This window comes from Hyla sarda, unplaced genomic scaffold (genome assembly GCF_029499605.1).
Source record: "Hyla sarda isolate aHylSar1 unplaced genomic scaffold, aHylSar1.hap1 scaffold_1924, whole genome shotgun sequence".
Lineage (NCBI taxonomy): Eukaryota > Metazoa > Chordata > Amphibia > Anura > Hylidae > Hyla > Hyla sarda.
In genome coordinates this window covers 1-62034 of record NW_026608579.1, presented here as the reverse complement: position 1 = coordinate 62034, position 62034 = coordinate 1, and the positions used below count along the sequence as shown (strand labels likewise).

Genomic DNA, 62034 nt, shown 5'->3' with positions numbered 1-62034 from the left:
ATCCTCACTCCTCTTGTCTCCTCCTCCATAGATTGTAAGCTCTTGTGATCAGGATCCTCACTCCTCTTGTCTCCTCATAGATTGTAAGCTCTTGTGATCAGGATCCTCACTCCTCTTGTCTCTCTCCTCATAGATTGTAAGCTCTTGTGATCAGGATCCTCACTCCTCTTGTCTCCTCCTCATAGATTGTAAGCTCTTGTGATCAGGATCCTCACTCCTCTTGTCTCCTCCTCCTCATAGATTGTAAGCTCTTGTGATCAGGATCCTCACTCCTCTTGTCTCCTCCTCTCATAGATTGTAAGCTCTTGTGATCAGGATCCTCACTCCTCTTGTCTCCTCCTCCTCATAGATTGTAAGCTCTTGTGATCAGGATCCTCACTCTCTTTGTCTCCTCCTCATAGATTGTAAGCTCTTGTGATCAGGATCCTCACTCCTCTTGTCTCCTCCTCATAGATTGTAAGCTCTTGTGATCAGGATCCTCACTCCTCTTGTCTCCTCCTCATAGATTGTAAGCTCTTGTGATCAGGATCCTCACTCCTCTTGTCTCCTCCTCCTCATAGATTGTAAGCTCTTGTGATCAGGATCCTCACTCCTCTTGTCTCTCCTCCTCATAGATTGTAAGCTCTTGTGATCAGGATCCTCACTCCTCTTGTCTCCTCTCCTCATAGATTGTAAGCTCTTGTGATCAGGATCCTCACTCCTCTTGTCTCCTCCTCCTCATAGATTGTAAGCTCTTGTGATCAGGATCCTCACTCCTCTTGTCTCCTCCTCCTCATAGATTGTAAGCTCTTGTGATCAGGATCCTCACTCCTCTTGTCTCCTCCTCCTCATAGATTGTAAGCTCTTGTGATCAGGATCCTCACTCCTCTTGTCTCCTCCTCATAGATTGTAAGCTCTTGTGATCAGGATCCTCACTCCTCTTGTCTCCTCCTCATAGATTGTAAGCTCTTGTGATCAGGATCCTCACTCCTCTTGTCTCCTCCTCCTCATAGATTGTAAGCTCTTGTGATCAGGATCCTCACTCCTCTTGTCTCCTCCTCCTCATAGATTGTAAGCTCTTGTGATCAGGATCCTCACTCCTCTCCTCTTGTCTCCTCATAGATTGTAAGCTCTTGTGATCAGGATCCTCACTCCTCTTGTCTCCTCCTCCTCATAGATTGTAAGCTCTTGTGATCAGGATCCTCACTCCTCTTGTCTCCTCCTCATAGATTGTAAGCTCTTGTGATCAGGATCCTCACTCCTCTTGTCTCCTCCTCATAGATTGTAAGCTCTTGTGATCAGGATCCTCACTCCTCTTGTCTCCTCCTCCTCATAGATTGTAAGCTCTTGTGATCAGGATCCTCACTCCTCTTGTCTCCTCCTCATAGATTGTAAGCTCTTGTGATCAGGATCCTCACTCCTCTTGTCTCCTCCTCATAGATTGTAAGCTCTTGTGATCAGGATCCTCACTCCTCTTGTCTCCTCCTCATAGATTGTAAGCTCTTGTGATCAGGATCCTCGCTCCTCTTGTCTCCTCCTCATAGATTGTAAGCTCTTGTGATCAGGATCCTCACTCCTCTTGTCTCTCCTCATAGATTGTAAGCTCTTGTGATCAGGATCCTCACTCCTCTTGTCTCCTCCTCATAGATTGTAAGCTCTTGTGATCAGGATCCTCACTCCTCTTGTCTCCCTCATAGATTGTAAGCTCTTGTGATCAGGATCCTCACTCCTCTTGTCTCCTCCTCCTCATAGATTGTAAGCTCTTGTGATCAGGATCCTCACTCCTCTTGTCTCCTCCTCCTCATAGATTGTAAGCTCTTGTGATCAGGATCCTCACTCCTCTTGTCTCCTCCTCATAGATTGTAAGCTCTTGTGATCAGGATCCTCACTCCTCTTGTCTCCTCCTCATAGATTGTAAGCTCTTGTGATCAGGATCCTCACTCCTCTTGTCTCCTCATAGATTGTAAGCTCTTGTGATCAGGATCCTCACTCCTCTTGTCTCCTCCTCATAGATTGTAAGCTCTTGTGATCAGGATCCTCACTCCTCTTGTCTCCTCCTCATAGATTGTAAGCTCTTGTGATCAGGATCCTCACTCCTCTTGTCTCCTCCTCATAGATTGTAAGCTCTTGTGATCAGGATCCTCACTCCTCTTGTCTCCTCCTCCTCATAGATTGTAAGCTCTTGTGATCAGGATCCTCACTCCTCTTGTCTCCTCCTCATAGATTGTAAGCTCTTGTGATCAGGATCCTCACTCCTCTTGTCTCCTCCTCATAGATTGTAAGCTCTTGTGATCAGGATCCTCACTCCTCTTGTCTCCTCCTCATAGATTGTAAGCTCTTGTGATCAGGATCCTCACTCCTCTTGTCTCCTCCTCATAGATTGTAAGCTCTTGTGATCAGGATCCTCACTCCTCTTGTCTCCTCATAGATTGTAAGCTCTTGTGATCAGGATCCTCACTCCTCTTGTCCCTCCTCATAGATTGTAAGCTCTTGTGATCAGGATCCTCACTCCCTCTTGTCTCCTCCTCCTCATAGATTGTAAGCTCTTGTGATCAGGATCCTCACTCCTCTTGTCTCCTCCTCCTCATAGATTGTAAGCTCTTGTGATCAGGATCCTCACTCCTCTTGTCTCTCCTCATAGATTGTAAGCTCTTGTGATCAGGATCCTCACTCCTCTTGTCTCCTCATAGATTGTAAGCTCTTGTGATCAGGATCCTCACTCCTCTTGTCTCCTCCTCATAGATTGTAAGCTCTTGTGATCAGGATCCTCACTCCTCTTGTCTCCTCCTCATAGATTGTAAGCTCTTGTGATCAGGATCCTCACTCCTCTTGTCTCCCCTCATAGATTGTAAGCTCTTGTGATCAGGATCCTCACTCCTCTTGTCTCCTCCTCATAGATTGTAAGCTCTTGTGATCAGGATCCTCACTCCTCTTGTCTCCTCATAGATTGTAAGCTCTTGTGATCAGGATCCTCACTCCTCTTGTCTCCTCCTCTCATAGATTGTAAGCTCTTGTGATCAGGATCCTTCACTCCTCTTGTCTCCTCATAGATTGTAAGCTCTTGTGATCAGGATCCTCACTCCTCTTGTCTCCTCCTCATAGATTGTAAGCTCTTGTGATCAGGATCCTCAGCTCCTCTTGTCTCCTCATAGATTGTAAGCTCTTGTGATCAGGATCCTCACTCCTCTTGTCTCCTCCTCATAGATTGTAAGCTCTTGTGATCAGGATCCTCACTCCTCTTGTCTCCTCCTCCTCATAGATTGTAAGCTCTTGTGATCAGGATCCTCACTCCTCTTGTCTCCTCATAGATTGTAAGCTCTTGTGATCAGGATCCTCACTCCTCTTGTCTCCTCCTCATAGATTGTAAGCTCTTGTGATCAGGATCCTCACTCCTCTTGTCTCCTCCTCATAGATTGTAAGCTCTTGTGATCAGGGTCCTCACTCCTCTTGTCTCCTCCTCCTCATAGATTGTAAGCTCTTGTGATCAGGATCCTCACTCCTCGTTGTCTCCTCTCCTCATAGATTGTAAGCTCTTGTGATCAGGATCCTCACTCCTCTTGTCTCCTCCTCATAGATTGTAAGCTCTTGTGATCAGGATCCTCACTCCTCTTGTCTCCTCCTCATAGATTGTAAGCTCTTGTGATCAGGATCCTCACTCCTCTTGTCTCCTCCTCATAGATTGTAAGCTCTTGTGATCAGGATCCTCACTCCTCTTGTCTCCTCCTCATAGATTGTAAGCTCTTGTGATCAGGGTCCTCACTCCTCTTGTCTCCTCCTCCTCATAGATTGTAAGCTCTTGTGATCAGGATCCTCACTCCTCTTGTCTCCTCCTCCTCATAGATTGTAAGCTCTTGTGATCAGGATCCTCACTCCTCTTGTCTCCTCCTCCTCATAGATTGTAAGCTCTTGTGATCAGGATCCTCACTCCTCTTGTCTCCTCCTCATAGATTGTAAGCTCTTGTGATCAGGATCCTCGCTCCTCTTGTCTCCTCCTCATAGATTGTAAGCTCTTGTGATCAGGATCCTCACTCCTCTTGTCTCCTCATAGATTGTAAGCTCTTGTGATCAGGATCCTCACTCCTCTTGTCTCCTCCTCATAGATTGTAAGCTCTTGTGATCAGGATCCTCACTCCTCTTGTCTCCTCATAGATTGTAAGCTCTTGTGATCAGGATCCTCGCTCCTCTTGTCTCCTCCTCCTCATAGATTGTAAGCTCTTGTGATCAGGATCCTCACTCCTCTTGTCTCCTCCTCCTCATAGATTGTAAGCTCTTGTGATCAGGATCCTCACTCCTCTTGTCTCCTCATAGATTGTAAGCTCTTGTGATCAGGATCCTCGCTCCTCTTGTCTCCTCCTCATAGATTGTAAGCTCTTGTGATCAGGATCCTCACTCCTCTTGTCTCCTCCTCATAGATTGTAAGCTCTTGTGATCAGGATCCTCACTCCTCTTGTCTCCTCCTCCTCATAGATTGTAAGCTCTTGTGATCAGGATCCTCACTCCTCTTGTCTCCTCCTCCTCATAGATTGTAAGCTCTTGTGATCAGGATCCTCACTCCTCTTGTCTCCTCCTCCTCATAGATTGTAAGCTCTTGTGATCAGGGTCCTCACTCCTCTTGTCTCCTCCTCATAGATTGTAAGCTCTTGTGATCAGGATCCTCACTCCTCTTGTCTCCTCATAGATTGTAAGCTCTTGTGATCAGGATCCTCGCTCCTCTTGTCTCCTCCTCCTCATAGATTGTAAGCTCTTGTGATCAGGATCCTCACTCCTCTTGTCTCCTCCTCATAGATTGTAAGCTCTTGTGATCAGGATCCTCACTCCTCTTGTCTCCTCCTCATAGATTGTAAGCTCTTGTGATCAGGATCCTCACTCCTCTTGTCTCCTCATAGATTGTAAGCTCTTGTGATCAGGATCCTCACTCCTCTTGTCTCCTCCTCCTCATAGATTGTAAGCTCTTGTGATCAGGATCCTCACTCCTCTTGTCTCCTCCTCATAGATTGTAAGCTCTTGTGATCAGGATCCTCACTCCTCTTGTCTCCTCCTCCTCATAGATTGTAAGCTCTTGTGATCAGGATCCTCACTCCTCTTGTCTCCTCCTCCTCATAGATTGTAAGCTCTTGTGATCAGGATCCTCACTCCTCTTGTCTCCTCCTCATAGATTGTAAGCTCTTGTGATCAGGATCCTCACTCCTCTTGTCTCCTCCTCATAGATTGTAAGCTCTTGTGATCAGGATCCTCACTCCTCTTGTCTCCTCATAGATTGTAAGCTCTTGTGATCAGGATCCTCGCTCCTCTTGTCTCCTCCTCCTCATAGATTGTAAGCTCTTGTGATCAGGATCCTCACTCCTCTTGTCTCCTCCTCATAGATTGTAAGCTCTTGTGATCAGGATCCTCACTCCTCTTGTCTCCTCCTCATAGATTGTAAGCTCTTGTGATCAGGATCCTCACTCCTCTTGTCTCCTCATAGATTGTAAGCTCTTGTGATCAGGATCCTCGCTCCTCTTGTCTCCTCCTCCTCATAGATTGTAAGCTCTTGTGATCAGGATCCTCTCTCCTCTTGTCTCCTCCTCATAGATTGTAAGCTCTTGTGATCAGGATCCTCACTCCTCTTGTCTCCTCCTCCTCATAGATTGTAAGCTCTTGTGATCAGGATCCTCACTCCTCTTGTCTCCTCCTCATAGATTGTAAGCTCTTGTGATCAGGATCCTCACTCCTCTTGTCTCCTCATAGATTGTAAGCTCTTGTGATCAGGATCCTCGCTCCTCTTGTCTCCTCCTCCTCATAGATTGTAAGCTCTTGTGATCAGGATCCTCACTCCTCTTGTCTCCTCATAGATTGTAAGCTCTTGTGATCAGGATCCTCACTCCTCTTGTCTCCTCCTCATAGATTGTAAGCTCTTGTGATCAGGATCCTCACTCCTCTTGTCTCCTCATAGATTGTAAGCTCTTGTGATCAGGATCCTCACTCCTCTTGTCTCCTCCTCCTCATAGATTGTAAGCTCTTGTGATCAGGATCCTCACTCCTCTTGTCTCCTCCTCATAGATTGTAAGCTCTTGTGATCAGGATCCTCACTCCTCTTGTCTCCTCCTCATAGATTGTAAGCTCTTGTGATCAGGATCCTCACTCCTCTTGTCTCCTCCTCCTCATAGATTGTAAGCTCTTGTGATCAGGGTCCTCACTCCTCTTGTCTCCTCCTCCTCATAGATTGTAAGCTCTTGTGATCAGGATCCTCACTCCTCTTGTCTCCTCCTCCTCATAGATTGTAAGCTCTTGTGATCAGGATCCTCACTCCTCTTGTCTCCTCCTCCTCATAGATTGTAAGCTCTTGTGATCAGGATCCTCACTCCTCTTGTCTCCTCATAGATTGTAAGCTCTTGTGATCAGGATCCTCACTCCTCTTGTCTCCTCCTCATAGATTGTAAGCTCTTGTGATCAGGATCCTCACTCCTCTTGTCTCCTCCTCATAGATTGTAAGCTCTTGTGATCAGGATCCTCACTCCTCTTGTCTCCTCATAGATTGTAAGCTCTTGTGATCAGGATCCTCACTCCTCTTGTCTCCTCCTCATAGATTGTAAGCTCTTGTGATCAGGATCCTCACTCCTCTTGTCTCCTCCTCATAGATTGTAAGCTCTTGTGATCAGGATCCTCGCTCCTCTTGTCTCCTCCTCATAGATTGTAAGCTCTTGTGATCAGGATCCTCACTCCTCTTGTCTCCTCCTCATAGATTGTAAGCTCTTGTGATCAGGATCCTCACTCCTCTTGTCTCCTCCTCATAGATTGTAAGCTCTTGTGATCAGGATCCTCACTCCTCTTGTCTCCTCCTCCTCATAGATTGTAAGCTCTTGTGATCAGGATCCTCACTCCTCTTGTCTCCTCCTCCTCATAGATTGTAAGCTCTTGTGATCAGGGTCCTCACTCCTCTTGTCTCCTCATAGATTGTAAGCTCTTGTGATCAGGATCCTCACTCCTCTTGTCTCCTCCTCATAGATTGTAAGCTCTTGTGATCAGGATCCTCACTCCTCTTGTCTCCTCCTCCTCATAGATTGTAAGCTCTTGTGATCAGGGTCCTCACTCCTCTTGTCTCCTCCTCATAGATTGTAAGCTCTTGTGATCAGGATCCTCACTCCTCTTGTCTCCTCCTCCTCATAGATTGTAAGCTCTTGTGATCAGGATCCTCACTCCTCTTGTCTCCTCCTCCTCATAGATTGTAAGCTCTTGTGATCAGGATCCTCACTCCTCTTGTCTCCTCATAGATTGTAAGCTCTTGTGATCAGGATCCTCGCTCCTCTTGTCTCCTCCTCATAGATTGTAAGCTCTTGTGATCAGGATCCTCACTCCTCTTGTCTCCTCATAGATTGTAAGCTCTTGTGATCAGGATCCTCACTCCTCTTGTCTCCTCCTCCTCATAGATTGTAAGCTCTTGTGATCAGGATCCTCACTCCTCTTGTCTCCTCCTCCTCATAGATTGTAAGCTCTTGTGATCAGGATCCTCACTCCTCTTGTCTCCTCCTCATAGATTGTAAGCTCTTGTGATCAGGATCCTCACTCCTCTTGTCTCCTCCTCATAGATTGTAAGCTCTTGTGATCAGGATCCTCACTCCTCTTGTCTCCTCATAGATTGTAAGCTCTTGTGATCAGGATCCTCACTCCTCTTGTCTCCTCCTCCTCATAGATTGTAAGCTCTTGTGATCAGGATCCTCACTCCTCTTGTCTCCTCATAGATTGTAAGCTCTTGTGATCAGGGTCCTCGCTCCTCTTGTCTCCTCATAGATTGTAAGCTCTTGTGATCAGGATCCTCACTCCTCTTGTCTCCTCCTCATAGATTGTAAGCTCTTGTGATCAGGATCCTCACTCCTCTTGTCTCCTCCTCATAGATTGTAAGCTCTTGTGATCAGGATCCTCGCTCCTCTTGTCTCCTCCTCATAGATTGTAAGCTCTTGTGATCAGGATCCTCACTCCTCTTGTCTCCTCCTCATAGATTGTAAGCTCTTGTGATCAGGATCCTCACTCCTCTTGTCTCCTCCTCCTCATAGATTGTAAGCTCTTGTGATCAGGATCCTCACTCCTCTTGTCTCCTCCTCATAGATTGTAAGCTCTTGTGATCAGGATCCTCACTCCTCTTGTCTCCTCCTCATAGATTGTAAGCTCTTGTGATCAGGATCCTCACTCCTCTTGTCTCCTCCTCCTCATAGATTGTAAGCTCTTGTGATCAGGATCCTCACTCCTCTTGTCTCCTCCTCATAGATTGTAAGCTCTTGTGATCAGGGTCCTCACTCCTCTTGTCTCCTCCTCCTCATAGATTGTAAGCTCTTGTGATCAGGATCCTCACTCCTCTTGTCTCCTCATAGATTGTAAGCTCTTGTGATCAGGATCCTCACTCCTCTTGTCTCCTCCTCCTCATAGATTGTAAGCTCTTGTGATCAGGATCCTCACTCCTCTTGTCTCCTCCTCCTCATAGATTGTAAGCTCTTGTGATCAGGATCCTCACTCCTCTTGTCTCCTCATAGATTGTAAGCTCTTGGGATCAGGATCCTCACTCCTCTTGTCTCCTCCTCCTCATAGATTGTAAGCTCTTGTGATCAGGATCCTCACTCCTCTTGTCTCCTCCTCATAGATTGTAAGCTCTTGTGATCAGGATCCTCACTCCTCTTGTCTCCTCCTCCTCATAGATTGTAAGCTCTTGTTATCAGGATCCTCACTCCTCTTGTCTCCTCATAGATTGTAAGCTCTTGTGATCAGGATCCTCACTCCTCTTGTCTCCTCCTCATAGATTGTAAGCTCTTGTGATCAGGATCCTCACTCCTCTTGTCTCCTCATAGATTGTAAGCTCTTGTATCAGGATCCTCACTCCTCTTGTCTCCTCATAGATTGTAAGCTCTTGTGATCAGGATCCTCACTCCTCTTGTCTCCTCCTCCTCATAGATTGTAAGCTCTTGTGATCAGGATCCTCACTCCTCTTGTCTCCTCCTCCTCATAGATTGTAAGCTCTTGTGATCAGGATCCTCACTCCTCTTGTCTCCTCCTCATAGATTGTAAGCTCTTGTGATCAGGATCCTCACTCCTCTTGTCTCCTCCTCATAGATTGTAAGCTCTTGTGATCAGGATCCTCACTCCTCTTGTCTCCTCCTCATAGATTGTAAGCTCTTGTGATCAGGATCCTCACTCCTCTTGTCTCCTCCTCATAGATTGTAAGCTCTTGTGATCAGGATCCTCACTCCTCTTGTCTCCTCATAGATTGTAAGCTCTTGTGATCAGGATCCTCACTCCTCTTGTCTCCTTATAGATTGTAAGCTCTTGTGATCAGGATCCTCACTCCTCTTGTCTCCTCATAGATTGTAAGCTCTTGTGATCAGGATCCTCACTCCTCTTGTCTCCTCCTCATAGATTGTAAGCTCTGTGATCAGGATCCTCACTCCTCTTGTCTCCTCCTCATAGATTGTAAGCTCTTGTGATCAGGATCCTCACTCCTCTTGTCTCCTCCTCCTCATAGATTGTAAGCTCTTGTGATCAGGATCCTCACTTCTCTTGTCTCCTCCTCATAGATTGTAAGCTCTTGTGATCAGGATCCTCACTCCTCTTGTCTCCTCCTCCTCATAGATTGTAAGCTCTTGTGATCAGGATCCTCACTCCTCTTGTCTCCTCCTCCTCATAGATTGTAAGCTCTTGTGATCAGGATCCTCACTCCTCTTGTCTCCTCATAGATTGTAAGCTCTTGTGATCAGGATCCTCACTCCTCTTGTCTCCTCCTCATAGATTGTAAGCTCTTGTGATCAGGATCCTCACTCCTCTTGTCTCCTCATAGATTGTAAGCTCTTGTGATCAGGATCCTCACTCCTCTTGTCTCCTCCTCATAGATTGTAAGCTCTTGTGATCAGGATCCTCACTCCTCTTGTCTCCTCATAGATTGTAAGCTCTTGTGATCAGGATCCTCACTCCTCTTGTCTCCTCATAGATTGTAAGCTCTTGTGATCAGGATCCTCACTCCTCTTGTCTCCTCATAGATTGTAAGCTCTTGTGATCAGGATCCTCGCTCCTCTTGTCTCCTCCTCCTCATAGATTGTAAGCTCTTGTGATCAGGATCCTCGCTCCACTTGTCTCCTCCTCATAGATTGTAAGCTCTTGTGATCAGGATCCTCACTCCTCTTTTCTTCTCCGCAAAAAAGTGATATGTTACTCAGTACCTAATCCTGATCATGTACATATAATTTGTATATGCCTAGGTTCTATATATCCTTAACAAATAGCATTTATATGTTGCTCACTTGCTTTTTGTTCTTTCCTTGTGGAGGGGGCGTGTCCATCTCTCTCCCTCACTGTGATGACTCATCTGCTCTGAGTCAGGGAGCAGCCTAGCAGTCTGCAGATCACTGCACAGTCGTTTTTATTTATGCTTTTTCTTTCCCTAGTAAAGCTGGATGCTAGTCATTCAGCTTTCACAGACTCCTGAATGTCTGATCAGCTTCTTTGTCATTCAGGAGTCAGAAAGCTTTGGCTGTACAAGCATGTTGGGAGTTGTAGTTTTGCAACAGCTGGAGCTGCAGTGTTTATAAAGCACTGTGTTAGAGCAGTGTTGCCTTTAGCTGCTGCTAAACTACAACTCCCAGCATGCCCACACATCTGTATTTTATTCTTCGTCCACCATGACAGCCACCAGAGAGATGATCCCCTTGGACCTAATAGGAACAGATAGTTTACAAGCCCCTCCCCTCCCACCATTCCTCAGTGTTTTCCTGTTCCTATTAGGTCCAGGACAGAGATCCGGGTCTGTTGTGGACTTCGGGTTTCTTTACTTTTATTTTTATCTTTTCCCTGGGGAGGGTTGTGGTCTCCTCTGTAGCCTCTGGGTGCATGGGTGAATGCCCTCCTGGGAGCTATATATCCCCACGCTCAGGATATTCCTCCGCCCATGTGCCCCGTGCTCGCGCGGGCTACATGTACCTCCGTGCCGGGTCCTTGGATTCGGGGGCGCTCCAGGGGTCTGTCGGCGGGGGCTCTGTGAGCCGTCGGCGGGGGGCTCTGTGAGCCGTCGGGGGGGGCTCTGTGAGCCGTCGGGGGGGGGGGGCTCTGTGAGCCGTCGGGGGGGGGGCTCTGTGAGCCGTCGGCGGGGGGGGACTCTGTGCGCTGTCGGCGGTCTCCTGGAGTCTGCGGCGGTGTATGGACTGCTGCTGCCCGGCTTCCTGGCTTCCCTGTGGGATGCTGCGTGAGTGTGCAGCGCCTAATTCTGTCCGGGGGAAGCGGGGCTCTTTGAGCGGAAGTTCCGGGCTGTACGGAGGTGCCGGCGGGGCGGATGTGACGTCACAAGGTAGGATTAAGGTAGGAAAATCAGTGTTATCTTTGTGTACGATTGTCCTGTGGCTTCCATGGACTCACAGGCTTCCTCCAAGGCTGATGCTATGGAGCAGCTTGTTTCTCCAGCTGTCAGTGTTTTCCTGCATATTTTCTGCTGCAAATACTTCTCTGTTTAGCTTCTGATTTGTGGTTCCTTCTTTCTTAGGGAGATAAGGAACCTTCACAAAAACCTAAAGCGAAAATTCGCAAATGCGTTTTGTGTTATGCTAAACTTCCGGAGACATATAAAAAAACAATTAACCGTGTATTTCTGAGGATATGCGATCTCTTATTCGCCAAGAAATACAGTCATCTCTGACCGGACTTAATTTAACTCCGTCTTCTAGCAGTCAGTCGTCCATGATTGTTCCGTCTGCTGTTAATGTATATCCGACTCTCACCAGTGCTGAGGCAGCTAATGTTTCTTCTGTTGCTACTGGTTACCTACCTAGTGACCCTCTTCAGTATATATATAGGTTATATGCCTAATTTACAACCTGGTAGTCCTTGTGGCAGTGGGAGTCTGGTCAATGTCGGAGATATTCAGCCTCCAGCTAAGAGACCCAAAGTGGTTCCGGATTCTGATTCTGGGGAGGAGGATCTTGTATCTAGATCCGACATAGAGGGTATGGAAGAAGGAGAAATTTCTCCAGGACCCTCTAAGCCAGTAAATACAAAATATTTGTTTGCATCTGAAGAAACTGAGACTCTCCTTAAAGATGTTAGAGAATATTAGAGAACATCCTATGACTATTCAGGATGAAATGTTCGGTAGGCTGAGGCCCAGGAAAAGAATGGTCTTTCCCATTCATGAGAATATTAAAAGTATTGTTGATGAACGTCAGGAGCCGGAGAAGAGACTGGTTCTACCTAAAGAGTTCAGATCTCGGTTTCCTTTTGATGATAAAGATGTGGACCTATGGTCTGATATTCCTAAAATAGACGTTCCGGTTACTAAAGTTGTAAAGAAGATGTCTTTGCCCTTTGAAGATGCTTCTCAGCTGAGAGACCCATTGGATAGGAAAATGGAGGGGCTCTTACGTAAAACGTGGGATTCTACTTCAGCAATGTTAAATCCATACATTGCTGCCACTAGTGTGGCTAGAGCACTGAATGTGTGGATATCTCAATTAGAAGATCATATTGAAAATTAAACGCCTAGAGAGGATCTTCTATTCCCATGTTGACGTTAGCAACAGGTTTTCTTGCAGACGCCTCAGTGGAGACGGTCAGAATAGCCGCTAGATCGGCCGCCATCTCAAATTCTGCAAGGCGAGCTTAATGGCTTCAAAACTGGACAGGTGATAACACTTCTAAATCTAGATTATGTGGTGTTCCCTGTCTAGGTAAAGTAATGTTTGGCCAACCATTGGACGACATCCTTGAGAAGGCAGCAGATAGGAAAAAGAAATTTCCTGAAGAGAAATCTAGGCAACCGCAAAAAACTTTTCGTCCCCAAACAAGAAACAAGTTCTCATACTTTAGAGGTAAGGGAAAGTCGGGGAGGTGGAGCTACCAAAAAGAGGGTAAAGGAAAAGACTTTATCCTTAACCCCTCCCAAAAAACAATGACACGATACCTGTGGGAGGGAGACTGAGATTTTTTTCTTCATCAGTGGTCAACAATAACCTCAAACTCCTGGATCCTGAATCTGATAAAATCGGGATACAGGATAGAATTCTCGTCTCTCCCTCCTCCCAGATTTCTAGTCTCAAACCAATCTTCTCCTACTCTTCAGTCCAGGATGTTAAGAGGGCGTCCAAAATCTTCTTCATCTGGGTGCCATTTCCAGCGTTCCTGTCTCGGAACAGGGCAAGGGTCACTATTCTTCCCTGTTTCTAGTACAGAAACCAAATGGCTCATATCGTACAATCATAAACTTGAAGTTCCTCAACAGGTTCATTGTGTACAAAATATTCAAGATGGAATCTTAGAAAACAGCAATCCCAATGATTGCCCCAGGGGCTTTAATGATAACTATGGATCTAAAAGATGCATATTACCATGTACCGATTCATGCAGATTTTCAGAAATCTCAGATTTGCAGTGCGTCTCAACGAGGAGATTCTTCATTTCCAGTTTGTAGCCCTCCCGTTCGGGATCGCATCAGCCCCCAGACTTTTCACAAAGTTAATGGTGGAAGTAATTGCCTCTTTAAGACTAAAAAATATTGTCATCATCCCATATCTGGACGATCTTCTTATATCAGCAGGTTCTCCTGAGCTTCTAAAAATCCATCAACATCAAGTTATCTGTTGTCTACAGGAATTAGGTTGGATCTTAAACCTGGAAAAATCGGATCTAGTTCCGAGCCACACAAAATAATTTCTGGGAATGACTCTGGACTCTGTATTGAGAACCATGTTCCTTCCAAGGGAAAAAATTACCTCTCTTCAAGAGAAAATCTCAAAATGTCAGAGGAAAAAGTTGGTTTCAGTGAGAGAAGCCATGTCCATACTGGGCTCCATGACTTCTACTATCCCGGCCGCCCAATGGGCTCAGTTCCACTCACGTATGCTGCAAGCCTTGACTCTGTCAGTATGGGACAAAACCCAACTTTCCCTAGAAAATAAATTTCATCTATCCCCCAGGGTATCGAGGTCTCTGAATTGGTGGCTGAAAACCTTCAGAGGGGGGGTTTGTTGGTTCCCGGACCAAAAATTATAACTACAGATGCGAGCGCTTGGGGCTGGGGAGCCCACATAAACCAACAATACTTCCAAGGTCAGTGGCCTCCTCATCTGGAAAAGTTCTCGTCAAACTACAAGGAGTTGAGAGCGATATGGGAATCTCTACAAGCCGCCAAGCATCTGGTAGTAAATCAGAACTTAAATGTGTATTCAGACAACTCTACGGCAGTAGCGTTCATCAAACACCAAGGTGGCACAAAACACAGAGCGCTACAAGCGATATCTGCAAGAATTTTTGTTTGGTCAGAAACAGTAGCCTCCATCACGGCAGTGCCTTTAAAGGGTTCCTGCAATCTAGTGGCGGATTTCCTGAGTCGGAAAACTTTAGACCCAGGGGAATGGTCCCTAAATCCCCTGATTTACCAGTCTCTTGTAAACAGATGGGGAAACCCATGTATAGATCTGTTTGCATCAGAGATTTTTTCTTTGAACCCAAGGGACAATCCAGAAGCAGTGGATGCTCTACCCCAAGCTTAGAACTTTCCTCTGGCCTATGCGTTCCCTCCAATTTCTTTAATTGCCAGGTCACTAGCGAGAATTCGAGACAGCAGGCTGACAGTAATATTTGTGGCTCCCTTTTGGCCAAAAAGGGGCTGGTTCTGCCTTCTGAAAAGTTTGGCCATAGACCACCCTTATCCTTTACCTCTGATGGACAATCTTCTCCTCCAGGGACCAGTTTCGCATCAAGGAATTCAAAATCTACAACTCACGGCTTGGATTTTGAGGAGTCGATTTTAAAGCAAAAAGGTCTGTCTAAAAAAGTAATTGCTACACTTCTAAAAAGTAGAAAACCTTCTACATCTAAAATTTATATGAAGATCTGGAACAAATTTGTTGACTGGATGTCTCCTAAAAGATTGAATCTTTCCAAACCTGATATCCCCTGTATATTAGACAAGAAGGGTTTGAAAAGGGTTTATCGGTAAGTACCCTTAAAGTCCAGGTGGCGGCTTTAGGGGCAGTATTTCATCAACAAATAGCTGATCATCGCTGGATAAAACAGTTCTTTAGGGCCTTAGTCAGAATTAAACCTAGGATTCCAGTTCGGACTCCTTCCTGGAATCTGAATTGGGTCCTTTACTCCCTTCGAACCTTTGGAAGAAATCTCCCTAAGATTTTTTACTTTAAAAACCGCCTTCTTGATTGCTATAAGAACTGCTCGGAGAGTGGCGGAGATCCAAGCCCTGTCAATTAGAGAACCTTACATGACTATTTCCAACGACAGTGACTCTGAGGTTGGATCCGGCCTTTTTACCAAAAGTTGCGTCCAATTTCCACAGATCACAAGAGATTGTGCTCCCTTCTTTCTGTGACAATCCTAGGAATGAGCAAGAAAAAGCTTTTAACCCTCTAGATGTCAGGAGATGTCTGTTAAGATATCTAGAAGTAACTAATCCTTGGAGAAAAGACGACAACTTACTTTTACAATTTCAGGGGCCTAACAAAGGCAAAAAAAAGCCTCAACGGACTCTATTGCGAGGTGGCTAAAAACGGTCATCTCTGAAGTTTATGTATCTAAAGGGGAACCAGTCCCGAAAGGACTTAAAGCTCACTCTACTAGGGCCATGTCTACTTCATGGGCTGAAAAATCTGCTGCTTCTATAGATCAGATCTGTAAAGCTGCCACCTGGTCTAGTCCCCATACTTTCTTTAGGCATTATAGGCTTGATCTTTCAGATAGTGAGACTCTTTCCTTTGGTAGGAAAGTTCTACATGCTGTTGTCCCACCCTAAATTATTTGGTATTTCTCTGGTGGCTGTCATGGTGGACGAAGAATAAAAGTCAGAATTATAATTTACCGATAATTCGGTTTCTTTGAGTCCCCCATGACAGCCCCTTCATACCCCCCCTTGTTATATTATTTTATTATATTTGTGTTACCTATTCATCTTATCCTGTCCCTAAATGGTAATTTGTAAAACACTGAGGAATGGTGGGAGGGGAGGGGCTTTTAAACTCTCTGTTCCTGTTCCTATTAGGTCCAAAGAGACCATCTCTCTGGTAGCTGTCATGGTGGACTCAAAGAAACCGAATTATCGGTAAGTCATAATTCTGACTCTTTGCTAGAGCTGGAGGCACACAGCTGGAGAATACACAGCTCTAACACAGGGTTTTACAAAGAATGTGCCCCCAGCTGTTGCAAAACTACAACTCCCATCATGAGAGTTGTAGTTTAGGAACAGTTGAAGACTGTAGTGGTGCAATGGGGATCTCCTATACTGGATACCAACACACTTTACGGCCGGTATCCAGAATGCTGCAAAATAAAGAGTAGTCTGTCTGCATAAAGACAGATGACCCCTAGTGGCGGCTATTTTCATTTTAGATTTTTTAGTAAAATTTACATTTATTTTTATTTAAAGGAGTAGTCCAGTGGTGATTCAGTGGTGAGCAACTTATCCCCTATCCTAAGGATAGGGGATAAGTTGCAGATCGCGGGGGGTCCGACCGCTGGGGCCCCCTGCGATCTTCTGTACGGAGCCCCGACAGCCCGCTGGAAGGGGGCGTGTCGACCTCCGCACGAGGCGGCGGCCGACACGCCCCCTCAATACAACTCTATGGCAGAGCCGAAGCGCTGCCTTCGGCAATCTCCGGCTCTGCCATAGAGATGTATTGAGGGGGCGTGTCGGCCGCCGCCTCGTGCGGGGGTCGACACCCGCTATCTCGGCGGAGAGCCGGGGCCCCGTACAGAGAGATCGCAGGGGGCCCCAGCGGTCGGACCCCCCGCGATCTCAAACTTATCCCCTATCCTTAGGATAGGGGATAAGTTTTTCACCACTGGACTACCCCTTTAAATAAGATTACTTTTTTAAATATACATTTATCAGTAGTACTACAAAATATAAAGTTTTTCATAATGACAGTGCCTCTCCAACCCCTAGACGAACACGGACGTATATTTACATCCCTGGCTAACTCGCGTAATGTGAAGCGCGCTGTATCTGCTGGGTCCCGGTTGCTATCGGCAACCAGGACCTGCAGCTAATACCGGACATCGCCGATTAGGCTAATGTCTCATATGAACCCTTTAGACGCTGCATTCAAAGTTGATCGCGGCATTTAAACCTTGAAAAAATAACTGCCGGTTACCTCAGCAGAGCTGTTTGGGACCGCCGCGGTGAAATGACGGCGTCCCAAACATTTGAGAGGACAGTGGGAGGTGCCTTACCTGGCTCCACGCTGTCCGATCATCGTTTGATTGCTCCAAGCCTGAGATCACAGATAACACTGATCAATGCTATGCTATAGTCCCCTGTGGGGGCTAAAAAAAAAAAGTAAAAATAGTAAAAAATAAAAGTAAATAAATGTGATTTAACCCCTTCCTAAATAAGTTTGAATCACCCCCCACCTTTCCCCTAAAAAAAAAAAAAAGTAAATAAAAATAGACGTGTGGTATCACCACGTGCGTAAATGTCCCAACTATAAAAATATAAGGTTAATTAAACCGCATGGTCTGTGGCGTACACGTAAAAAAAATTCCAGCCTCCAAACTTCATGGTCATTTTGTATACCCTAAAAAAAATGTATAAAAAGTGATCAAAAAGTCCAATCAAAACAATCATGGTACCGATAAAAACTTCAGATTGTGGCGCAAAAAAAAAAGAAGAGCCCTCATACCGCCCCGTATACGGAAAAATATAAGTTATAGGGAGTCAGAAGAGGAAAATGTTAAACATACCATATTTTTCGCCATATAAGACGCACCCAATTTTAAAGGATGAAAATCGAGAAAAAAAAAATTCTGAACCTTCAACCTGCGGACCTCCAGATGTTGCAAAACTACAACTCCCAGCATGCCCGGACAGCCGTTGGCTGTCCGGGCATGCCGGGAGTTGTAGTTTTGCAACATCTGGAGGTCTGCAGGGTGAAGACCACTGGTATAGGAGGTTATACTCACCTGTTCCCGCCGCTCCGGACCTGTCACCGCTGCCCTGGATGTCGCCTTCCATCGCTGTTGCCGCGTCCCCGTGGTGTTCCCGTCGCTCTGGAACGTCTCTGCTGCTGGGTATCCTCGCTCTCTGCCGCCGCCATCACGTCGATACGCACGCCACTCCTATTGGATAACGGCGTGATGACGAGGAAGTAGAGCGCCGGCATACAGGGGATCCCGGCACGGAGTAGACACTGAGGAGGCAGGTAAGGTCCCTCCTGGTGTCCTGTAAGCTGTTCGGGACGCCGTGATTTCACCCCGGCGGTCCCGAACAGCCCGACTGAGCAGCCGGGTTAGTGTCACTTTCGCTTCAGACGCGGGGGTCGCCTATGATCGCCGCGTCTGAAGGGTTAATACAAGTCATCACCGCGATCGGTGATGTCCTGTATTAGCCGCGGGTCCCGGCCGTTGATGGCCACAGGGACCGCCGCGATAGGACAGGGTTTTAATGAGTATTCGCCGTATAAAACGCACCAACTCTCCCCCCCCCCCCCCCCAGTTTTGGGGAAGAAAAAGTGCGTCTTACACGGCTAAAAATACGGTACTAATTTCGGTGCATGTAGTTATAATCTTTTTTTTTTTTAAGTAGTAAAATAAAGAAAAACCTCTGTAAAGACCTACCTACCTATTACCTACCTATTACCTACCTATTATCAACTAAACTTTCCCTAATCCCCCTCCCCATCTTTCTCTGTCTCTACCTCTATCCTAGCATTTATTTGAATTCTAAACCACCTATAAATACCTTTTTATGTTCATCTTCGGTAGCTCAGATAGGAGCGTCTGAGAAGAGAGGAAGTGGGCGGGGCCCGACAGGCGCGACGTCATCTGAAGCCTTGCCGGGCCACTTCCGCCCTTCCTGTATTCTTCTCTCTTGAAAAGCTGCGCTCAACTGACTCTGGGCCAGCACGCGCCGGCTCTCCTTGTCAGAGGGAGGAGCCTGATGACGACGCTGGCCGGCAGAATCAGGAGCGCGCCTGGCAGGGATGTGCGCACAGCGCTAGCTCCCAACTGTCTGATTGACAGGCGGGAGCTGCGCTGAGTATGAGATTTTGGACCTACAGAATAAAGATAAGGTGCCCTGCATAGAATCAGAAGCCCCCAAAAAGTTAAAAAAAAAATTTTCCAATTTTGTCATTACAAAGTACAATTGGTGATGCAAAATATAAGCCCTCATATGGGTCTGTAGGTGCAAAATTGAAAGCGTTACGTTTTTTCCTCATCACCTTCTAAAAATCATAAGTGCAAAAACGGAAAAACCTGTGGTTCTTAAGGGGTTAAGTTCCAGTGCCCCAACTACCACTACAGTGGCTACTATTGTCACTACTACTACTACACCCCCCCTACACAACCTGGGCCCCCAGCGTCACTACTACACCCCCCCCCCCCCCCCAAACACAACCTGGGCCCCTAGCGTCACTACTACAGCCACCAACACAACCTGGGCCCCCAGCAGCACTACTACACCCCCCCAACACAACCTGGGCCCCCAGCGTCACTACTACACCCCCCCCCCCCCCAACACAACCTGGGCCCCCAGCGTCACTACTACAGCCGCCAACACAACCTGGGCCCCCAGCATCACTACTACACCCCCCCCAACACAACCTGGGCCCCTAGCGTCACTACTACAGCCGCCAACACAACCTGGGCCCCCAGCAGCACTACTACACCCCCCCCAACACAACCTGGGCCCCCAGCGTCACTACTACCACCGCCAACACAACCTGGGCCCCCAGCATCTCTACTACACCCCCCAACACAACCTGGGCCCCCAGCAGCACTACTACACCCCCCAACACAACCTGGGCCCCTAGCGTCACTACTACAGCCGCCAACACAACCTGGGCCCCCAGCGTCACTACTACAGCCACCAACACAACCTGGGCCCCCAGCAGCACTACTACACCCCCCAACACAACCTGGGCCCCTAGCGTCACTACTACAGCTGCCAACACAACCTGGGCCCCCAGCGTCACTACTACAGCCACCAACACAACCTGGGCCCCCAGCAGCACTACTACACCCCCCCCCCTAACACAACCTGGGCCCCCAGCGTCACTACTACCACCGCCAACACAACCTGGGCCCCCAGCATCTCTACTACACCCCCCAACACAACCTGGGCCCCCAGCAGCACTACTACACCCCCCAACTCAACCTGGGCCCCCAGCAGCACTACTACACCCCCCAACTCAACCTGGGCCCCCAGCGTCACCACTACACCCCCCCCCCAACACAACCTGGGCCCCCAGCGTCACTACTACCACCGCCAACACAACCTGGGCCCCCAGCAGTACTACTACACCCCCAACACAACTTGGGCCCCCAGCATCTCTACTACACCCCCAACACAACCTGGGCCCCCAGCAGCACTACTACACCCCCCAACACAACCTGGGCCCCCAGCGTCACTACTACACCCCCCAACACAACCTGGGCCCCCAGCGTCACTACTACACCCCCCAACACAACCTGGGCCCCCAGCGTCACTACTACAGCCGCCAACACAACCTGGGCCCCCAGCATCACTACTAAAATCACAAACACAACCTGGGCCCCCAGCATCTCTACTACACCCCCCCAACACAACCTGGGCCACCAGCGTCACTACTACCGCCGCCAACACAACCTGGGCCACCAGCGTCACTACTACCGCCGCCAACACAACCTGGGCCCCCAGCGTCACTACTACCACCGCCAAGACAACCTGGGCCCCCAGCGTCACTACTACAACCGCCAACACAACCTGGGCAACCAGCGTCACTACTACAGCTACCAACACAACCTGGGCAACCAGCGTCACTACTACAGCCACCAACACAACCTGGGCCCCCAGCGTCACTACTACCACCGCCAACACAACCTGGGCCCCCAGCATCTCTACTACACCCCCCAACACAACCTGGGCCCACAGCAGCACTACTACACCCCCCAACTCAACCTGGGCCCCCAGCGTCACCACTACACCCCCCCCCCCCCCAACACAACCTGGGCCTCCAGCGTCACTACTACAACTGCCAACACAACCTGGGCCTCCAGCGTCACTACTACAACTGCCAACACAACCTGGGCCTCCAGCATCACTACTACCACCGCCAACACAACCTGGGCAACCAGCGTCAATACTACAGCCACCAACACAACCTGGGCCTCCAGCGTCACTACTACAACTGCCAACACAACCCGGGCCACCAGCATCACTACTACAGCCACCAACACAACCTGGGCAACCAGCATCAATACTACAGCCACCAACACAACCTGGGTCTCCAGCGTCACTACTACAACTACCAACACAACCTGGGCAACCAGCGTCACTACTACAGCCACCAACACAACCTGGGCCTCCAGCGTCACTACTACAACTACCAACAAAACCTGGGCCTCCAGCGTCACTACTACAACTGCCAACACAACCCGGGCCACCAGCATCACTACTACCACCACCAACCTGGATGTTCTTGATTTACAGACCACAGATTGATGGGAGAGAGGTCGATCACCAACCTGTAACATAAACACAGCCACAAAGTCTTCAGCACTATTCAAACTTAAATTTGCACAATGGAATTCCAACAGGACGATCTACCAAATTAGAAGAAACTATACGAGTGGTGGATTTCTACAAAGAGGCCATTGACCTCCTGCCAGGATATACAGATGACTGGCCCTCATTTTCTCTTTCCTGAGTCCACGAACACAGATAATGGCCAGATGAGCCTCAACTTGGTAAAAAGTCTCTTTACTCGACAAACACATTTTTCAATGAGCACTGATCTGTACTCATGGGTCACATACCACTGGTGGCTCGGCACATGTACAATACTATTCAGAGACACAGACCGCCATCTTGGTTCATGAAATTTCTGCGAATCATGGCGACCATGAGGATCCTGTACTATTCCTCCAGAATGTTACCTGGCTATGGTAATCATTATGGGGGAAATTTATCAAAACCTGTCCAGGGGGAAGTTGCTTAGTTGCCCAGATCGCTTCTTTCGTTTTTGAAAAGGCCTGTGAATAATGAAAGAAGCCACAACTTTTCCTCTGGACAGGATTTCATAAATCTCCCCCATAATGTATATAAATAGGCTTATCCAGACCAGAGTCACTGTCTTCACCCCTGAGGAAGTCACCACATGATGAAACACAACCTGGGCTACCAATATCACTACCACCACCAACACAACCTGGGCCACCAGTGTCAATACTACCACGGCCAACACAACATGGGCCACCAGTGTCACTGCTACCACCACCAACACAACCTGGGCCACCAGTGTCACTGCTACCACGGCCAACACAACATGGGCCCCCAGTGTCACTGCTACCACGGCCAACACAACCTGGGCCACCAGTGTCACTGCTACCACTGCAAAGACAACCTGGACCACCAGTGTAACTGTTACCACCACCAACACAACCTGGGCCGCCAGTGTCACTGCTACCACCACCAACACAACCTGGACCACCTGTGTCACTGCTACCACCACCAACACAACCTGGACCGCCAGTGTAACTGCTACCACCACCAACACAACCTGGGCACCAGTGTCACTGCTACCACAGCCAACACAACATAGGCCCCCAGTGTCACTGCTACCACGGCCAACACAACCTGGGCCACCAGTGTCACTGCTACCACTGCAAACACAACCTGGACCACCAGTGTCACTGCTACCACCACCAACACAACCTGGACCACCTGTGTCACTGCTACCACCACCAACACAACCTGGACCGCCAGTGTAACTGCTACCACCACCAACACAACCTGGGCCACCAGTGTCACTGCTACCACCACCAACACAACCTGGGCCGCCAGTGTCACTGCTACCAGTGTCTTGCACTTACGCTAACCTGTTTCTAGCTGTATTTGAAAATGACTATGTCTACACTATGCAAAACGCCTTATTGCCCATGTGAAAATGACTATGTCTACACTATGCAAAACGCCTTATTGCCCATGTAAGAGAATCTCACAGTGGCATTCATGACGTTCTACGCTTCGCTGTGTTAGAAAGAGTTAAAGCAGCACCTGGGGTCAGTGCTGACAGACACTTACTGCAAAGAGAAATGCAATGGATTATAAGAACCTAAGCTACAGGAGTGTTGGAATTCAATGATAAAGTGGATATGTCAGTGTGTTTTTAACCAGTGTATCTTGAAGAAATCTTTATATGTGTAAATGCACTTTTGGAACAAAGTTTACATGATTTACCTGGATCCTCCCATATGTTACATTTTAATCACAAGGTGTCTCAGAGTATGGTGATTGGTCAATGTGATTGCACACCTGTATTTGAATCCCTTTGTATTCCCATGCAGTTAAGGCCAGACGAAGCACGTAACCCGTGCGAAACAATGGCTGCTCTCGCCTACTACTTACCCCCCCTGCTATGTGTCCCTCCCCATCAGTTACATGTATGTGAGTATTGTGAGTATGTGAGAAGTAGCGTTGAGTTGCCGGCATCTTTTAATCTTTGTGTATCGTATTGATCAGCTTGTCATGCCAGAGCACCTCCATATGTCATCAAGTGAACAGAACTCCCCTACACCCAATAAGTGACATTCTACATTCACAGAGTAAGCAGTTCCGGTCCTACTTGTGTTTCCTCACTGTTACCACCGCCAACACAACCTGGGCCCCCAGTGTCACTACCAACGCCAACACAGCTGGGCATATTACCAGCACCATGTCCTCCACCTGATCCGCTTCCTCAGCACAGTCTAAACACTGACTGTTCTTGTCCAACTCTACATTTTTCGAAGACTGTCTAAGTCTTTTCAGAGAACAGGAGCCTCAATATGGAGCACAAACAAAAAAAAATAGTTTCCAGTGAACACTGAAGATCTTTTCTGAGGTGGTGAGTGGAAAGTTTTCTGTGAAGGTGGAAGAACACAGGGAACATTACAGTAAAGTCACAGACTCTGAGGTAACGTAATCCTTAGATGCTGCTATTTAGTTCACATTATCCACCTCTTCTGCAATAACCTGTGTACCGGAGAGGATGGTAAACCGCGACTTGCTGGTACTGGGTCGGATGTACCGCACTGCTTGTGCAACGAGCACCCACATGACTACTGGTAGATGACATTGCATGAGTGTTTCCTATAGAGAATGACAATGACTAGAAACAAGATGAGCGGAGAGGATGACAAAGGCTAGAGAACACAATGGGGATCTGAGAGAAGACGATGGCCAGAGAGGATGAAAATGACTAGAGAAGAAATGAGCAGAGACGATGACCAGTGAGGATGACACCAACTAGAGAAGAGTGTAGACGATGACCAGAGAGGATGACACCAACTAGAGAAGAGATGAGTGTAGACTATGACCAGAGAGGATGACACCGACTAGAGAAGAGATCACCAGGGGATGACACCAACTAGAGAAGAGATCACCAGGGGATGACACCAACTAGAGAAGAGATGAGCGGAGATGATGACCAGAGGATGACACCAACTAGAGAAGAGATGACCAGGGGATGACACCAACTAGAGAAGAGATCACCAGGGGATGACACCAACTAGAGAAGAGATGAGCGGAGATGATGACCAGAGGATGACACCAACTAGAGAAGAGATGACCAGGGGATGACACCAACTAGAGAAGAGATGAGCAGAGACCATGACCAGTGAGGATGACACCAACTAGAGAAGAGATGAGTGTAGATGATGACCAGAGAGGATGACACCAACTAGATAAGAGATGAGCGGAGAAGATCTCAGAAGAAAAATGACTAGAAAGGATAATGATTAGAGAAGAGATGACTGGAGAAGAACGGACCAGAGAGATGACAAGGACTAATGATGAGATCAGCAGAAATAACCAGAGAAATAACCAAAAAGGATGGAGTTGAGATCGCGATGACAGGTAAGATAAAGGAGCAGAGATAATTGGCGCAGAGCTCATGGCTACCACATTACTTTCTGCTGAAAAAAATTGACAAACCAGGACGCCAAACTTCAAGACAAATTCAATAAATTTACAGACAAAATCACAAACAGAACATGAAAATTGTCAGGTACATCAGATTTACATCTTGTTAAAATGGAGTCCTGAAAATGAGGCAGACGTGCGGTGTTGGGGCTCCCAGAAGTGGAGGTGCAGATATGTATCTCTGTAGAAGACTGATTATCGCTCTTACTGTAGAGAACCTCAACTAGAGGGTGAAGTCAGGGCGGCAGTCTCCATCATCACAACAGCACCAAGACAAAGCCCCGGTCCGTGCCTCCCCCTCCGCCGGCCCCCTTCTGCGCCTCCCCCTCCGCCGGCCCCCTTCTGCGCCTCCCCCTCCGCCGGCCCCCTTCTGCGCCTCCCCCTCCGCCGGCCCCCTTCTGCACCCTCCGTCTGTACCATCCATTTCTGCCAGACACGGGAGCAGATCCCATTCCCTGGTTCTAACAAATATACAAATCCTTAAATCATGTTTTTTCCTTCAGAGGTGCACTCACTATTCTGCTGTTTCATCACGTCTCAGACTTGTCACATCCAGAGCTGCACTCACTATTCTGCTGTTCCATCACGTCTCAGACTTGTCACATCCAGAGCTGCACTCACTATTCTGCTGTTCCATCATGTCTTATCCCCATCATCTCCAGAGCTGCACTCACTATTCAGCTGTTCCATCATGTCTTATCCCCCAGTCAATCTCCAGAGCTGCACTTACTATTCTACTGTTCCTTCATGTCTTATCCCCATCATCTCGAGAGCTGCACTCACTATTCTGCTGTTCCATCATGTCTTATCCCCCAGTCATCTCCAGAGCTGCACTTACTATTCTACTGTTCCATCATGTTTTATCCTCCAGTCATCTCCAGAGCTGCACTTACTATTCTGCTGTTCCATCATGTCTGAGTCCAGAGCTGCACTCACTATTCTGTCTCAGATCTGGATGTAACTATGATACTTGAACACAACCCTTGAAGTGACAAGTGTAGTAATTGGGGAAAACTTTAGATCTAATGAGACTGAATGCAGCTTAATGTGATTGGAGTAGAGCGTATCTAACTTCAGCTCTTAAAGTGACCATGTATCTAAATGCAGCTCTGAAGGTGACCGTGTATCTAAATGCTGCTCTGAAGGTGACCATGTATCTAAATGCAGCTCTGAAGGTGATCGTGTATCTAAATGCTGCTCTGAGGGTGACCGTGTATCTAAATGCTGCTCTGAACGTGACCATGTATCTAAATGCTGCTCTGAGGGTGACCGTGTATCTAAATGCTGCTCTGAACGTGACCGTGTATCTAAATGCTGCTCTGAACGTGACCATGTATCTAAATGCTGCTCTGAACGTGACCATGTATCTAAATGCTGCTCTGAAGGTGACCATGTATCTAAATGCAGCTCTGAAGGTGACCGTGTATCTAAATGCTGCTCTGAGGGTGACCGTGTATCTAAATGCTGCTCTGAGGGTGACCGTGTATCTAAATGCTGCTCTGAGGGTGACCGTGTATCTAAATGCTGCTCTGAACGTGACCATGTATCTAAATGCTGCTCTGAACGTGACCATGTATCTAAATGCTGCTCTGAATGTGACCATGTATCTAAATGCAGCTCTGAGGGTGACCGTGTATCTAAATGCAGCTCTGAAGGTGACCATGTATCTAAATGCTGCTCTGAAGGTGACCATGTATCTAAATGCTGCTCTGAAGGTGACCATGTATCTAAATGCTGCTCTGAAGGTGACCATGTATCTAAATGCTGCTCTGAGGGTGACCATGTATCTAAATGCTGCTCTGAAGGTGACCATGTATCTAAATGCTGCTCTGAGGGTGACCATGTATCTAAATGCTGCTCTGAATGTGACCATGTATCTAAATGCTGCTCTGAAGGTGACCATGTATCTAACTTCAGCTGTATCTAACTTCAGCTCTGAGGGTGACCAGGTATCTAAATGCTGCTCTGAAGGTGACCATGTATCTAACTTCAGCTGTATCTAACTTCAGCTCTGAGGGTGACCAGGTATCTAAATGCTGCTCTGAAGGTGACCATGTATCTAAATGCAGCTCTGAAGGTGACCATGTATCTAACTTCAGCTCTGAGGGTGACCAGGTATCTAAATGCTGCTCTGAAGGTGACCATGTATCTAAATGCAGCTCTGAAGGTGACCATGTATCTAACTTCAGCTCTGAGGGTGACCAGGTATCTAAATGCTGCTCTGAGGGTGACCATGTGTCTAAATGCTGCTCTGAACGTGACCATGTATCTAAATGCTGCTCTGAACGTGACCGTGTATCTAAATGCTGCTCTGAAGGTGACCATGTGTCTAAATGCTGCTCTGAACGTGACCATGTATCTAACTTCAGCTCTGAGGGTGACCATGTATCTAAATGCTGCTCTGAAGGTGACCATGTATCTAAATGCTGCTCTGAAGGTGACCATGTATCTAAATGCTGCTCTGAAGGTGACCATGTATCTAACTTCAGCTCTGATGGTGACCATGTCTCTAAATGCTGCTCTGAAGGTGACTAGAGTCGATACCTAACAGGTGTCCCCGCATAACAGGTGTCCCCGCACCCACTAGCAGCACCTTGTCTCGTCTGCTGCTCTTCATTCACTGACAGGAAGCCACTCCAGAGACATTTGGCAAGTGACTGGGATCACAGTGACCGTGCGCCGTCCCGGGGGGCACACATGGTTATTGGGGGGATTAGTGTTTAACATGAAGGAGACGACTGAACCAATGTCAGAGATTAAAGTGCAGCGGTCATGGATATTGTACCCCAGACTAATACCAGGATAGTATAGATCAGTGGTCTTCAACCTGCGGAACTCCAGATGTTGCAAAACTACAACTCCCAGCATGCCCGGACAGCCGCTGGCATTCTACTGGTATAGATGATAGAACGTGTAATACATATGGCTGCTCCTTATCAGACAGAAAATAGTATATCGTGCGAGCAGCAGCAGTCGGATGGGCGTGGCCGGGGTTCACAATGCCCCGCCTCCGCCACGCCAATCCCGTGAGTGAGCGCTGGGACCGCTGTGTGATTGACAGACAAGTCCCTAGCGCAAGCGCCCGGTGTTCATGATGTGCGGCCCGGGACCCCACTGAGCCCTCACATATGATGTACTGGGCCCCATCCCTCCTTTCTTCTCCTGGTGCCGGAGACGGGAGTGAGCGCTTCCTCTCTGGTAGACGGGAGTGAGCGCTTCCTCTCTGGTAGACGGGAGTGAGCGCTTCCTCTCTGGTAGAGACGGGAGTGAGCGCTTCTTCTCTGGTAGACGGGAGTGAGCGCTTCCTCTCTGGTAGACGGGAGTGAGCGCTTCCTCTCTGGTAGAGACGGGAGTGAGCGCTTCCTCTCTGGTAGAGACGGGAGTGAGCGCTTCCTCTCTGGTAGAGACGGGAGTGAGCGCTTCCTCTCTGGTAGAGACGGGAGTGAGCGCTTCCTCTCTGGTAGAGACGGGAGTGAGCGCTTCCTCTCTGGTAGAGACGGGAGTGAGCGCTTCCTCTCTGGTAGAGACGGGAGTGAGCGCTTCCTCTCTGGTAGAGACGGGAGTGAGCGCTTCCTCTCTGGTAGAGACGGGAGTGAGCGCTTCCTCTCTGGTAGAGACGGGAGTGAGCGCTTCCTCTCTGGTAGACGGGAGTGAGCGCTTCCTCTCTGGTAGAGATGGGAGTGAGCGCTTCCTCTCTGGTAGAGACGGGAGTGAGCGCTTCTTCTCTGGTAGACGGGAGTGAGCGCTTCCTCTCTGGTAGAGACGGGAGTGAGCGCTTCCTCTCTGGTAGAGACAGGAGTGAGCGCTTCTTCTCTGGTAGACGGGAGTGAGCGCTTCCTCTCTGGTAGACGGGAGTGAGCGCTTCTTCTCTGGTAGAGACGGGAGTGAGCGCTTCTTCTCTGGTAGAGACGGGAGTGAGCGCTTCCTCTCTGGTAGAGACAGGAGTGAGCGCTTCCTCTCTGGTAGAGACGGGAGTGAGCGCTTCCTCTCTGGTAGAGACGGGAGTGAGCGCTTCCTCTCTGGTAGACGGGCGTGAGCGCTTCTTCTCTGGTAGAGACGGGAGTGAGCGCTTCCTCTCTGGTAGAGACAGGAGTGAGCGCTTCCTCTCTGGTAGACGGGCGTGAGCGCTTCTTCTCTGGTAGAGACAGGAGTGAGCGCTTCCTCTCTGGTAGAGACAGGAGTGAGCGCTTCCTCTCTGGTAGACGGGCGTGAGCGCTTCTTCTCTGGTAGAGACGGGCGTGAGCGCTTCTTCTCTGGTAGAGACAGGAGTGAGCGCTTCTTCTCTGGTAGAGACGGGAGTGAGCGCTTCTTCTCTGGTAGAGACAGGAGTGAGCGCTTCTTCTCTGGTAGAGACGGGCGTGAGCGCTTCTTCTCTGGTAGAGACAGGAGTGAGCGCTTCTTCTCTGGTAGAGACGGGAGTGAGCGCTTCTTCTCTGGTAGAGACGGGAGTGAGCTCGTTGCCTCTAGTGAAAGTAGAAGCGGTGCATCTCCGGCACCAGGAGAAGAAAGGAGGGATGGGGCCCAGTACATCATATGTGAGGGCTCAGTGGGGTCCCGGGCCGCACATCATGAACACCGGGCGCTTGCGCTGGGGACTTGTCTGTCAATCACACAGCGGTCACGCCCATCCGACTGTTGCTGCCCGCACGATATACTATTTTCTGTCTGATAAGGAGCAGCCATATGTATTACACATTCTATCATCTATAATATCGCGGGATTAGTCTGGATCCATGACCGCTGCGCTGTAAAGGAGATCTCCCGTGTATAACACTTATTGTGTGATCGCGGGGGTCCGACCGCTGGGACCCCGCGATCTCCTGTACTACTGCGTGGGAGAGGCGGGGATACACGAAATATCTCTGCTGCATCTCCACCTCTCCCATAGAGAGACATGTAGGGGCCCATAGAGAGACATGGAGGGGCCCATAGAGAGACATGGAGGGGCCCATAGAGAGACATGGAGGGGCCCATAGAGAGACATGGAAGGGCCCATAGAGAGACATGGAGGGGCCCATAGAGAGACATGGAGGGGCCCATAGAGAGACATGGAGGGGCCCATAGAGAGACAAGGAGGGGCCCATAGAGAGACAAGGAGGGGCCCATAGAGAGACAAGGAGGGGCCCATAGAGAGACAAGGAGGGGCCCATAGAGAGACACACAGCAGAGTCGGGGCCCCGTACAGGAGATTGCAAGGTGTCCCAGCGTTCAGATGCCCCGCAGTCAGACACTTAAAGGGATACTCCGCCCCTAGACATCTCATCCTCTATCCAAAGGATAAGTTGTCTGATCACTGGGGCCCCGCGATCTTGGTTGCGACACCCCAGACAACCGATGCAGGGAGCGAACTTCATTCTGTGCTGGATGACTGGCGATACGGGGCGGAGGCTTGTGACAACGTCCCACTGTTGCCGTCACGGCCACACCCCCTCAATGCAAGTCTATGGAAGGGGGTGTGACGTCCGTCACACCCCCTCCCATAGACTTGCATTGAGGGGGCAGGGCCGTGACATCATAAGTGGGCGTGTCCATGATGTAACAAACCTCCGACACTACACCTGAGGTTCTAAACGAACGTCGGGTGAAGCAGGGAGATCGCGGGTGTCCTCAGTGGCGGGATCCTGCGATTAGACATCTTATCCCTTATAAGATAATATGTCTGGGGGCGGAGTACCCCTTTAAGGGGATCAGCGTTACACACGGCAGATTTCCTTCATCAGGGTCCCTTAGATAAACTGAAGCCCCCAGAGCAGTCCGAGGCCGCGCAGAAGGAAAGAAGGCCTGGCCCGAAGCAGAAGATGAAACCCCTGGTTGGGGGTAGAATGTGAACCCCCGCTGCCCCTTTATACTGACAGGGTGAACCCTCGGGGTATTAGGCTCCTCCCCCTGTTGGTCACCGCCCATGTGACCTTTAGTGTCTTTGCTCCGGTTCTCCCCTTAAGCGTCCTCCAGAGGGCTCAGCCCTGTGTGTACTCCATTGTGGAGCTCAGGACGTCGGCGTGGACCTTCTGGTGCTTGACGAGCTCTGACCTCCATCGGTAGCTCTTGCCACACTCACTGCAGGGGTACGGCCGCTCCCCGGTGTGCGTCTTGACGTGTGTGGTGAGGTGCTGCCGCTGTACGAAGCACTTACCGCACTGCTTACACTTATAGGGCCGCTCCCCCGTGTGTATGCGCTTGTGGATGAGTAAGGCCGTGCGGCGGCGGAATATTTTGCCGCATTCGTTACATAAGTTCGGTTTGTCGCCGCCCTGGTGGCTCTTCTGATGCTTCAGCAAATCGGAGCTTCGTGCAAAACGTTTGTCGCACTGGTTGCATGTGAAGAGTTTTTCTCGCGGCAGGAGACGGCGTTGGTCCAGGAAGTGTAGGCCCGGACGGAAGCCTCGGAGGACGTCGCTGGAGGTGTGCGGCTCATCGCCGGCAAAGTCCCTCACCTCACAGACGGGATCGGCCACCAGGGGGAGGTGTTCTTTGGAGTCAGATGACATCACCAGCTCCTCAGCACCCTTCTCCGCAGTCATTTCCTTCCCATTCTTATTGATCCAGACCTCACCTGCTGGGAGAGAGACATCCCGTCATATAACTATCCGCCCGGGCTATACAGCGTCTACTCACCAGTATACAGAGTAATACCTCAGAAACATCCTGTCATATAACCATCCGCCCGGGCTATACAGCGTCTACTCACCAGTATACAGGGTAATACTCCAGAAACATCCCGTCATATAACCATCCGCCCGGGCTATACAGCGTCTACTCACCAGTATACAGGGTAATACTCCAGAAACATCCCGTCATATAACCATCCGCCCGGGCTATACAGCGTCTACTCACCAGTATACAGGGTAATACTCCAGAAACATCCGGTCATATCACCATCCGCCCGGGCTATACAGCGTCTACTCACCAGTATACAGGGTAATACTCCAGAAACATCCGTCATATAACCATCTGCCCGGGCTATACAGCGTCTACTCACCAGTATACAGGGTAATACTCCAGAAACATCCCGTCATATAACCATCCGCCCGGGCTATACAGCGTCTACTCACCAGTATACAGGGTAATACTCCAGAAACATCCCGTCATATAACCATCCGCCCGGGCTATACAGCGTCTACTCACCAGTATACAGGGTAATACTCCAGAAACATCCCGTCATATAACTATCCGCCCGGGCTATACAGCGTCTACTCACCAGTATACAGGGTAATACTCCAGAAACATCCCGTCATATAACTATCCGCCCGGGCTATACAGCGTCTACTCACCAGTATACAGGGTAATACTCCAGAAACATCCGGTCATATCACCATCCGCCCGGGCTATACAGCGTCTACTCACCAGTATACAGGGTAATACTCCAGAAACATCCCGTCATATAACCATCCACCCGGGCTATACAGCGTCTACTCACCAGTATACAGAGTAATATTCCAGAAACATCCTTTCATATAACCATCCGCCCGGGCTATACAGCGTCTACTCACCAGTATACAGGGTAATACTCCAGAAACATCCCGTCATATAACCATCCGCCCGGGCTATACAGCGTCTACTCACCAGTATACAGGGTAATACTCCAGAAACATCCCGTCATATAACCATCCGCCCGGGCTATACAGCGTCTACTCACCAGTATACAGAGTAATATTTCAGAAACATCCTTTCATATAACCATCCGCCCGGGCTATACAGCGTCTACTCACCAGTATACAGGGTAATACTCCAGAAACATCCTGTCATATAACCATCTGCCCGGGCTATACAGCGTCTACTCACCAGTATACAGGGTAATACTCCAGAAAAATCCCGTCATATAACCATCCGCCCAGGGTATACAGCGTCTATTCACCAGTATACAGGGTAATACTCCAGAAACATCCCGTCATATAACCATCCGCCCAGGGTATACAGCGTCTACTCACCTGTATACAGGGTAATACTCCAGAAACATCCTGTCATATCACCATCCGCCCGGGCTATACAGCGTCTACTCACCAGTATACAGGGTAATACTCCAGAAACATCCCGTCATATAACCATCCGCCCGGGTTATACAGCGTCTACTCACCAGTATACAGAGTAATATTCCAGAAACATCCCGTCATATAACCATCTGCCCGGGCTATACAGCGTCTACTCACCAGTATACAGAGTAATATTCCAGAAACATCCCGTCATATAACCATCCGCCCAGGGTATACAGCGTCTACTCACCAGTATACAGGGTAATACTCCAGAAACATCCCGTCATATAACTATCCGCCCAGGCTATACAGCGTCTACTCACCAGTATACAGAGTAATATTCCAGAAACATCCCGTAATATAACCATCCGCCCGGGCTATACAGCGTCTACTCACCAGTATACAGGGTAATACTCCAGAAACATCCTGTCATATAACCATCCGCCCGGGCTATACAGCGTCTACTCACCAGTATACAGAGTAATATTCCAGAAACATCCCGTCATATAACCATCCGCCCAGGGTATACAGCGTCTACTCACCAGTATACAGGGTAATACTCCAGAAACATTCCGTCATATAACCATCCGCCCGGGCTATACAGCGTCTACTCACCAGTATACAGGGTAATACTCCAGAAACATCCCGTCATATAACCATCCGCCCGGGCTATACAGCGTCTACTCACCAGTATACAGAGTAATATTCCAGAAACATCCCGTCATATAACCATCCGCCCGGGCTATACAGCGTCTACTCACCAGTATACAGGGTAATACTCCAGAAAAATCCCGTCATATATAACCATCCGCCCAGGGTATACAGCGTCTACTCACCAGTATACAGGGTAATACTCCAGAAACATCCCGTCATATAACCATCCGCCCGGGCTATACAGCGTCTACTCACCAGTATACAGGGTAATACTCCAGAAACATCCCGTCATATAACCATCCGCCCAGGGTATACAGCGTCTACTCACCAGTATACAGGGTAATACTCCAGAAACATCCTGTCATATCACCATCCGCCCGGGCTATACAGCGTCTACTCACCAGTATACAGGGTAATACTCCAGAAACATCCTGTCATATAACCATCCGCCCGGGCTATACAGCGTCTACTCACCAGTATACAGGGTAATACTCCAGAAACATCCCGTCATATAACCATCCGCCCGGGCTATACAGCGTCTACTCACCAGTATACAGAGTAATATTCCAGAAACATCCCGTAATATAACCATCCGCCCGGGCTATACAGCGTCTACTCACCAGTATACAGGGTAATACTCCAGAAACATCCTGTCATATAACCATCCGCCCGGGCTATACAGCGTCTACTCACCAGTATACAGAGTAATATTCCAGAAACATCCCGTCATATAACCATCCGCCCAGGGTATACAGCGTCTACTCACCAGTATACAGGGTAATACTCCAGAAACATTCCGTCATATAACCATCCGCCCGGGCTATACAGCGTCTACTCACCAGTATACAGGGTAATACTCCAGAAACATCCCGTCATATAACCATCCGCCCGGGCTATACAGCGTCTACTCACCAGTATACAGAGTAATATTCCAGAAACATCCCGTCATATAACCATCCGCCCGGGCTATACAGCGTCTACTCACCAGTATACAGGGTAATACTCCAGAAACATCCTGTCATATAACCATCCGCCCGGGCTATACAGCGTCTACTCACCAGTATACAGGGTAATACTCCAGAAAATCTCGTCATATAACCATCCGCCCAGGGTATACAGCGTCTACTCACCAGTATACAGGGTAATACTCCAGAAACATCCCGTCATATAACTATCTGCCCGGGCTATACAGCGTCTACTCACCAGTATACAGAGTAATACCCCAGAAACATCCGTCATATAACCATCCGCCCGGGCTATACAGCGTCTACTCATCAGTATACAGGGTAATACTCCAGAAACATCCTGTCATATAACCATCCGCCCGGGCTATACAGCGTCTACTCACCAGTATACAGGGTAATACTCCAGAAACATCCCGTCATTTAACCATCCGCCCGGGCTATACAGCGTCTACTCACCAGTATACAGGGTAATACTCCAGAAACATCCCGTCATATAACCATCCGCCCGGGCTATACAGCGTCTACTCACCAGTATACAGGTTAATACTCCAGAAACATCCTGTCATATAACCATCCGCCCGGGCTATACAGCGTCTACTCACCAGTATACAGAGTAATATTCCAGAAACATTCCGTCATATAACTATCCGCCCGGGCTACACAGCGTCTACTCACCAGTATACAGAGTAATATTCCAGAAACATCCCGTCATATAACCTTCTGCCCGGGCTATACAGCGTCTACTCACCAGTATACAGGGTAATACTCCAGAAACATCCGTCATATAACCATCCGCCCGGGCTATACAGCGTCTACTCACCAGTATACAGAGTAATATTCCAGAAACATCCCGTCAAATAACCATCCGCCCAGGGTATACAGCGTCTACTCACCAGTATACAGAGTAATACTTCAGAAACATCCGTCATATAACCATCCGCCCGGGCTATACAGCGTCTACTCACCAGTATACAGGGTAATACTCCAGAAACATCCCGTCATATAACCATCCGCCCGGGCTATACAGCGTCTACTCACCAGTATACAGGGTAATACTCCAGAAACATCCCGTCATATAACCATCCGCCCGGGCTATACAGCGTCTACTCACCAGTATACAGGGTAATACCTCAGAAACATCCGTCATATAACTATCCGCCCGGGCTATACAGCGTCTACTCACCAGTATACAGGGTAATACTCCAGAAACATCCTGTCATATCACCATCCGCCCGGGCTATACAGCGTCTACTCACCAGTATACAGGCTAATACTCCAGAAACATCCCGTCATATAACCATCCGCCCGGGTTATACAGCGTCTACTCACCAGTATACAGAGTAATACCTCAGAAACATCCGTCATATAACCATCCGCCCGGGCTATACAGCGTCTACTCACCAGTATACAGGGTAATACTCCAGAAACATCCCGTCATATAATCATCCGCCCGGGCTATACAGCGTCTACTCACCAGTATACAGGGTAATACTCCAGAAACATCCTGTCATATCACCATCCGCCCGGGCTATACAGCGTCTACTCACCAGTATACAGAGTAATACTCCAGAAACATCCTGTCATATAACCATCCGCCCGGGCTATACAGCGTCTACTCACCAGTATACAGGGTAATACTCCAGAAACATCCCGTCATATAACCATCCGCCCGGGCTATAAAGCGTCTACTCACCAGTATACAGGGTAATACTCCAGAAACATCCTGTCATATAACCATCCACCCGGGCTATACAGCGTCTACTCACCAGTATACAGGGTAATACTCCAGAAACATCTCGTCATATAACCATCCGCCCAGGGTATACAGCGTCTACTCACCAGTATACAGGGTAATACTCCAGAAACATCCCGTCATATAACTATCCGCCCGGGCTATACAGAGTCTACTCACCAGTATACAGAGTAATACCCCAGAAACATCCGTCATATAACCATCCGCCCGGGCTATACAGCGTCTACTCACCAGTATACAGGGTAATACTCCAGAAACATCCCGTCATATAACTATCCGCCCGGGCTATACAGAGTCTACTCACCAGTATACAGGGTAATACCTCAGAAACATCCTGTCATATAACCATCCGCCCGGGCTATACAGCGTCTACTCACCAGTATACAGGGTAATACTCCAGAAACATCCTGTCATATAACCATACGCCCGGGCTATACAGCGTCTACTCACCAGTATACAGGGTAATACTCCAGAAACATCCCGTCATATAACCATCCGCCCAGGGTATACAGCGTCTACTCACCAGTATACAGGGTAATACTCCAGAAACATCCCGTCATATAACCATCCGCCCGGGCTATACAGCGTCTACTCACCAGTATACAGGTTAATACTCCAGAAACATCCTGTCATATCACCATCCGCCCGGGCTATACAGCGTCTACTCACCAGTATACAGAGTAATATTCCAGAAACATCCTGTCATATAACCATCCGCCCGGGCTATACAGCGTCTACTCACCAGTATACTATACAGGGTAATACTCCAGAAACATCCGTCATATAACCATCCGCCTGGGCTATACAGCGTCTACTCACCAGTATACAGGGTAATACCTCAGAAACATCCGTCATATAACTATCCGCCCGGGCTATACAGCGTCTACTCACCAGTATACAGGGTAATACTCCAGAAACATCCCGTCATATAACCATCCGCCCGGGTTATACAGCGTCTACTCACCAGTATACAGAGTAATACCTCAGAAACATCCGTCATATAACCATACGCCCGGGCTATACAGCGTCTACTCACCAGTATACAGAGTAATATTCCAGAAACATCCCGTCATATAACCATCCGCCCAGGGTATACAGCGTCTACTCACCAGTATACAGGGTAATACTCCAGAAACATCCCGTCATATAACTATCCGCCCAGGCTATACAGCGTCTACTCACCAGTATACAGAGTAATACCCCAGAAACATCCGTCATATAACCATCCGCCCGGGCTATAAAGCGTCTACTCACCAGTATACAGAGTAATATTCCAGAAACATCCCGTCATATAACCATCCGCCCGGGTTATACAGCGTCTACTCACCAGTATACAGAGTAATATTCCAGAAACATTCCGTCATATAACTATCCGCCCGGGCTATACAGCGTCTACTCACCAGTATACAGGGTAATACTCCAGAAACATCCTGTCATATAACCATCCACCCGGGCTATACAGCGTCTACTCACCAGTATACAGGGTAATACTCCAGAAACATCTTGTCATATAACCATCCGCCCAGGGTATACAGCGTCTACTCACCAGTATACAGGGTAATACTCCAGAAACATCCCGTCATATAACTATCCGCCCGGGCTATACAGCGTCTACTCACCAGTATACAGAGTAATACCCCAGAAACATCCCGTCATATAACTATCCGCCCGGGCTATACAGCGTCTACTCATCAGTATACAGGGTAATACTCCAGAAACATCCTGTCATATAACCATCCGCCCGGGCTATACAGCGTCTACCCACCAGTATACAGGGTAATACTCCAGAAACATCCCGTCATATAACTATCCGCCCGGGCTATACAGCGTCTACTCACCAGTATACAGGGTAATACTCCAGAAACATCCTGTCATATAACCATCTGCCCGGGCTATACAGCGTCTACTCACCAGTATACAGAGTAATACTCCAGAAACATCCCGTCATATAACCATCCGCCCGGGCTATACAGCGTCTACTCACCAGTATACAGGCTAATACTCCAGAAACATCCCGTCATATAACCATCCGCCCGGGCTATACAGCGTCTACTCACCAGTATACAGGGTAATACTCCAGAAACATCCCGTCATATAACCATCCGCCCGGGCTATACAGCGTCTACTCACCAGTATACAGGGTAATACTCCAGAAACATCCCGTCATATAACTATCCGCCCGGGCTATACAGCGTCTACTCACCAGTATACAGGGTAATACTCCAGAAACATCCCGTCATATAACCATCCGCCCGGGTTATACAGCGTCTACTCACCAGTATACAGAGTAATACCTCAGAAACATCCGTCATATAACCATACGCCCGGGCTATACAGCGTCTACTCACCAGTATACAGAGTAATACCTCAGAAACATCCTGTCATATAACCATCCGCCCAGGGTATACAGCGTCTACTCACCAGTATACAGAGTAATATTCCAGAAACATCCCGTCATATAACTATCCGCCCGGGCTATACAGCGTCTACTCACCAGTATACAGGGTAATACTCCAGAAACATCCCGTCATATAACTATCCGCCCGGGCTATACAGCGTCTACTCACCAGTATACAGGGTAATACTCCAGAAACATCCCGTCATATAACCATCCGCTCGGGCTATACAGCGTCTATTCACCAGTATACAGAGTAATACTCCAGAAACATCCTGTCATATAACCATCCGCCCGGGCTATACAGCGTCTACTCACCAGTATACAGAGTAATACTCCAGAAACATCCCGTCATATAACCATCCGCCCAGGGTATACAGCGTCTACTCACCAGTATACAGGGTAATACTCCAGAAACATCCCGTCATATAACCATCCGCCCGGGCTATACAGCGTCTATTCACCAGTATACAGAGTAATACTCCAGAAACATCCTGTCATATAACCATCCGCCCGGGCTATACAGCGTCTACTCACCAGTATACAGGGTAATACTCCAGAAACATCCTGTCATATAACCATCCGCCCGGGCTATACAGCGTCTACTCACCAGTATACAGGGTAATACTCCAGAAACATCCCGTCATATAACCATCCGCTCGGGCTATACAGCGTCTATTCACCAGTATACAGAGTAATACTCCAGAAACATCCTGTCATATAACCATCCGCCCGGGCTATACAGCGTCTACTCACCAGTATACAGAGTAATACTCCAGAAACATCCCGTCATATAACCATCCGCCCAGGGTATACAGCGTCTACTCACCAGTATACAGGGTAATACTCCAGAAACATCCCGTCATATAACCATCCGCCCGGGCTATACAGCGTCTACTCACCAGTATACAGGGTAATACTCCAGAAACATCCTGTCATATAACCATCCGCTCGGGCTATACAGCGTCTATTCACCAGTATACAGAGTAATACTCCAGAAACATCCTGTCATATAACCATCCGCCCGGGCTATACAGCGTCTACTCACCAGTATACAGAGTAATACTCCAGAAACATCCCGTCATATAACCATCCGCCCAGGGTATACAGCGTCTACTCACCAGTATACAGGGTAATACTCCAGAAACATCCCGTCATATAACCATCCGCCCGGGCTATACAGCGTCTATTCACCAGTATACAGAGTAATACTCCAGAAACATCCTGTCATATAACCATCCGCCCGGGCTATACAGCGTCTACTCACCAGTATACAGGGTAATACTCCAGAAACATCCTGTCATATAACCATCCGCCCGGGCTATACAGCGTCTACTCACCAGTATACAGGGTAATACTCCAGAAACATCCCGTCATATAACCATCCGCCCAGGGTATACAGCGTCTACTCACCAGTATACAGGGTAATACTCCAGAAACATCCCGTCATATAACTATCCGCCCAGGCTATACAGCGTCTACTCACCAGTATACAGAGTAATATTCCAGAAACATCCGTCATATAACCATCCGCCCGGGCTATACAGCGTCTACTTACCAGTATACAGGGTAATACCCCAGAAACATCCGTCATATAACCATCCGCCCGGGCTATACAGCGTCTACTCACCAGTATACAGGGTAATACTCCAGAAACATCCTGTCATATAACCATCCGCCCAGGGTATACAGCGTCTACTCACCAGTATACAGAGTAATATTCCAGAAACATCCCGTCATATAACTATCCGCCCGGGCTACACAGCGTCTACTCACCAGTATACAGGGTAATACTCCAGAAACATCCTGTCATATCACCATCCGCCCAGGGTATACAGCGTCTACTCACCAGTATACAGGGTAATACTCCAGAAACATCCCGTCATATAACCATCCGCCCGGGCTATACAGCGTCTACTCACCAGTATACAGGGTAATACTCCAGAAACATCCCGTCATATAACCATCCGCCCGGGCTATACAGCGTCTACTCACCAGTATACAGAGTAATTTTCCAGAAACATCCCGTCATATAACCATCCGCCCGGGCTATACAGCGTCTACTCACCAGTATACAGAGTAATTTTCCAGAAACATCCCGTCATATAACCATCCGCCCGGGTTATACAGCGTCTACTCACCAGTATACAGGGTAATACTCCAGAAACATCCTGTCATATAACCATCCGCCCGGGCTATACAGCGTCTACTCACCAGTATACAGGGTAATACTCCAGAAACATCCGTCATATAACTATCCGCCCGGGCTATACAGCGTCTACTCACCAGTATACAGAGTAATATTCCAGAAACATCCCGTCATATAACCATCCGCCCAGGGTATACAGCGTCTACTCACCAGTATACAGAGTAATAATCCAGAAACATCCCATCATATAACCATCCGCCCAGGGTATACAGCGTCTACTCACCAGTATACAGGGTAATACTCCAGAAACATCCCGTCATAACCATCCGCCCGGGCTATACAGCGTCTACTCACCAGTATACAGAGTAATACCCCAGAAACATCCGTCATATAACCATCCGCCCGGGCTATACAGCGTCTACTCACCAGTATACAGGGTAATACTCCAGAAACATCCCATCATATAACCATCCGCCCGGGCTATACAGCGTCTACTCACCAATATACAGGGTAATACCTCAGAAACATCCGTCATATAACCATCCGCCCGGGCTATACAGCGTCTACTCACCAGTATACAGAGTAATACTCCAGAAACATCCTGTCATATAACCATCCGCCTGGGCTATACAGCGTCTACTCACCAGTATACAGGGTAATACTCCAGAAACATCCGTCATATAACCATCCGCCCGGGCTATACAGCATCTACTCACCAGTATACAGAGTAATACCCCAGAAACATCCTGTCATATAACCATCCGCCTGGGCTATACAGCGTCTACTCACCAGTATACAGGGTAATACTCCAGAAACATCCTGTCATATAACCATCCGCCCGGGCTATACAGCGTCTACTCACCAGTATACAGAGTAATATTCCAGAAACATCCTGTCATATAACCATCCGCCCGGGCTATACAGCGTCTACTCACCAGTATACAGATCCCCTACAGATCCAGAGCTACAGAGGAATACTCCAGTCACACCCAGAGCTACAGAGGAATACTCCAGTCACACCCAGAGCTACAGAGGAATACTCCAGTCACACCCAGTTCTATCATATATTAAATAAAGGGGTATTCTGGGTGACAACAGGATAGGATTGCTGGGGGTCTGACTACTGGGACCCTCCACGATCTCCTGAGTTGCTGTCACCACCTCTGCATTCATTGCCTACGGAGCTGATGGAGACATCCAAACGCTGTTCTCAAAAGACAATGAATGCACATATGACCCCCTGCGATCTGACATGATGTAACAGCAGAATAGTGAGTGCAGCTCTGTTGGAAAAGACATTTTGTAACAGCAGAATAGTGAGTGAAGCTCTGGAGGATAAGACAGGATGTAACAGCAGAATAGTGAGTGCAGCTCTGGAGGATAAGACATGATGTAACAGCAGAATAGAGAGTGCAGCTCTGGTGGATAAGACATGATGTAACAGCAGAATAGTGAGTGCAGCTCTGGAGGATAAGACATGATGTAACAGCAGAATAGTGAGTGAAGCTCTGGAGGATAAGACAGGATGTAACAGCAGAATAGTGAGTGCAGCTCTGGAGGATAAGACATGATGTAACAGCAGAATAGAGAGTGCAGCTCTGGTGGATAAGACGTGATGTAACAGCAGAATAGTGAGTGCAGCTCTGGAGAATAAGACATGATGTAACAGCAGAATAGCAACTGCAGCTCTGAAGATGACTGGAAGATAAGTGTGGCAGTATCACATGATTATGGTGGTGGTGAGGTGCGGCAGTATCACATGATTATGGTGGTGGTGGTGAGGTGCGGCAGTATCACATGATTATGATGGCGGTGAGGTGCGGTAGTATCACATGATTATGGTGGCGGTGAGGTGCGGCAGTATCACATGATTATGGTGGTGCTGAGGTGCGGCAGTATCACATGATTATGGTGGTGCTGAGGTGCGGCAGTATCACATGATTATGGTGGTGGTGAGGTGCGGCAGTATCACATGATTATGGTGGTGGTGAGGTGCGGCAGTATAACAGGATTATGGTGGTGGTGAGGTGCGGCAGTATCACATGATTATGGTGGTGGTGAGGTGCGGCAGTATCACATGATTATGGTGGTGGTGAGGTGCGGCAGTATCACATGATTATGGTGGAGGTGAGGTGCGGCAGTATAACAGGATTATGGTGGTGGTGAGGTGTGGCAGTATCACATGATTATGGTGGTGGTGAGGTGCGGCAGTATCACGATTATGGTGGTGGTGAGGTGCGGCAGTATAACAGAATTATGGTGGTGGTGAGGTGCGGCAGTATAACAGAATTATGGTGGTGGTGAGGTGCGGCAGTATCAAAGGATTATGGTGGTGGTGAGGTGCGGCAGTATCACAGGATTATGGTGGTGGTGAGGTGCGGCAGTATCACAGGATTATGGTGGTGGTGAGGTGTGGCAGTATCACATGATTATGGTGGTGGTGAGGTGTGGCAGTATCACATGATTATGGTGGTGGTGAGGTGCGGCAGTATCACAGGATTAGGGTGGTGGTGAGGTGCGGCAGTATCACATGATTATGGTGGTGGTGAGGTGCGGCAGTATCACATGATTATGGTGGTGGTGAGGTGCGGCAGTATCACATGATTATGGTGGTGGTGAGGTGCGGTAGTATTACATGATTATGGTGGTGGTGAGGTGCGGCAGTATCACATGATTATGGTGGTGGTGAGGTGCGGCAGTATCACATGATTATGGCGGTGGTGAGGTGTGGCAGAATCACAGGATTATGGTGGTGGTGAGGTGCGGCAGTATCACATGATTATGGTGGTGAGGTGTGGCAGTATCACAGGATTATGGTGGTGGTGAGGTGCGGCAGTATCACAGGATTATGGTGGTGGTGAGGTGCGGCAGTATCACATGATTATGGTGGTGGTGAGGTGCGGCAGTATCACATGATTATGGTGGTGGTGAGGTGCAGCAGTATCACATGATTATGGTGGAGGTGAGGTGCGGCAGTATCACATGATTATGGTGGTGGTGGTGAGGTGCGGCAGCATCACATGATTATGGTGGTGGTGGTGAGGTGCGGCAGTATCACATGATTATGGTGGTGGTGAGGTGCGGCAGTATCACATGATTATGGTGGTGGTGAGGTGCGGCAGTATCACATGATTATGGTGGTGGTGAGGTGCGGCAGTATCACATGATTATGGTAGTGGTGAGGTGCGGCAGTATCACATGATTATGGTGGTGAGGTGCGGCAGTATCACAGGATTATGGTGGTGGTGAGGTGCGGCAGTATCACAGGATTGTGGTGGTGGTGAGGTTCGGCAGTATCACATGATTATGGTGGTGTGAGGTGCGGCAGTATCACGATTATGGTGGTGGTGAGGTGCGGCAGTATCACAGGATTAGGGTGGTGGTGAGGTGCGGCAGTATCAAAGGATTAGGGTGGTGGTGAGGTACGGCAGTATCACATGATTATGGTGGTGGTGAGGTACGGCAGTATCACATGATTATGGTGGTGGTGAGGTACGGCAGTGTCACATGATTATGGTGGTGGTGAGGTGCGGCAGTATCACATGATTATGGTGGTGGCGAGGTGCGGCAGTATCACATGATTATGGTGGAGGTGAGGTGCGGCAGTATCAAAGGATTATGGTGGTGGTGAGGTGCGGCAGTATCACAGGATTATGGTGGTGGTGAGGTGCGGCAGTATCACAGGATTATGGTGGTGGTGAGGTGCGGCAGTATCACATGATTATGGTGGAGGGGAGGTGCGGCAGTATAACAGGATTATGATGGTGGTGAGGTGTGGCAGTATCACATGATTAAGGTGGTGGTGAGGTGTAGCAGTATCACATGATTATGGTGGTGGTGAGGTGCGGCAGTATCACAGGATTAGGGTGGTGGTGAGGTGCGGCAGTATCACATGATTATGGTGGTGGTGAGGTGCGGCAGTATCACATGATTATGGTGGTGGTGAGGTGCGGCAGTATCACATGATTATGGTGGTGGTGAGGTGCGGCAGTATCACATGATTATGGTGGTGGTGAGGTGCGGCAGTATCACATGATTATGGTGGTGGTGAGGTGCGGCAGTATCACATGATTATGGTGGTGGTGAGGTGTGGCAGTGTCACAGGATTATGGTGGTGGTGAGGTGCGGCAGTATCACATGATTATGGTGGTGAGGTGTGGCAGTATCACAGGATTATGGTGGTGGTGAGGTGCGGCAGTATCACAGGATTATGGTGGTGGTGAGGTGCGGCAGTATCACAGGATTATGGTGGTGGTGAGGTGTGGCAGTATCACATGAATATGGTGGTGGTGAGGTGCGGCAGTATCACAGGATTATGGTGGTGGTGAGGTGCGGCAGAATCACAGGATTATGGTGGTGGTGAGGTGCGGCAGAATCACATGATTATGGTGGTGGTGAGGTGCGGCAGTATCACATGATTAAGGTGGTGGTGAGGTGCGGCAGTATCACAGGATTATGGTGGTGGTGAGGTGCGGCAATATCACATGATTATGGTGGTGGTGAGGTGCGGCAGTATCACATGATTATGGTGGTGGTGAGGTGCGGCAGTATCACAGGATTATGGTGGTGGTGAAGTGCGGCAGAATCACAGGATTATGGTGGTGGTGAGGTGCGGCAGAATCACATGATTATGGTGGTGGTGAGGTGCGGCAGTATCACATGATTAAGGTGGGGGTGAGGTGCGGCAGTATCACAGGATTATGGTGGTGGTGAGGTGCGGCAGTATCACATGATTATGGTGGTGGTGAGGTGCGGCAGTATCACATGATTATGGTAGTGGTGAGGTGCGGCAGTATCACAGGATTATAGCTTTGAGGTGCGGCAGTATCACATGATTATGGTGGTGGTGAGGTGCGGCAGTATCACATGATTATGGTGGTGGTGGTGAGGTGCGGCAATATCACATGATTGTGGTGGTGGGGAGATGCGGCAGTATCAAATGATTATGGTGGTGGTGGTGAGGTGCGGCAGTATCACATGATTATGGTGGTGGTGAGGTGCGGCAGTATCACATGATTATGGTGGTGGTGGTGAGGTGCGGCAGTATCACATGATTATGGCGGTGAGGTGCGGCAGTATCACATGATTATGGTGGTGGTGAGGTGCGGCAGTATCACAGGATTATGGTGGTGGTGAGGTGCGGCAGTATCACATGATTATGGTGGTGGTGAGGTGCGGCAGTATCACATGATTATGGTGGTGGTGGTGAGGTGCGGCAGTATCACAGGATTATGGTGGTGGTGAGGTGCGGCAGTATCACATGATTATGGTGGTGGTAAGGTGCAACAGTATCACAGGATTATGGTGGTGGTGAGGTGCGGCAGAATCACATGATTATGGTGGTGGTGAGGTGCGGCAGAATCACATGATTATGGTGGTGGTGAGGTGCGGCAGTATCACATGATTAAGGTGGTGGTGAGGTGCGGCAGTATCACAGGATTATGGTGGTGGTGAGGTGCGGCAGTATCACATGATTATGGTGGTGGTGAGGTGCGGCAGTATCACATGATTATGGTGGTGGTGAGGTGCGGCAGTATCACATGATTATGGTGGTGGTGAGGTGCGGCAGAATCACAGGATTATGGTGGTGGTGAGGTGTGGCAGAATCACAGGATTATGGTGGTGGTGAGGTGCGGCAGTATCACATGATTATGGTGGTGGTGAGGTGCGGCAGTATCACATGATTATGGTGGTGGTGAGGTGCGGCAGTATCACATGATTATGGTGGTGGTGAGGTGCGGCAGTATCACATGATTATGGTAGTGGTGAGGTGCGGCAGTATCACAGGATTATAGCGGTGAGGTGCGGCAGTATCACATGATTATGGTGGTGGTGAGGTGCGGCAGTATCACATGATTATGGAGGTGGTGGTGAGGTGCAGCAATATCACATGATTGTGGTGGTGGGGAGGTGCGGCAGTATCACATGATTATGGTGGTGGTGGTGAGGTGCGGCAGTATCACATGGTTATGGTGGTGGTGAGGTGCGGCAGTATCACATGATTATGGTGGTGGTGGTGAGGTGCGGCAGTATCACATGATTATGGCGGTGAGGTGCGGCAGTATCACATGATTATGGTGGTGGTGAGGTGCGGCAGTATCACAGGATTATGGTGGTGGTGAGGTGCGGCAGTATCACATGATTATGGTGGTGGTAAGGTGCAACAGTATCACAGGATTATGGTGGTGGTGAGGTGCGGCAGAATCACATGATTATGGTGGTGGTGAGGTGCGGCAGTATCACATGATTAAGGTGGTGCTGAGGTGCGGCAGTATCACAGGATTATGGTGGTGGTGAGGTGCGGCAGTATCACAGGATTATGGTGGTGGTGAGGTGCGGCAGTATCACATGATTATGGTGGTGGTGAGGTGCGGCAGTATCACATGATTATGGTGGTGGTGAGGTGCGGCAGTATCACATGATTATGGTGGTGGTGGTGAGGTGCGGCAGTATCACATGATTATGGCGGTGAGGTGCGGCAGTATCACATGATTATGGTGGTGGTGAGGTGCGGCAGTATCACAGGATTATGGTGGTGGTGAGGTGCGGCAGTATCACATGATTATGGTGGTGGTGAGGTGCGGCAGTATCACATGATTATGGTGGTGGTGGTGAGGTGCGGCAGTATCACAGGATTATGGTGGTGGTGAGGTGCGGCAGTATCACATGATTATGGTGGTGGTAAGGTGCAACAGTATCACAGGATTATGGTGGTGGTGAGGTGCGGCAGAATCACATGATTATGGTGGTGGTGAGGTGCGGCAGTATCACATGATTATGGTGGTGGTGAGGTGCGGCAGTATCACATGATTATGGTGGTGGTGAGGTGCGGCAGAATCACAGGATTATGGTGGTGGTGAGGTGCGGCAGAATCACAGGATTATGGTGGTGGTGAGGTGCGGCAGTATCACATGATTATGGTGGTGGTGAGGTGCGGCAGTATCACATGATTATGGTGGTGGTGAGGTGCGGCAGTATCACATGATTATGGTGGTGGTGAGGTGCGGCAGTATCACATGATTATGGTAGTGGTGAGGTGCGGCAGTATCACAGGATTATAGCGGTGAGGTGCGGCAGTATCACATGATTATGGTGGTGGTGAGGTGCGGCAGTATCACATGATTATGGAGGTGGTGGTGAGGTGCAGCAATATCACATGATTGTGGTGGTGGGGAGGTGCGGCAGTATCACATGATTATGGTGGTGGTGGTGAGGTGCGGCAGTATCACATGGTTATGGTGGTGGTGAGGTGCGGCAGTATCACATGATTATGGTGGTGGTGGTGAGGTGCGCAGTATCACATGATTATGGCGGTGAGGTGCGGCAGTATCACATGATTATGGTGGTGGTGAGGTGCGGCAGTATCACATGATTATGGTGGTGGTAAGGTGCAAACAGTATCACAGGATTATGGTGGTGGTGAGGTGCGGCAGAATCACATGATTATGGTGGTGGTGAGGTGCGGCAGTATCACATGATTAAGGTGGTGCTGAGGTGCGGCAGTATCACAGGATTATGGTGGTGCTGAGGTGCGGCAGTATCACAGGATTATGGTGGTGGTGAGGTGCGGCAGTATCACAGGATTATGGTGGTGGTGAGGTGCGGCAGTATCACATGATTATGGTGGTGGTGAGGTGCGGCAGTATCACATGATTATGGTGGTGGTGAGGTGCGGCAGTATCACAGGATTATGGTGGTGGTGAGGTGCGGCAGAATCACAGGATTATGGTGGTGGTGAGGTGCGGCAGAATCACATGATTATGGTGGTGGTGAGGTGCGGCAGTATCACATGATTAAGGTGGTGGTGAGGTGCGGCAGTATCACATGATTATGGTGGTGGTGAGGTGCGGCAGTATCACATGATTATGGTGGTGGTGAGGTGCGGCAGTATCACATGATTATGGTAGTGGTGAGGTGCGCAGTATTCACAGGATTATAGCGGTGAGGTGCGGCAGTATCAACATGATTATGGTGGTGGTGAGGTGCGGCAGTATCACATGATTATGGAGGTGGTGGTGAGGTGCGGCAATATCACATGATTGTGGTGGTGGGGAGGTGCGGCAGTATCACATGATTATGGTGGTGGTGGTGAGGTGCGGCAGTATCACATGATTATGGTGGTGGTGAGGTCGGCAGTATCACATGATTATGGTGGTGGTGGTGAGGTGCGGCAGTATCACATGATTATGGCGGTGAGGTGCGGCAGTATCACATGATTATGGTGGTGGTGAGGTGCGGCAGTATCACAGGATTATGGTGGTGGTGAGGTGCGGCAGTATCACATGATTATGGTGGTGGTGAGGTGCGGCAGTATCACATGATTATGGTGGTGGTGGTGAGGTGCGGCAGTATCACAGGATTATGGTGGTGGTGAGGTGCGGCAGTATCACATGATTATGGTGGTGGTAAGGTGCAACAGTATCACAGGATTATGGTGGTGGTGAGGTGCGGCAGTATCACATGATTATGGTAGTGGTGAGGTGCAGCAGTATCACAGGATTATGGTGGTGGTGAGGTGTGGCAGTATCACATGATTATGGTGGTGGTGAGGTGCGGCAGTATCACATGATTATGGTGGTGGTGCTGAGGTGCGGCAGTATCACATGATTACGGTGGTGGTGAGGTGCGGCAGTATCACATGATTACGGTGGTGGTGAGGTGCGGTAGTATAACAGGATTATGGTGGTGGTGAGGTGCGGCAGTATCACATGATTATGGTGGTGGTGAGGTGCGGCACTATCACATGATTATGGTGGTGGTGAGGTGCGGCAGTATCACATGATTATGGTGGTGGTGAGGTGCGGCAGTATCACATTATTATGGTGGTGGTGAGGTGCGGCAGTATCACATGATTATGGTGGTGAGGTGCGGCAGTATCACATGATTATGGTGGTGGTGAGGTGTGGCAGTATCACATGATTATGATGGCGGTGAGGTGCGGCAGTATCACATGATTATGGTGGTGGTGAGGTGCGGCAGTATCACATGATTATGGTGGTGGTGAGGTGCGGCAGTATCACAGGATTATGGTGGTGGTGAGGTGCGGCAGTATCACAGGATTGTGGTGGTGGTGGTGAGGTTCGGCACTATCACATGATTATGGTGGTGGTGAGAGTGCGGCAGTATCACATGATTATGGTGGTGTGAGGTGAGGCAGTATCACGATTATGGTGGTGGTGAGGTGCGGCAGTATCACGATTATGGTGGTGGTGAGGTGCGGCAGTATCACAGGATTAGGGTGGTGGTGAGGTGCAGCAGTATCAAAGGATTAGGGTGGTGGTGAGGTACGGCAGTATCACATGATTATGGTGGTGGTGAGGTACGGCAGTATCACATGATTATGGTGGTGGTGAGGTGTGGCAGTATCACATGATTATGGTGGTGGTGAGGTGCGGCAGTATCACAGGATTATGGTGGTGGTGAGGTGCGGCAGTATCACAGGATTATGGTGGTGGTGAGGTGCGGCAGTATCACATGATTATGGTGGTGGTGAGGTAACGGCAGTGTCACATGATTATGGTGGTGGTGAGGTGTAGCAGTATCACAGGATTATGGTTGGTGGGTGAGGTGCGGCAGTATCACAGGATTATGGTGGTGGTGAGGTGCGGCAGTATCACAGGATTATGGTGGTGGGTGAGGTGCGGCAGTATCACATGATTATGGTGGTGGTGAGGTACGGCAGTGTCACATGATTATGGTGGTGGTGAGGTGTAGCAGTATCACATGATTATGGTGGTGGTGAGGTGCGGCAGTATCACAGGATTAGGGTGGTGGTGAGGTGCGGCAGTATCACATGATTATGGTGGTGGTGAGGTGCGGCAGTATCACATAATTATGGTGGTGGTGAGGTGTGGCAGTATCACATGATTATGGTGGTGGTGAGGTGCGGCAGTATCACATGATTATGGTGGTGGTGAGGTGCGGCAGTATCACGATTAGGGTGACAGCTGATCATGTCTGGCAGGTAACATTGTGCTGATCTCCCCAGATGTCAGGTGTGAGCTCCCCCTACAGGTCACAGATGACACTATCACGCAGTCACAGATGAATACGCCTGTCTCACCAGCAGAGGGCGGTGTCACTCACCCAGAGACATCAGGGAGTCGGCGCTCTCCTTCATCATGTTCCGGTACAGATCCTTCTGCCAATCCTCCAGATCCTTCCACTCCTCCGAGAAACACACCGCAACATCATCAAAGGATACCGAGGCCTGAAACACAAGGGACCGCCCACAATGTGACATCACTACACCAGGGGGGGTCTATGACTGACCTGTATTATATTGGGGGGAGGGGGGTCTATCACTGTCCTGTATTATATTGGGGGGAGGGGGGGTCTATGACTGACCTGTATTATATTGGTGGGGGAGGGGGGTCTATGACTGACCTGTATTATATTGGGGGGAGGGGGGGGTCTATGACTGACCTGTATTATATTGGGGGGAGGGGGGTCTATCACTGTCCTGTATTATATTGGGGGGGGAGGGGGGTCTATCACTGTCCTGTATTATATTGGGGGGGGAGGGGGGGTCTATGTCTGGCCTGTATTATATTGGGGGGAGGGGGGTCTATGTCTGACCTGTATTATATTGGGGGGGAGGGGGGTCTATGTCTGACCTGTATTATATTGGGGGAAGGGGGGTCTATGACTGACCTGTATTATATTGGGGGGAGGGGGGGTCTATGACTGACCTGTATTATATTGGGGGGGAGGGGGGGTCTATCACTGTCCTGTATTATATTGGGGGAGGGGGGTCTATGTCTGACCTGTATTATATTGGGGGGAGGGGGGGGTCTATGACTGACCTGTATTATATTGGGGGGGGAGGGGGGTCTATGACTGACCTGTATTATATTGGGGGGAGGGGGGGGTCTATGTCTGGCCTGTATTATATTGGGGGGGAGGGGGGTCTATGACTGGCCTGTATTATATTGGGGGGAGGGGGGTCTATGACTGACCTGTATTATATTGGGGGGGAGAGGGGGTCTATCACTGTCCTGTATTATATTGGGGGGGAGGGGGGGTCTATGACTGACCTGTATTATCCTGGGGGGAGGGGGGTCTATCACTGACCTGTATTATATTGGGGGGGGAGGGGGGGTCTATGTCTGACCTGTATTATATTGGGGGGGGAGGGGGGTCTATGTCTGACCTGTATTATATTGGGGGGAGGGGGGGGGTCTATCACTATCCTGTATTATATGGGGGGGGTCTATCACTGTCCTGTATTATATGGGGGGGTCTATCACTGTCCTGTATTATATGGGGGGGGGGGTCTATCACTGTCCTGTATTATATGGGGGGGGGTCTATCACTGTCCTGTATTATATGGGGGGAGGGGGATCTATCACTGTCCTGTATTATATGGGGGGGGTCTATCACTGTCCTGTATTATATGGGGGGGGTCTATCACTGTCCTATATTATATGGGGGGGGGGCTATCACTGTCCTGTATTATATGGGGGGGTCTATCACTGTCCTGTATTATATGGGGGGGTCTATCACATGTCCCTGTATTATATGGGGGGGGTCTATCACTGTCCTGTATTATATGGGGGGGGGTCTATCACTGTCCTGTATTATATGGGGTGGGGGTCTATCACTGTCCTGTATTATATGGGGGGGGTCTATCACTGTCCTGTATTATATGGGGGGGGGGGTCTATCACTTTCCTGTATTATATGGGGGGGGTCTATCACTGTCCTGTATTATATGGGGGGGGTCTATCACTGTCCCTGTATTATATGGGGGGGGGTCTATCACTGTCCTGTATTATATGGGGGGGTCTATCACTGTCCTGTATTATATGGGGGGGGTTTATCACTGTCCTGTATTATATGGGGGGGTCTATCACTGTCCTGTATTATATGGGGGGGGGCTATCACTGTCCTGTATTATATGGGGGGGGTCTATCACTGTCCTGTATTATATGGGGGGGGTCTATCACTGTCCTGTATTATATGGGGGGGGGTCTATCACTGTCCTGTATTATATGGGGGGGGGGGCTATCACTGTCCTGTATTATATGGGGGGGTCTATCACTGTCCTGTATTATATGGGGGGGGTCTATCACTGTCCTATATCATATGGGGGGGGTCTATCACTGTCCTGTATTATATGGGGGGGTCTATCACTGTCCTGTATTATATGGGGGGGTCTATCACTATCCTGTATTATATGGGGGGGGGTCTATCACTGTCCTGTATTATATGGGGGGGGTCTATCACTGTCCTGTATTATATGGGGGGTCTATTCACTATCCTGTATTATATGGGGGGGGGTCTATCACTGTCCTGTATTATATGGGGGTGGGGGGTCTATCACTTTCCTGTATTATATGGGGGGGGTCTATCACTGTCCTGTATTATATGGGGGGGGGTCTATCACTGTCCTGTATTATATGGGGGGGGGGGTCTATCACTGTCCTGTATTATATGAGGGGGGGGTCTATCACTGTCCTGTATTATATGGGGGGGGGGGGTCTATCACTGTCCTGTATTATATGGGGGGGGGGTCTATCACTGTCCTGTATTATATGGGGGGGTCTATCACTGTCCTGTATTATATGGGGGGGGGTCTATCACTGTCCTGTATTATTTAGGGGGGGGGGGTCTATCACTGTCCTGTATTATATGGGGGGGGTCTATCACTGTCCTGTATTATATGGGGGGGTCTATCACTGTCCTGTATTATATGGGGGGGTCTATCACTGTCCTGTATTATATAGGGGGGGTCTATCACTGTCCTGTATTATATGGGGGGGGTCTATCACTGTCCTGTATTATATGGGGGGGGGTCTATCACTGTCCTGTATTATATGGGGGGGGGTCTATCACTGTCCTGTATTATATGGGGGGGGGTCTATCACTATCCTGTATTATATGGGGGGGTCTATCACTGTCCTGTATTATATGGGGGGGGTCTATCACTGTCCTGTATTATATGGGGGGGGGTCTATCACTGTCCCTGTATTATATGGGGGGGTCTATCACTGTCCTATATTATATGGGGGGGGGGGGTCGTCTATCACTGTCCTGTATTATATGGGGGGGGGGTCTATCACTGTCCTGTATTACATGGGGGGGGTCTATCACTGTCCTGTATTATATGGGGGGGGGTCTATCACTGTCCTATATTATATGGGGGGGGGGGGTCTATCACTGTCCTATATTATATGGGGGGGGGTCTATCACTGTCCTATATTACATGGGGGGGGGGGGTCTATCACTGTCCTGTATTATATGGGGGGGGGGGTCTATCACTGTCCTATTATTATATGGGGGGGGGGGTCGATCACTGTCCTATATTATATGGGGGGGTCTATCACTGTCCTGTATTATATGGGGGGGGGGTCTATCACTGTCCTGTATTATATAGGGGGGGGGTCTATCACTGTCCTGTATTATATGGGGGGGGGTCTATCACTGTCCTGTATTATATGGGGGGGGTCTATCACTGTCCTGTAATTATATGGGGGGGTCTATCACTGTCCTGTATTATATAGGGGGGGGGGTCTATCACTGTCCTGTATTATATGGGGGGGGTCTATCACTGTCCTGTATTATATGGGGGGGGGGGGTCTATCACTGTCCTGTATTATATGGGGGGGGGGTCTATCACTGTCCTGTATTATATGGGGGGGGGTCTATCACTATCCTGTATTATATGGGGGGTCTATCACTGTCCTGTATTATATGGGGGGGGGGTCTATCACTGTCCTGTATTATATGGGGGGGGGTCTATCACTGTCCTGTATTATATGGGGGGTCTATCACTGTCCTATATTATATGGGGGGGGGGTCTATCACTGTCTGTATTATATGGGGGGGGGTCTATCACTGTCCTGTATTACATGGGGGGGGGTCTATCACTGTCCTGTATTATATGGGGGGGGGTCCTATCACTGTCCTGTATTATATGGGGGGGGTCTATCACTGTCCTATATTATATGGGGGGGGGTCTATCACTGTCCTATATTATATGGGGGGGGGTCTATCACTGTCCTATATTACATGGGGGGGGGGTCTATCACTGTCCTGTATTATATGGGGGGGGGGGTCTATCACTGTCCTATATTATATGGGGGGGGGGTCGATCACTGTCCTATATTATATGGGGGGGGTCTATCACTGTCCTGTATTATATGGGGGGGTCTGTCACTGTCCTGTATTATATGGGGGGGTCTATCACTGTTCCTGTATTATATGGGGGGGTCTATCACTGTCCTGTATTATATGGGGGGGGGTCTATCACTGTCCTGTATTATATGGGGGGGGGGGTCTATCACTGTCCTGTATTATATGGGGGGGGGGTCTATCACTGTCCTGTATTATATGGGTGGTCTATCACTGTCCTGTATTATATGGGGGGGGGCTATCACTGTCCCGTATTATATGGGGGGGGGTCCTATCACTGTCCTGTATTACATGGGAGGGGGTCTATCACTGTCCTGAATTATATGGGGGGGGTCTATCACTGTCCTGTATTATATGGGGGGGTCTATCACTGTCATGTATTATATGGGGGGGGTCTATCACTGTCATGTATTATATGGGGGGGGGTCTATCACTGTCCTATTATATGGGGGGGGTCTATCACTGTCCTATATTATATGGGGGGGGGGTCTATCACTGTCCTATATCATATGGGGGGGTCTATCACTGTCTGTATTATATGGGGGGGGTCTATCACTGTCCTGTATTATATGGGGGGGTCTATCACTATCCTGTATTATATGGGGGGGGGGTCTATCACTGTCCTGTATTATATGGGGGGGTCTATCACTGTCCTGTATTATATGGGGGGGTCTATCACTATCCTGTATTATATGGGGGGGGGGTCTATCACTGTCCTGTATTATATGGGGGGGGGGTCTATCACTTTCCTGTATTATATGGGGGGGGTCTATCACTGTCCTGTATTATATGGGGGGGGGGTCTATCACTGTCCTGTATTATATGGGGGGGGTCTATCACTGTCCTGTATTATATGTGGGGGGGGTCTATCACTGTCCTGTATTATATGGGGGGGGGGTCTATCACTGTCCTGTATTATATGGGGGGGTCTATCACTGTCCTGTATTATATGGGGGGGGGGTCCTATCACTGTCCTGTATTATATAGGGGGGGGGGGTCTATCACTGTCCTGTATTATATGGGGGGGGGGTCTATCACTGTCCTGTATTATATGGGGGGGTCTATCACTGTCCTGTATTATATGGGGGGGTCTATCACTGTCCTGTATTATATGGGGGGGGGTCTATCACTGTCCTGTATTATATGGGGGGGGGTCTATCACTGTCCTGTATTATATGGGGGGGGGGGGTCTATCACTGTCCTGTATTATATGGGGGGGGGTCTATCACTGTCCTGTATTATATGGGGGGGGGGGTCTATCACTGTCCTGTATTATATGGGGGGGGTCTATCACTGTCCTGTATTATATGGGGGGGGGGTCTATCACTGTCCTGTATTATATGGGGGGGGGGTCTATCACTGGTCCTGTATTATATGGGGGGGGTCTATCACTATCCTGTATTATATGGGGGGTCTATCACTGTCCTGTATTATATGGGGGGGGGTCTATCACTGTCCTGTATTATATGGGGGGGGGTCTATCACTGTCCTGTATTATATGGGGGGGTCTATCACTGTCCTATATTATATGGGGGGGGGGGTCTATCACTGTCCTGTATTATATGGGGGGGGGTCTATCACTGTCCTGTATTACATGGGGGGGGTCTATCACTGTCCTGTATTATATGGGGGGGGTCTATCCACTGTCCATATATTATATGGGGGGGGGGTCTATCACTGTCCTATATTATATGGGGGGGGGTCTATCACTGTCCTATATTACATGGGGGGGGGGGGTCTATCACTGTCCTGTATTATATGGGGGGGGGTCTATCACTGTCCTATATTATATGGGGGGGGTCGATCACTGTCCTATATTATATGGGGGGGTCTATCACTGTCCTGTATTATATGGGGGGGTCTGTCACTGTCCTGTATTATATGGGGGGTCTATCACTGTCCTGTATTATATGGGGGGGGGTCTATCACTGTCCCTGTATTATATGGGGGGGGGTCTATCACTGTCCTGTATTATATGGGGGGGGGTCTATCACTGTCCTGTATTATATGGGTGGTCTATCACTGTCCTGTATTATATGGGGGGGGGGTCTATCACTGTCCTGTATTATATGGGGGGGGTCTATCACTGTCCTGTATTATATGGGTGGTCTATCACTGTCCTGTATTATATGGGGGGGCTATCACTGTCCCGTATTATATGGGGGGGGGTCCTATCACTGTCCCTGTATTACATGGGGGGGGTCTATCACTGTCCTGTATTATATGGGGGGGGTCTATCACTGTCCTGAATTATATGGGGGGGGTCTTATCAACTGTCCTGTATTATATGGGGGGGGGTCTATCACTGTCCTGTATTATATGGGGGGGGTCTATCACTGTCATGTATTATATGGGGGGGGTCTATCACTGTCCTATATTATATGGGGGGGGGGGGTCTATCACTGTCCTATATTATATGGGGGGGTCTATCACTGTCCTGTATTATATGGGGGGGGGGTCTGTCACTGTCCTGTATTATATGGGGGGTCTATCACTGTCCTGTTATTATATGGGGGGGGGTCTATCACTGTCCTGTATTATATGGGGGGGGGGTCTATCACTGTCCTGTATTATTATGGGGGGTCTATCACTGTCCTGTATTATATGGGGGGGGGTCTATCACTGTCCTGTATTATATGGGGGGGGTCTATAACTGTTCTGTATTATATGGGGGGGTCTATCACTGTCCTGTATTATATGGGGGGGTCTATCACTGTCCTGTATTATATGGGGGGGGGGGGTCTATCACTGTCCTGTATTATATGGGGGGGGGGGTCTATCACTGTCCTGTATTATATGGGGGGGGGGTCTATCACTGTCCTGTATTATATGGGGGGGGTCTATCACTGTCCTGTAGTATATGGGGGTCTATCACTGTCCTGTATTATATGGGGGGGGTCTATCACTGTTCTGTATTATATGGGGGGGTCTATCACTGTCGTGTATTATATGGGGGGGGGGGGTCTATCACTATCCTGTATTATATGGGGGGGTCTATCACTGTCCTGTATTATATGGGGGGGGTCTATCACTGTCCTGTAGTATATGGGGGTCTATCACTGTCCTGTATTATATGGGGGGGGGTCTATCACTGTCCTGTATTATATGGGGGGGGGGGGTCTATCACTATCCTGTCTTATATGGGGGGGGGGGTCTATCACTGTCCTGTATTATATGGGGGGGGTCTATCACTGTCCTATATTATATGGGGGGGTCTATCACTGTTCCTGTATTATATTGGGGGGGGTCCTATCACTGTCCTGTATTATATGGGGGGGGGTCTATCACTGTCCTGTATTATATGGGGGGGTCTATCACTGTCCTATATTATATGGGGGGGGTCTATCACTGTCCTGTATTATATGGGGGGGGGTCTATCACTGTCCTGTATTATATGGGGGGGGGTCTATCACTATCCTGTATTATATGGGGGGGTCTATCACTGTCCTGTATTATATGGGGGGGTCTATCACTGTCCTGTATTATATGGGGGGGTCTATCACTATCCTGTATTATATGGGGGGGGGTCTATCACTGTCCTGTATTATAATGGGGGGGGTCTATCACTATCCTGTATTATATGGGGGGGTCTATCACTGTCCTGTATTATATGGGGGGTCTATCACTGTCCTGTATTATATGGGGGGGGGGTCTATCACTGTCCTGTATTATATGGGGGGTCTATCACTGTTCTGTATTATATGGGGGGGGTCTATCACTGTCCTGTATTATATGGGGGGGGGGGGTCTATCACTGTCCTGTATTATATGGGGGGGGGTGTCTATCACTGTCCTGTATTATATGGGGGGTCTATCACTGTCCTGTATTATATGGGGGGGGTCTATCACTGTCCTGTATTATATGGGGGGGGGGGTCTATCACTATCCTGGTATTATATGGGGGGGTCTATCACTGTCCTGTATTATATGGGGGGGGGTCTAATCACTATCCTGTATTATATGGGGGGGTCTATCACTGTCCTGTATTATATATGGGGGGGGGTCTATCACTGTCCTGTATTATATGGGGGGGGGTCTATCACTGTCCTGTATTATATGGGGGGGTCTATCACTGTCCTGTATTATATGGTGGGGGTCTATCACTGTCCTGTATTATATTGGGGGGGGGTCTATCACTGTCCTGTATTATATGGGGGGGGGGTCTATCACTGTCCTGTATTATATGGGGGGGTCTATCACTCGTCCTGTATTATATGGGGGGGGTCTATCACTGTCCTGTATTATATGGGGGGGGGGTCTATCACTATCCTGTATTATATGGGGGGGTCTATCACTGTCCTGTATTATATGGGGGGGGGTCTATCACTGTCCTGTATTATATGGGGGGTCTATCACTGTCCTGTATTATATGGGGGGGGGGTCTATCACTATCCTGTATTATATGGGGGGTCTATCACTGTCCTGTATTATATGGGGGGGTCTATCACTGTCCTGTATTATATGGGGGGGGTCTATCACTATCCTGTATTATATGGGGGGGTCTATCACTGTCCTGTATTATATGGGGGGGGTCTATCACTATCCTGTATTATATGGGGGGTCTATCACTATCCTGTATTATATGGGGGGGTCTATCACTGTCCTGTATTATATGGGGGGGGGGGGTCTATCACTGTCCTGTATTATATGGGGGGGTCTATCACTGTCCTGTATTATATGGGGGGGGGTCCTATCACTGTCCTGTATTATATGGGGGGTCTATCACTGTCCTGTATTATATGGGGGGGGGGTCTATCACTGTCCTGTATTATATGGGGGGGTCTATCACTGTCCTGTATTATATGGGGGGGGTCTATCACTGTCCTGTATTATATGGGGGGTCTATCACTATCCTGTATTACTGGGGGGTCCGTACCTCATTGCAGTGCACCCTCTGGTGTTTCAGCAGCTCGGACCGCCATCGGTAGCTCTTCCCGCATCAGGCATACATGGGAAGGGTTTTTTCCCCGGTGTGGGTCTTCAGGTGGGTGGTGAGGTGCTGGCGCTGGACGAAGCTCTTGCCGCACTGGGCGCACTGGTATGGCCGCTCCCCGTGTGTGGATGCGCTCGTGGATGAGCAGTGACGTGTTGCGCCTGAAGCACTTGCCGCACTGGTTGCAGATGTAACGGCCGCTCCCCCAGGTGACTCCGCTGGTGCCGCGCCAGGTCGGAGCTCCTGAGGAAACTCTTGTCGCACTGGGTGCAGAGTAGAGTCTGTTGTGTGCGCGGCCCGAGCCCAGCGCCTTCTCCGAGGCCTCCCCATTGGGCTGTCCGCTGTGCTGGGCGCCGGTGATGGCCTTCCAATCATCATCTGAGGGGAGATGTATGAGGGTCAGCCAGGGCGCGCACATAAACCCCCCCATGACAATCCCGGGGCATGTTGGGATACATGACAAGCAGCGCCCCCCCCTCACCTAGGAAGCTGCCTCTCTTTCTCCTTCTTGCAGGGGGGATCGGCCATGGAAAGAAGACCCTATAGATGAGAAAACGGGGGTCACTGAACCTGCAGTCCTATGTAAATGTGCCGTACTGAACAATGGAAAGTTCTGCCTTCTATTAAAAGGGGTACTCCACTGGTCAGTGTTCCGAACGCTGTGTGCATGCTGCGGGGGATTGGCCACGCCCTCCCATAGACTTGCATTGAGGGGGGAGTGGCCACGACCACAGCGTTCACAAACTAAATGTTCCAACGCATGCCAGTGGAGTAACCCTTAAAGCCATTTCAGTTCTCACTACCTTATAGATCTCTGCTTGCTGTCAGTGAATGGTAACATTTACCAGATCCAACTCCTGTTCACAGAGTTAATGGGTTTATTACAATGTATCAGTGTAGGTAACACTGGTGCTACAGACTACACTGTGACGAACCCCCATCTGAGCATAGTGCTGAGCCCCCCCACACATTACCGTCTCTCCTCCTCCTCGTGGACCTTCTGGTGTTTCAGCAGCTCGGACCGCCATCGGAAGCCTTTTCTGCAACTGGCCGCACTGGAAGGGTTTCTCCCCGGTGTGGGTCTTCAGGTGGGTGGTGAGGGTGCTGGCGCTGGACGAAGCTCTTGCCGCACTGGGCGCACTGGTATGGCCGCCTCCCCGGTGTGGATGCGCTCGTGGATGAGCAGGGAGGTGTGCCGCCGGAAGCTCTTGCCGCACACGTTGCAGATGTTATGAGCGCTCGTCTGTGTGCACGCGCTGGTTGAGTGCGCAGTGTCCTCTTGTTCAGGAAGGTTTTGCCGCAGTCCTGGCAGGGAGAGTGCCCCGCTCTGATTTCTGCGCCCGCTGCCGGAGGAGCATCCGCGCCCGCTTCCCCAGAGCCTTGCCTCTCTCCAGGGTGCACAGTGCTCCCCTGGTGCCGACTCACGCTTGTGTCGCAGCTTCCGACCACTGGATTCTAGACAGAAAATAAGAGAGTCAGGAGCGGGTCGTGGTCACCTGTCACCCCTCCAGCCGCTGCCAGTCAAAATCCGCTCACACTCTCTGCCCGCCTTCACCGCTGCCCCCTGGAGTCTGAAAAACATAAGACAAGAAGTTGTATGGCGACGATGAGGAGGAGGAGTATGGCGACGATGAGGAGGAGGAGTATGGTGACGATAAGGAGTATAGGTGACGATGAGGAGGAGGAGGAGTATGGTGACGATGAGGAGTATGGTGAACGATGAGGAGTATGGTGACGATGAGGAGGAGGAGGAGTATGGTGACGATGAGGAGGAGGAGGAGTATGGTGACGATGAGGAGGAGGAGGAGCTATGGTGACGATGAGGAGGAGGAGGGAGTATGGTGACGATGAGGAGTGAGGAGGAGTATGGTGACGATGAGGAGGAGGAGGAGTATGGTGACGACGAGGAGGAGGAGTATGGTGACGACGAGGAGGAGGAGTATGGTGACGACGAGGAGGAGGAGTATGGTGACGACGAGGGAGGAGGAGTATGGTGACGACGAGGAGGAGGAGTATGGTGACAACGATGAGGAGGAGTATGGTGACAACGATGAGGAGGAGTATGGTGGACAACGATGAGGGAGGAGTATGATGACAATGATGAGGAGGAGTATGGTGACGACGAGGAGGAGTATGGTGGCGATGAGGAGGAGTATGGTGACAACGATGAGGAGGGGTATGGTGACGAGGAGGAGGAGGGTATGGTGACG

The 62034-nt window shown here is 49.3% G+C and overlaps 2 protein-coding genes across 4 annotated transcripts; one reads left to right on the top strand and one right to left on the bottom strand.

The window, feature by feature from the left end:
- Window positions 1-25248: 25248 nt before the first annotated feature.
- Window positions 25249-27945, top strand: LOC130316210 (uncharacterized). 2 transcript variants are annotated; one of them, XM_056552786.1, is made up of 3 exons: window positions 25249-26790; window positions 26883-27308; window positions 27339-27945. In XM_056552786.1, exons 1-3 carry the CDS (start codon window positions 25963-25965, stop codon window positions 27417-27419), a joined length of 1335 nt encoding a protein of 444 aa, XP_056408761.1. In that variant the 5' UTR covers window positions 25249-25962; the 3' UTR covers window positions 27420-27945. The 2 variants fall into 2 exon arrangements, with proteins under 2 accessions (XP_056408761.1, XP_056408760.1); XM_056552785.1 differs by having other exon boundaries at window positions 26883-27945.
- Window positions 27946-29537: 1592 nt separating this feature from the next.
- LOC130316209 (zinc finger protein ZFP2-like) lies at window positions 29538-60217 on the bottom strand. Of its 2 annotated transcripts, none has more exons than XM_056552783.1 (3): window positions 59768-60217; window positions 50844-50967; window positions 29538-31427 (listed from the first exon to the last, which is right to left on the bottom strand). In XM_056552783.1, the coding sequence occupies exons 2-3, from the start codon at window positions 50878-50880 to the stop codon at window positions 30829-30831; spliced, it is 636 nt and encodes a 211-aa protein (XP_056408758.1). In that variant the 5' UTR covers window positions 50881-50967; window positions 59768-60217; the 3' UTR covers window positions 29538-30828. The 2 variants fall into 2 exon arrangements, with proteins under 2 accessions (XP_056408758.1, XP_056408759.1); XM_056552784.1 differs by having other exon boundaries at window positions 29538-31424.
- Between the last annotated feature and the right edge of the window lie 1817 nt (window positions 60218-62034).

Bases quoted from the DNA above. Each gene is read 5' to 3' on its own strand.
- LOC130316210 (XM_056552785.1), top strand. From the start codon at position 25,963: ATGTATCTAAATGCAGCTCTGAAGGTGACCGTGTATCTAAATGCTGCT. The intron at 26,791-26,882 runs GTATCTAACTTC...CTAACTTCAGCT, and splicing joins CCATGTATCTAACTTCAGCT to CTGAGGGTGACCAGGTATCT.
- LOC130316209 (XM_056552783.1), bottom strand. From the start codon at position 50,880: ATGATGAAGGAGAGCGCCGACTCCCTGATGTCTCTGG. The intron at 31,428-50,843 runs GTGAGTGACACC...TCTCTCTCCCAG, and splicing joins CGACTCCCTGATGTCTCTGG to CAGGTGAGGTCTGGATCAAT.